General features: G+C 39.8%; 6 protein-coding genes and 4 non-coding genes across 15 annotated transcripts in view; 8 read left to right on the forward strand and 2 right to left on the reverse strand.

The window, feature by feature from the left end:
* Positions 1-19,440: 19,440 nt before the first annotated feature.
* snapc5 (small nuclear RNA activating complex, polypeptide 5) lies at positions 19,441-22,760 on the forward strand. The gene is made up of 4 exons (XM_068312045.1): positions 19,441-19,580; positions 20,014-20,145; positions 20,249-20,329; positions 22,227-22,760. The coding sequence occupies exons 2-4, from the start codon at positions 20,056-20,058 to the stop codon at positions 22,410-22,412; spliced, it is 357 nt and encodes a 118-aa protein (XP_068168146.1). The 5' UTR covers positions 19,441-19,580; positions 20,014-20,055; the 3' UTR covers positions 22,413-22,760.
* Positions 22,761-23,086: 326 nt separating this feature from the next.
* lctlb (lactase-like b) lies at positions 23,087-29,692 on the forward strand. Of its 4 annotated transcripts, XR_011035113.1 has the most exons (16): positions 23,087-23,235; positions 24,099-24,275; positions 24,366-24,526; positions 24,620-24,707; positions 24,784-24,893; positions 24,974-25,102; positions 25,213-25,308; positions 26,690-26,744; positions 26,825-26,986; positions 27,072-27,349; positions 27,477-27,603; positions 27,697-27,896; positions 27,987-28,050; positions 28,287-28,360; positions 28,799-28,843; positions 29,000-29,089. XR_011035113.1 is itself a non-coding variant. In XM_068312040.1 (15 exons), exons 2-15 carry the CDS (start codon positions 24,149-24,151, stop codon positions 29,113-29,115), a joined length of 1,758 nt encoding a protein of 585 aa, XP_068168141.1. In that variant the 5' UTR covers positions 23,087-23,235; positions 24,099-24,148; the 3' UTR covers positions 29,116-29,689. The 4 variants fall into 4 exon arrangements, 3 of the variants coding, with proteins under 3 accessions (XP_068168141.1, XP_068168143.1, XP_068168142.1); XM_068312040.1 differs by lacking the exon at positions 28,287-28,360 and having other exon boundaries at positions 29,000-29,689; XM_068312042.1 differs by lacking the exon at positions 28,799-28,843 and having other exon boundaries at positions 29,000-29,128.
* Positions 29,693-29,721: 29 nt separating this feature from the next.
* Positions 29,722-34,339, reverse strand: zwilch (zwilch kinetochore protein). Its single transcript, XM_068312038.1, has 18 exons — positions 34,204-34,339; positions 33,946-33,985; positions 33,748-33,840; positions 32,788-32,918; positions 32,487-32,677; positions 32,311-32,390; positions 32,077-32,232; positions 31,903-31,974; positions 31,733-31,826; positions 31,598-31,650; positions 31,390-31,492; positions 31,196-31,275; positions 30,953-31,109; positions 30,798-30,826; positions 30,578-30,714; positions 30,376-30,471; positions 29,950-30,065; positions 29,722-29,860 (listed from the first exon to the last, which is right to left on the reverse strand). The coding sequence occupies exons 1-18, from the start codon at positions 34,251-34,253 to the stop codon at positions 29,772-29,774; spliced, it is 1,767 nt and encodes a 588-aa protein (XP_068168139.1). The 5' UTR covers positions 34,254-34,339; the 3' UTR covers positions 29,722-29,771.
* A 390-nt stretch (positions 34,340-34,729) lies between these two features.
* rpl4 (ribosomal protein L4) lies at positions 34,730-38,256 on the forward strand. The gene is made up of 10 exons (XM_068312622.1): positions 34,730-34,848; positions 35,488-35,659; positions 35,773-35,879; positions 36,127-36,265; positions 36,538-36,662; positions 36,917-37,046; positions 37,313-37,469; positions 37,660-37,743; positions 37,919-38,039; positions 38,123-38,256. Exons 1-10 carry the CDS (start codon positions 34,846-34,848, stop codon positions 38,198-38,200), a joined length of 1,116 nt encoding a protein of 371 aa, XP_068168723.1. The 5' UTR covers positions 34,730-34,845; the 3' UTR covers positions 38,201-38,256.
* On the forward strand, positions 35,964-36,063 carry LOC137594644 (small nucleolar RNA SNORD16). Its single transcript, XR_011035301.1, has one exon. It is a non-coding gene; the product is annotated as a small nucleolar RNA SNORD16 (small nucleolar RNA).
* On the forward strand, positions 36,360-36,459 carry LOC137594643 (small nucleolar RNA SNORD16). Its single transcript, XR_011035300.1, has one exon. It is a non-coding gene; the product is annotated as a small nucleolar RNA SNORD16 (small nucleolar RNA).
* On the forward strand, positions 37,514-37,585 carry LOC137594641 (small nucleolar RNA SNORD18). The gene has a single exon (XR_011035298.1). It is a non-coding gene; the product is annotated as a small nucleolar RNA SNORD18 (small nucleolar RNA).
* LOC137594642 (small nucleolar RNA SNORD18) lies at positions 37,783-37,850 on the forward strand. Its single transcript, XR_011035299.1, has one exon. It is a non-coding gene; the product is annotated as a small nucleolar RNA SNORD18 (small nucleolar RNA).
* Positions 38,257-38,411: 155 nt separating the features above from the next.
* map2k1 (mitogen-activated protein kinase kinase 1) lies at positions 38,412-50,070 on the reverse strand. 3 transcript variants are annotated; one of them, XM_068312620.1, is made up of 11 exons: positions 49,828-50,070; positions 43,338-43,548; positions 42,894-43,040; positions 40,708-40,785; positions 40,533-40,584; positions 40,112-40,236; positions 39,300-39,507; positions 39,072-39,136; positions 38,941-38,999; positions 38,784-38,829; positions 38,412-38,714 (listed from the first exon to the last, which is right to left on the reverse strand). In XM_068312620.1, the coding sequence occupies exons 1-11, from the start codon at positions 49,908-49,910 to the stop codon at positions 38,601-38,603; spliced, it is 1,188 nt and encodes a 395-aa protein (XP_068168721.1). In that variant the 5' UTR covers positions 49,911-50,070; the 3' UTR covers positions 38,412-38,600. The 3 variants fall into 3 exon arrangements, with proteins under 3 accessions (XP_068168721.1, XP_068168720.1, XP_068168722.1); XM_068312619.1 differs by having other exon boundaries at positions 38,412-38,829; XM_068312621.1 differs by lacking the exon at positions 42,894-43,040 and having other exon boundaries at positions 38,412-38,829.
* A 7,501-nt stretch (positions 50,071-57,571) lies between these two features.
* Positions 57,572-70,232, forward strand: part of megf11 (multiple EGF-like-domains 11) — a 74,187-nt gene continuing 61,526 nt past the window's right edge. The window contains exon 1 of the mRNA XM_068312908.1: positions 57,572-57,702. The gene's annotated coding sequence lies outside the window, so the exon portion shown is untranslated. The remainder of the gene's footprint in view (positions 57,703-70,232) is intronic.

A 70,232-nucleotide genomic window follows, 5' to 3' on the forward strand; every position in this document is an offset into this window, starting at 1 on the left:
ACGGCCAATCAACCTGAAGCGCATGCTTTTGGAGGTGGGAGGAAGCCGGAGAACCCGGAGAGAACCCACGCAGACACGGGGAGAGCATGCGAACTCCGCACAGAGCGGGACTCGAACCCACGCACCTTTTATGTGAAACACATAACTCTTTAAAGGATAAAACACTCAACGTAGTTGGCGATAGTTTGATTGCTAATGATTTTAATTAGTTTTCTTACCCAATAATTTTTCCATTATTTTATTCCATTATTTATTAATTAATACAAAATAAAATATCTGGAATTTTTTGTATCACACACAAAAAACAAAAACAAACTAGAACCAAGAAAGTCAGAGACTGTAACATCCCGCGACACCCCTGAATTAAAATTTTTATCCTGACCTACTTTCATAGATCAAAGATCAAAGCTAGTCTCTGACCTACTTTCATAGATCAAAGCACTACCTTTAATCTACGATCTTACACAGGCCTCCTCCCCTGTCTTTCTATCTTATCCGGTTCCTGAGTGTACAAAAGTTGAAATTTGACCTTGATCTAGTTTTCTCAAGGTCAAGATCATCATCTCATTTCCATCCCCTTTGCCACCCAAGTAATGTGTTTTTGTTTCATCTTTCTATCTGCTACGGTTGCGAAGATATTTGGTGGACTAACAGATGAACGAACAGACGAACACATGAACACTGACAATCACAATACATCACCGTTTTGTAGCAGGATGTAAAAACAGCACAAAGGGACAATTTGTACAGGGACTACAGAAGCAACTGGAATAAAAAGGACTAAAAATGTATTTTTATCCGAAAAACAAACACTACACTTTGGCATCCAAATGGTTAGAGGAGCGCCTGGGGATTCTGGAAATGCCTTAATGCCTGCTTTACTAAGACCACATATGTATAATGCAAAATTACTTTCAACATGTGTTTGCCAGACGTGGGTGGCATTCCCTCTGAATGCAGGAGACAAAAGTCAGCCCTACAAATGCATGATACAGAACAAATAATAAATTATGACTTAGGGTCTATATAGAATAAAGAAGCGTATCTGTTATCTAGGGCTTTGTATCCGAGATTTCCTGGATGCATTTACACATGGCTATTGGTAGCACCTAATCTGGCACAGGGGTAAACTGGATTACAACTCACATCCACCACAAATCAGGAGACGAGGGCATGTCTTCTCCACCCATCCAATCTCAAATTTGCTCCACCCTACACAGCACCCTCCTCTGGTCCGACATATCCTTCCACCCTTGCTCCAGAGTTTGGTGCAGGCCTGAGGGGAAATGAATTAAATAGTTTTATGTTTTGGAACAAAATATACAGTAAAACAGAAATAAAGCTTTAAAAATGTGTCCAATTTTGGATTACTGAAACAATAAGAGGTTGGATTATGGGTGGAAAGACTGAGTGGAAGTAAACAGCCATTTAGAGAACAAGGAGGCAGTCCTAAGATGTTGTGTTTCCAGTCATTACTGCCTCGCTTTGTTTAAACCCCCTTAGCTGGCCAGGTACTCCCCCTCCATTCCCCCAACCTCACTCTCAACCACAATGCACCTGGAGCAAGGCCAGGGCTGCTGTTAATTTGGCCTCATTATTAAGTTAAATGCAGCACGGGTGGTGGTGCTAGAGCTAATGAGGAGCGCAGTGATGGCCGTGCTGCTCCCAGCCTCCGGTCCCAGCCATTAGAAAAATTAGAGAGTGGAAAATGAGTCAAGGGTTGTGACGACCTTGATTGAAGTATTAAATGAAACTGTCTCTGAGCTGAGTAAACCTTGAGTCAAACAAAATCTTCATGATAGAAGATCATGTATTTTAGATTGCAACGGATACAATGACAAAACAACATCTGCAATCTTCCACATACATATGAATGAATTTACATGTATGGTATGCATTTGTTTAAACTTCTCCGTTGTGTTCATGGTATCTGTCTATCAAGATGGTATCTGACCTATGTGGGTGGCAGAGTCTATGCTTAGGGGAAGCTGCGGCTTTTGTGGAGAAGCCAAGACCAGGGGCACTACAAAAATACACATGTGAAAGATAAACAGGCCAGTCATCGTTAAACCAAGGTTTTTGAAGAACAGAAAAAATACTAATTTGTACAGCAGAAATCCTTGAAAGTGTTCCCCTACTATAGTCAAGAAAAGCATCCATCTTCAGGAATCTTAGAGGCCAATCATCAAGTCAATCTGTCAAGACCGTGAGAGACTGGGATATTTAGGAGTCTCTATGTTTAGATGATTTTGAAGGCTTTTTCTTTGTAGCCTTGCTAAATTGTCCAAACACGACCACACTGGCATTCATTTGCACTTCAACCCAACACAGTTTATCCTGACCACACATTGACAAAGTTTTTTCTGGGGGATACTGGAAAGATAGCTGGCCAGATCTCTGAAACCGAATCAGCAGCTTATTTAGATCAGCAAGAGGCTCCATTTCAATATTAAAAGAGAGGGAAAGATCAGGTCTTTGTTTAGATTTGGCAAAATCCTAGGAGGAGATAACAGCCTGAAGCTGGGGGAACATGGGAGGCAATTCATGATGATGACGATGGTGTGTGTGTATTTGTGTGTGTATTTATGTATGTATATTTGTGTATGTGTAATTGTTCTCTGCCTTGATTTGGAGGTTGCAGTGACCGAGCTGGGGTCCAGCACCTCGGCCAGGTTCTTGTCTCTCTCCTGCTCCGTTTTGTGGCCCGGGACAGTACATCTAAAACTCCTGTCACAGTATTGTCCTACTGCAAGTCTGCTCCTGATGGAGAGCACTTAGCCATGTTTATAGCTGTACCGGTTCAAAGAGAGGACAGCAGCACAATGGGGTAGGGCAAGTTGGCTGCAGCAACACTGAGTGGGAAACACCATCACACACCGAGGAATCAAAACAAAGACACAGAAGGGGAAAATACTCTGCAAGGATCAAGGAAATTGCCATTTTTCTCATTCTATTTTGCCACCATGAAGTCGACACAAAACATTTCCTCAAAACAGCAACGACATTAGCCAAAAGGTGCTGTTACACAATAATGGACCTCTCAGGAAACTAACAAGAGACATGAAGTTTATTTGTACAGCAGTAAAAAATATGTATCAGTCAAGCAATAAAATGCCTAACTTGAACGAACGCTGGCCTATGATTGGAGAATGCCCCTTTCCCAGTCATCCATTGGCTGGTTAAATGGGTGTGACCTGACGGCCATCTGTAGGGTAGTGTTGTCAAAATTTTTACATCAGTGTGTATGATACCACTGCCTGGTGGTAACAGCTCTTACATTATGTTGACTTCCCTTCATACGAACAGAAATCTATGCATATTTGGCGTCATTGTAGGTGAAGGGCAGACACAAACACCACATTAAAGGGATAAAACTGGAGTTTTGGTTTTGAGTAAATGTTTGGCTAACTCAGCTTCATAACACATCAGACGTTTAACTAAACAGTGTGCTGATACTGGCCATCACATACAATAAAGGCAGTCAGTCTCCTGGTGGTTATACTTTCTCACCCCAACCAGCCCCTGTGACCTGTCCTTCAGTCCCTCCTCCAATGCTTTAATCCAGCTAACCTTGTCAAAACCACCAGACCTCATTCAGAACAAGCAGATGACTCTCTGGTCTCTATAAATAGCAATTTCATTGAGGAGCAGCAGGCTGAATGGGAGCTATTGTAAACAGCGGGCCAGTCTAAAGCCTTACACAGGGCTAACCTGGGAAAGTGATGGAAAGTGACATGCTACAGCCATGAGGCATGCAGTACAATAACAAACTGACCCCACTGTACCATTGTCCTTCATTTCCCATGCAAAGGTGCTACCTCACCCTGTTAAGTCTCAAACATACTTGCAAAACAACATATACTAATACTAATAGCCTTTCTGTTGAGCAATAACATTATAGAAACAAACAAGATTGTTTGTTAATTTGTAAGAAACTTTCCATATTTTCCTCTGGACCATCAGATGGAAAGATTGGGGAGATTTCATGAAGATTGCTAACTCATTTTAACAAACTCTCAGCAACACGTGATTCTTTGCTAAAAATGAGGCAGAAAAGTACTTTTATGGTATAAGTTAACTGTAGATCTGTCATTCACTGATCAGTTCAGTTTGTGAACACATTTTAAATACAAGGTTGCATCGCAAATCTATTGGTTACCAAGTATGGATAAAATGTTTGGCAAGGTCATTATGTCTTTCTTGGGAGGGAAAAATGCTGGATCAGTCAAAGCATTATTTTCTGTCCAAAACTGACATTCAGTGATTTCAACAACTGCCTGGCATCTCAATTACTCATCTCAGCCAGCGATTTAGTCTTGTAGGCGAGACAGTGAGGAGTCCCTCTGAGGACACAGATCAAGTCTTTTGTTATGAGCGCTTCTGTTGGTGCAGCGGAACAGCAGGGGTTCTGACTTTTAAAGTTATAGAGGCATTTCTAGATTAGGGGTGTTTCTCGCTACCCCTGGTTCTTTTTGTTCTCAAAATCTTTAACACATGGACCAACTCTGAAGGACCCACAATCCCAGCCAGGGGCGAGGGATTTTGAGGAAGGCAGATCAGAAGCCTGGCAAAACTTAAAATGTCAAATGCTTTATTCTGGCTTTATGGGGAGAAAAAAGACAGTTTAGCGGACCAGATAGAATGCATGCTGCCAGACATTCTTCTTCTTTACCTTAAAAAATCCCAGAGGCAACAGGTTTAAGCTGGCTTTCACTGAGCTGTACAAAAACAACAAGGTGTTTCGGCTCAGGTATCACTATTACTGATACCTGATCATCAAATTGCCACCAATTACAGCATTAGGAGAAGTCATTTATTTTGCCAATGCTACGGAAGGTGCTAAACTCAATGAACCATTCCGTCATACCCCTGCTGAAATTTCAGCCAGAGCCGACCTGGCCCCAGAGAGAGTGAGGGGCCAGTGAGACGAGGGCTCTGGAGACCAGACAGACCTTGCCAGCCCAGGTTCAGACCCAGAAACAACAGGCTTTTTTGCACAGCCTGTCCAAGACGAGAGCGTTGAACCTTTTGTTGCATTTCAATGCTCTGTGCAAATGGTACAAAGGTGTAATGTGGTCTCACTGTTGTTCCACTTCTGAGTTGGCAGTGGACATAGCCTACTAAACAAAAGTTTAAAAGTCAGCTGCTGAGGCTGTTCCACAGGACAATGGTGTGATGTTTTGACAAAGTGCTACATGCTAGTATGAGGAGAAAAAGCAGCTAGTAGCAGCTAGCCACTAACTCAAGGGAGATGAATATCAACCAAAAATGTCTCGCCCCACAAGCAATGGACAAAATCAATGGTCACGCAAGGTTATCTTGTTAGTAACTGGTTGATGCGTGCATAAAATATCACACGAGATGCCAACACTACTGTGTTACACGTTGTGCTTCTTTTGCCTGAGAACACTGGCATTCTATTCAAAATCACACAGCCTCATGCTGCCTTTGTTTTGGTCAATGTGGACAAGCAATGGTGGAGCAAACAATTAAGTTGTAGCACTAACACACTGTCTCTGCATGCAACTCCAAACTTATCCTTTCTGGTTAGCATAAGATCTGAAGTTAAGATTTTCGGACATGTTGAACCACATGCACTGAAACCACTGCCTGTCCAGAAGCAGGAGCGGGGAAGTTTCTGCACTGTAGTCAAAGAAAGGGGATTGCAGTAAGATTCTTACCCAACTTCCACTTCCATGACTATTCATATTTAATTCAGGGTATTTAATTCAGTCAATGCAATTATCAACTTGTGATAAAAATGCAAAGCAATTTTTTTTACAATACATCATATTTTAAAAACAAAAACATTGTTAAAGAAAAACAATGGAACTATGACTCTGACTCATACTAGGGAGGAAAAAGTCTGCATGGTATCTTCACTGAAAATGTGTTTTTGACTGATCAAGTGAGGAAACTGTTTGAGGCTCCTGAGGATTGTCAACTAACACCTTAGATTTCCTGGGTTTACCCAGCTCAGAATTCATACATCACTCATCACACTTAAAACCAAATGTATAACAAACCAGCAAGAAGGTGAATGTGTCTTGACTGTTGAATTATAGAGTGAAAAACAGTTCTGAAGAAGAGATCATGCATTTGTTCATACAAAGACAAAACAGTCTCAAAAAGAACATTTAAAAGAAATAAAAACTTTGGATCAATAGAATAACACAATTTTGCCATTTGAATCTATTGCAAATACTTTGTGAAGGGTTTACCCTCTCTGATGAAGAGCACCCTCTGCTGCTTACCCTCTGAACCATCCGTCCATCCCAAAGACCTTAAATGGTTCAGGATCAACCAGGGTGAGGTCGTTTCCAGAATGTATGAAATGAGAAACTTTAACAAGTCACCAAACTCATACTAAAATACAAGGAAAGAAAAATAAAAATTTTTTTTCAAATTAACCCCTTTATCTGAAGTAAGTTTGGGTAAAAATGTCAACCCTAACCCTAATGATAAGCCCAAAAGCACAAGGAAAAAGCATGAAATGTTGAATTCATGTGCATGTCACAACAAAAGACTATGACTGAAATGATAACGATCAAGGGACATGCAGCTATGATGCAATGGGTCAGGGCCCTCCTGCAGAAAATAAGTTACGTGTTTACTAGTACTGGGCGTTAATATAGTTTGAGTGTTATGAATACATCAAAAAACATTCAAATGCATTGTTCCAGTAAATGGGCGTTGTGTTCATAAAGTTTGAGCACTTCTGGAGTTATGCCCATGAAAGAAACCCTCATCTGTGACCAGTCACACTCACAGAACGAGACTAACTTCAACTTGTAACCATGGAAATGAAACAAATACAGATATCCCCGAATATCAAAAGGTACAACTTAAATTCTTGGTTTTTATGTGTAGAAAGTTTTATAAAAATATAATAAATATTTTTGAGCGCTACTCTCGCCACAGAATCTGCTCCCAGAATGAGTGAAAGTCGCTTAAACCATGGAAATAAAAAAAATTACAGTAGCATAAATCTCTTAATAGTATGGTTATGATTGATAATTGTAGAAATTTTCATAATAAAATGTTGAGTTATACTGTGGAAACGAAGCATGACAAATAGATAAAACTGGGCAGATGGAGTCCATTCCTACTGTAGAAATCACCCTCCTCACTTCATTAGTGGAGGAGGTAGTATAGGCTCTGCAGTGACATGTGGTCAGGGGAGGCAGGTGAAAGAAAAAATGAAAAATGGAAGAAATAAATTAAATGGTTGTATTAATCCTGTGATGTATATTAACATTTAATGTCACCAATTTTAGATTATTTTTACTCAAAATCGCTGAGTTTTCACATTTACTGCTGAAATACTGAGATGAGACCTGCGGTGAGGCACCGGCCTCACCATGGATTGCGCAATGAGTCAGATAGCTGTGCTGGCATGCTATACAGCACATACTGTATGTCAAAGTCAAGGCCCACGGGCGAGATCTGGCCCGTGACGCATTATTTATGGTCTACGGGATGATTTTAAATTACTATTAGAACTGGCCTGCAGGCCACATCGGCCCGCTGGTATTTTGCACACACCAAAACTAAATTCCCACAATGCCAAGGTAGCGGAAGTCATGCACACAGCAAACGGGCTTTGGTTTCATTGTTTATCGGCAGTCAAAGCAGAGGTTGGATTTAGCTACTCCCCTCCTCAAAAGTGGGTGAAAGGAAGGTGGATGCTGAAAGCAGGGGGTTTCAAGCCAGGTGGGAGTCAAAGTACATGTTCAGAGAGTTAAAAGGTAAACCTGCATGGCTTCTGCTAAGTTTGCACATTTCATCCATGACACAATGCCCCAGTTGCACATCCAGCTCGAAGGCTATCTTTAGCCACACATATGTGTGTGAAGAATATTTTTCTCTGATGAAGCTGAACAAAACATCACACAGAAGCCGTCTGACTGATAAACACCTTCACTCCATCCTGAGGATTTACTCAGCTCAGAGCCTGACCCCAAACATTGATGAACTTGTATGAAAGATGAGACACCATGAAATATCAAGTTCAGCCTCAGACAAGTGAGTGTCACAGCAGTAACGTATTTTCAGTTTTAAATTGAGTTAAATTTTTACATATGTTTCTACAAGATGTGATGTCTCCTTGAAGGTAGTATTGTTTTGTCTGTGTGCCATAAGTTGTTGGATTTTATTTTATTTATATTTATTTCAGTTGAATGGATTCAGGGAAAATTGCAGATAAGAGCCATGAGAAAGGATACAACTGATTTGATTTTTTTCTTTTCATTTTAATATTTGAAAGCAGTGATTGGTAGGATTGTAGAGCAGCACAATCATTTTTTAATGCATGCACAATAATGTATTTTCATATTATAATGCACGCAATTTCATTTATGGATTTATCTTGATATTAAGGAACATATTTTGTTTTTAAAGGACATTTACTTTTTTGCTGTTTGCCTGTTGAAAAGGTTTCCCCTTGAAGTTACTGATAGAGCCATAAGAAAATATTGCTTTACTTATTCAATCATTAAATAATATACACTGTGTTAGTTCTTGGTTCAGTAGGCTATGTCATTTTAATATGTTTTAATAAACATTGAACCAGTCCGGCACTCAGCTTGTAGCAAATTTGTTTTTTTGGCCCTCCGTGTATTTGACTTTGACACCCCTGTTATACAGCGAGACCGTAATCCTATCTGTCTATATGTCGTTATTAAAAATTTCAAACACGTTTGCTATATGAACTAAATTTGCATGATTTAGCTAATGTATATAATGTACAGTGTTTTTTGTCAACAACTGTATGTGTGCAACGTCTTGAGTTGAGCGGTCCTAAAACAGCCAGGAAAAGGCACCAAGTGAGGCATGTAGTTCTCCTGCCTCATGGTAGAGGGTGCTGGTGATCCCAGGGATTGAGTTGAGGATTCCTCTTCCTCTACAAACTACAATCTATGGTCAGCAAGTCAAATGCCATTCATCTGTTTTTTCCGCTCCATTGCCTTGCTATAAAAATGGAGGATTATACTGTACGTATATCTCAACTCAAATTTTTTTTGATGCTTTTGTTCAGAACAAGCGGCCCATGGACTTCATTTGTAAGTAAACATAACATATAAACAAACATGCAGATAACAACATGGCAACATTTTTTTTAATAATCAAATGTGCTTATTTGTGTGTTACAGTTTGTATGTGTAAATAATTCTGCTCTGAGACTTTAAACATAACCCACTCACTGTTGCTTATTAAATGGTGAATAAGCTACACTGTAGGTTTGTATGTTTGTAAATCAGATTATGATGAAATCGGTGCTTCACCAGCCATTAAACTCACCACACGTCACTGAGGCTCTGGTATAATAACCTACCTCTGAGAGGATTCCCTTTATTCTATATTCAACAATACATAAAATCCTGCTAAGATCCTGCTCAGTTTTTGTCTGCTGCAGTGAATGTTTTTGGTCTGGGGTAAGGACATATTTAAGTCCTATTCAGTACTCAGTTGGTCATATACACTGAAATACTGTATTGTTATGAATATTTTACAAGTAACAACCAATCCAAGACCAGCAACCTGTGGAGTTATTGCCATAGCAATATTTATGATAGCCAACTTTTCAGTCCTTATAAGCCAGAAAAGAGACATTTTGTACATATGATGTCCGAATAAAAATATAGAATATAATTGTACATTTATTTAGTGATGGTACAGATGATTTCCTTACATACATTTGTAATTTTGTCCAAAAAATAAGTCTTTATTATGTTTGATAAAATATGAATTGGGAAAAGTCTATACAACTGAGAGTAGCAGCCTTGTATCATGAGGCAATCTCAAACTGAGGAAGAGGATATTTGATCCAGCAGCTCTGCACCAGGCTCCAACAATAACACCTTCCCACTGAAAGGAAATTCCTCCGCCTCCTCTACTCTCGGCTGGGACACACAGCTCTTAATCCAACTTTAGTAATGAGGTCATTTCAAATATAATTTCCTTTTTTTCATTTTCACTAATTAAAATCTGGCATTTTCCACTCAAAAGAACAAAACTTTGTGACTGACTTCTTTCCTTAACAGGAATCTTTCTTTGCAAAGCTATAAATGATTCAGTATAATCTGACAAAAGGGTATATTTTCATATGAGAATCTTTGATCCTTTCAGTAGTGTTTCTGTGGCTGGGATCAGAGGCCTTCAGTGAGGTGGGATTGGGGTGGCGGTGGTGGTGGTTGTGGTGGGTGGTGGTAAGGCAGTAATGGAACAGACAGAGACGTTGTTAAGAGCTATGCCCTGCCAAAACCAACTCTGATCCCTTCTCTGAAACCCTGTGATCGCAGGAGCACTCTGGCTTTAAGTGGAGGTGACAGTGTGTCTACGAGACACATTACAAGTCAGAGGAAATTGGAGATAAACAGATAAAAGAATGCAATCTCTGCTGGAAGTAACGAGGCACATGGGGCAGGAAATAAACCTGTATTTAAGCTGATTACCCAAGCAGAGTCCCAGGTCCTTTCAGCAACTCTGTACAGGCCGGCCTCACCACAGCCAACGTTGTTAATTAGAGATTTGCTTAGGAGAAAAAAGGCAGCCTTGTCAGACTTGCAGGAGTGTTAGTGATGGCTGGTTGGAGGGGGACATGCAGGGCTCTTAATTGGGTCTGTATGCTGTATCGGTGGCTGGTTGGAGTGCTGGTGATGATTGCTGTGAGCAGGTGGCCGTGGTGGCAGCTCCATGCAGGCAGTCCCAGGCCAGGCTGTCTGTTCTTGTCAGGACCTGGAACACTGAGCAGACAGCTCCTGAGCCCCATACTCATTACGCCAAGCTGCACACCCTGTTGCCTAGCGACGTCCTTACAGTCACTCTACAACACTTCCTCCCTGGTCCCAGAATGTGGCCCACAGTCCACACAGTTCACTTATGGGAAAATATGAATGTGTTGCTACCGGTCAGTGTTTTCTTTAAATACATCATTTAGAGATAAAACTACAGTGTACATAATTTTTCTTTGCTGCAAACTGCCAATGCATTAAAAACACATTGCCACTGTCAACAAAAACTAAGCTAACCACATTTCTATGAAATCACCTTTACCTTTATTTACTCGGTGTGTAAATAGTTAATTTGACATAGCTGAAAGGCACCCGAAACACTCGTGATTAAAGTTGTGGTTGGCAATTATTATTATTGTTGTACAATTGTACATAAAGGAGTCATTGCTAAATGTAATTTGGTAAACTAGGTGTCACCATACTTTGGATCATTATTTGTTGGCAAGTTCAAAGAGGAGACTACTAAAGCATGATAACTAATATTAATCTGAATGTGCTGCCCGTCAGCTAAAGTGCTAGAAAACACATTGAAATAACAACCTTTAGATTTACACTGTAATGTCATGTCTTCTCCTTCTGTTACTTTAAAAAAAAAGAGCTTTGATTGTTGATCTTCGTAAGAACTTGTTTGTTGTTAGATATAAGATGTGAATGAATCCTTGAAAGCTGAATCTGACACGGTTGGACTTCTGTAAACTACTTGTAGACTACTTGTTTTCAAAGACTGTAACGACCCATAAAAGTGTTTTCGAACCAACTGTAAACTTGTAACCTCAAGACTCATTGTGTTCATGACCTCAGACGACTTAATAGCTGCACTAACCAGCTTCAGATTCGACCCCAAGGTTGGCCGTGGATGAATGAATGAGAATCTACATCGACAGGTGTTACTGAAGATTATTAAGGACAATATTTATCTGTGTGGATCAAATAACGTTCAACTTTTGTTTCTAATGTGTTTGTTCTTTTAGGCTCATTGACTTTCTACTGTGAGAACTCCCCTGTTATGACCCAGAGTCAGTTTGTATTTGTGTTTGTGGTTTCTTTCCATGAGGTGACTAAAACCTACTCAGAGTTTTGCTTTTTTTTCTGAGGCAGAAGCTGTGGGGGACGTGAGGAGCTCCTTCATTAATATCACATGTCAGTGTAGCTGCTCTTCTCCCTGGTCTGTATGTACCTGAGCTGCTTGGACTGACTGCTTGGACTGGAATGGTTGTTTTAGTAAAGTCTACTTTTATTTATTGGGAATATTTTTCTGACCCAGCAGTACAGCTAACTCTGATAGGAATTCATTTGTATTAGTTTTACTTCTTCTCCTGTATTTGTGTTGAGGCATTTGAGAAGCTCCAACGTCTTTTTTATACTTTTGTAAACTAAGTATGCTAGGTTGTCATTTTGCGGCTTTTATTTTGCTTGTTGCTTTGGCGTATTCCCACCCCGAAGCCAATATAATTAATAAATTCTGAAATAAACTTCAATAATTATGACGTTGGCTGGTGATCATTTGGAGTGCAGATGGGAGTCGCCATTTTTGTGTCACGCTCAGGTTTCCACTTGGCATAGCATCCCTTTCAACATTGAAACATAAGGGAAAATCCATAATTACCTTTGCTGCTGCAAGTGAAACATGACATTGAGGACTTCATCAGAAATTCAGTATCCACATTTTTTTATGTCTTGATTTTAATCAGGCAATGTACCAGACATGCTGCAGCTGGTCATACATGACATTTGCGATTACGATCTGCTTGCAGCAGCAGCACTTCAAATACTTTCACACAAATCAAGACATGCTAACTCATGCACACATACACACAGGGGTAGTTAAAATCTTGGAAATCTTTTTGCTAAATATGCCACCAACTTGTTGTGGCAGTAATCTCGCATTGCATCAGCGTGTATCAGACATGGGAGCAGGAAGGGGGCAGATTCATGCATTGAAGCTTGTGACTTCAACCGGCAAGACTGGTGCCAGTCAGAATTGTACTTGCTAAATGAAAATCTTATACAAGTTTAAGGAATATATCCTGGAGCAAACTTTACAGGATAAACCTTTTCATAGGACCAGTAGTTTTTTGAGGCAGTATTTTTGCTCTTTCTGTGCAATGAAATGTCATCACTTCATTGGGGAAATCTAAGTCCCCTGAGAACTGAGCGTTTCTTTTGGCGCGGTTATATTACTTTGGACCGTCGTCAGCCAACATTTTAGATTCAATGGAATTTTGATGAATGCTACAAATGAAGTGTAAAGGAATCAATCATGTCAGGGTTTGACTTAACTGATTTTGGAGAGGGGTTTGTGGACCATTGCCTGAGCTGGAAAATGACAGGAAACAGTAGAATGACATCAGTTATGGCACAGAGCAAGGCCTGTTTAATAAAATGGAGAAATCAGTGGGCTTCTATTGCGCCTTTTAAAACACGTAGCACACCTCGAGTCCCTGGCTGTAAATTAAAAAAAGAAATTTCACATGCAACCACAGATGAAATTGGAGCAGAGTTGGAATCCAATCAAAACCAACATCACTCCCTAACATGCACTGACTAATCTGGCAGTAATAGATGTTGCATTCACATCACTCTACTCAAAGGGTACGACTTGAAACTCAATGAAAACAACTTCTTTTGTGCAGCGCCTCAGATCTGTATCATCAAAGTTGATTTAATCCAGCCATCATTCAACTAAATGACACAGAGTCCCCACAGTCCAGTTGGTATTCCGAGTGCAGGCTCCCCGGCGATGAATAAGGTCAGTATTAAATCATAGCTCCACCCTGAAGGCTCTCTCTAACATAACAGTTCACACCAGGACTTATCCACAGTCTGTGGTGCCACTTCACTAGCTGAGCCTTCAGAGAGGGGAAAGAATTCCCAGCCTTAGACCCACTTCACAGCAGCAAGACGGCAACAGCATATGGAAGCTGAAAACCCATAGGGCGATCATTTGTCATGGGCAGTTCGCACGTCTGGAATGTCTCAGTTTGTGCTCTCAGAATATCAGACAAGATGGGTGGTGCTCCTAGAGATCAGGGTCACTCTGTTGTCGGGCGATCAAAGTGAAAAGGACTGGTACTTCAATGTTCACAAGCAGCTGCGTCTTCCCTGGGGTTGCACTTGGGTTGCCAGTGCCAGACCTCACATTGGAAGTGCCTGTAAATAAATGGTTTTGTCACGGTGTTCAAAAATTCCTCCAACCAATGGCCTGATCCTCCACACAGCTCCATTAGCATAGAGTCACACAGCTGGTCACAAGATAATGCCTGCATGCAGATATGAACAACACGGGTGCGTGCAGTCACAAACATTTGGCAAACATTAAAAATCATTATTAAAGGGGCATTTTGACAATTTGAGATATACATGTGAAGTTAAAGCAAAGTGTTAATCCAAGTCGTTCCTGCCCGTGGAACTTTTAGGTGAGCTTTTCACCACATCTCTAAGCTTAAACTAAACTTACTGTACCGAAGCTATACGTAATAATTAAACGGGAAAGTTATTCAATCAATTTTCATCCAAGACTCTCAGTACAGAGAATAAGAATATCTCTTAAAACAACATAAAGTACTCTCAGACATCACTGCTTATTCCATGAGAATGTAAGAAATGCTCAAACCTCTGAAGTCAACGTAGCCTTCAGAAAAGCAGCTTAGCCTGTCACCTACACTGAAACGCAAACGACTGAGCCCAGAGGAACAAACACCGTATTTATCTGCAGATAATCAGTCATATGCTTGACTTACATTACGTTGCTTACTTTAGAAGAATTTGTTATAAGCATAGTTAAAACAGCAGAGGTTGTACTACGCAATTAAACCCTTACTTTGACAGAAATCTGAAGAACTATGTAAAAATGTGTAACAACTCAAACTGTATAGAAAATCTGAGGTGCATTGTGCAAATATCACAAACCCTAGAAATGACACTGTGCATTGTTTTGATTTTCTATTAAGCTGAAGCAGTCAGAGAGGGAGAGGGAGCCGTTATGCAGGAGTCTGATCTGTGGTCAGGGAATAGAAACTGGATTTCACCTGCAAAAGCAGAAGTGTGAGGAGGCTGTGTCAGGGGTATTATAGTCCCTGATGATGGTCCATGACCTCTGGATGACCCCGATGTTGTGGATGTTCCAAAAAGATGGAAAACTTGCTCTACATACATGGGTTGTGTGTTTTTAACATGCTGAGGATTGCCTTGAGTGTGTTATCATTCCAGACTTTGATGGAACTTGTTAAGACAATCTCGACTAGACAACGAAGAATTTGGTTTTGTAAAATACAATCACTGCTGGGATTTCTTGATGACTGGATGTGCGGAGTAAGACTAGAGGAGATCCACACTGATGCTGGTGTCAAAGAATTTCAAGGGTTTTCCTGTCTTTACCTTTCTCACTCATGCTGTATATAGAGTGAAAATGTCCAGTATAAGAGTTAAATGAGCCTGCAGACGTGCTAATAAAGAGGGGAAGAAAATGCAGAAAGGCAAAACAGTGGAGTTCTTTTTGACTAATCTCATATTGGGGGGATGTTTCATTTAGGCTGCCAAGTGAGGTGAATTATAATAACCAACACAGGGGGCTCAGGAGAGTGAGAGATTGGGCATCAGTGAAAGAGAGAGAGGAAAATGTAATTAATCCTACTGCAGGCTGCAGGCCTGATGTGGTGGAGGCATTCAGGAGATCTGGGTTTGTTTGTCAGTCATGAGAGAAAGGCCGGTTGGAGAGGAATGCTGTGTATGGGTGGTCAATTATTTTACAAATTTCAGCTGTGACTGGCATTCTCCTCTGCTCTGGCCCCACAACTCTTCCTGCCATCCCTGACCAAACCACATCATATCAGAGCCCAAACCTCATGCTGCGATCTGAGGCATTCCCCAGGCTGCAACATAAGGACACTCACTCTATTTAGCCTGACCCAAATCAAAAGCCTTTTACAGTTATTAAATTGGATTGCCTTACAGCCAGCATCTGCCAGGGCCTTTAAACCCTTGTCAGTTTTCCAAAGGTTTAACGTGAGAATCTGAGAATCCAACCTCCACCACTGTCACTCTGCTTTTTTACTTCCCTGGGATCACACCATGTTGCACTTCAGCTCCAATTTGACTGAATGGGCTTATATACCTCTTGGAACAGATCAGTTTGGCCATGAAAGTCAAATGAAAACCACATAAGCAGACTGAAATTAAATCAATGCATGGGATAAATATACTTTCCTGAGTTTGTCATGAACAGGAAACAGAAGCAAGAGTGTCTCCTGGTGCATAAAGGGCTTCAGATAGTAAAACTGATGGCAACAACGGTCAGGTTTTCCAGTTTGACAACAGAGTAATGGTTGGCTTTGACCACATTCACTCCCTGAATGAGGAAAGCATCATAACTGCAGCGGGCACCTACACACTTACACAAAAAAACAAGCAAGTGTTGATAGATAGAAACCACATGGTGGATCAAACCACACTGCTGCGGTTGATCTGCTGATTAAAACTGTTATCAATCATCCTCCATGTTACAGTGACAGCGTGCCCACAGGGATGGAGGAGCTGATTGATTTAGTGTGAAAGGTTTCAATGTGTTAACAACCAAAGCAAACTGGACCTTTATCCTTCATCCCACTTAGATGTAGTTCATTTTCACTCACTGAATGCTTATATAACATGAAATATGACTACCTCCTGCATCCTGCATGCAAGGGCATGATTGCCTATTGGTGTATTTTTAACCACATAACGTAATATATCAATACACTTACACATGTACTTATTGTGAATCCATACTTTTCCGTTGCTGTGTACGTGCAAGATAGTGCAGATTAAAGAGAATGAACTCCATTTATCCTGCTGTGTGTGCGTGCCAATTAGAATGAATATGTGTGTGTGTGTGTGATTTCAAGACAGGAAATGTGTAGGTTGAGGTAGTTCCTTAGAAACAAAGGCTCCTCCACATCGCTGCATCTCTGCATGAGAGTTTTCCTTTCATAGGCGCCTGAGGCTCCTCTCTTCATCACTGCAAAGCTCAAGAGGGAACATCCTGGGGCTGCCACCCCCACCCTTCCCTTCACCTTCTATGGATGGCCTGACCCATAGCGTATGTACTGTATGTATGTACTGTATATACAGTATGTATGTATGCAAGTAGGACTATATAATATAGTATCTCATAATGTTGATTTAAGTTATGCTTGCAGTCAACGGCTCTGTTGAAGTGGATCTTCTCCCTGGACCAGAGACAAATGACATGCTGTGCCATAGTCTGCGTCTCTTCACCTGTAAGACAAGCTACGATTCCCCAGTGACCCACTGACAACATCGACTTCATAACTCAATCACTGCTGCTTCACAATCTTATCTGTCCAGGCCTCGCCTTACCAACTGTATCATCATCTTTTCTCCTTCTCCATCTTTCAGCCCTCCTCTATTTCCATGCTCCTACTCTCAGTTTTACTGCCGCGACTGAAAATTGAGTCATAACTTCCTGACGGCGCTGCTCAAAGGTCATCCCCCTCCCACCTCTCTCTTTCTCTCTGTGTTCCTTGCCCCCTTTCCTCCCTTTAGGGAGGCCCCCTCATCTAACACGGCCGGCGCCGCATTCCACAGGCATTGGGAGCACCTTCAACACCACACAAGCATAGCAGACCACCACTCTCAAAAGCACACGGTGGAACGGGGCCCCGGCCTCAGCTGCCAACAGGCCTCAGCACTAGGCTGCGGCCCTTCTAAGGTGGGGGCTTTGATTGGGAAGAAACTGCTATGCAGCAGCTATACAGTCTGCATGATGATAATGAGGACAAAACAACTGTGACTGTGAAGGAGGGGAGTGATAACTGTACAGTATTAGCCACCTTCAAGCTGCTGAAACCAGCTCCAAGTGAAACCTTCATGCCATTACGGGGCCCTCTCATGTTTGTGCTGGGAGGCTGGCAGCTGCAGTAGTGTGCAGGCCTGAGAGAACCCTTTCATCCGACCCCCAAATCCTTCAGGTCTCTACACTGAGACACAGGTCCAGTTTCACTCTCTCACAACTCGCTGTTTGGCTTTCAACAAAATAATACGGCATGTATACAACGCTGAAACGAACAGGCAAATAATCCATTTGATGAGTAATATAGATTTAACGGTGTCCAACATTTGCCCAGTCCTTCATATAGAGTACCTCCAGACAGCAGGAGCTGTCACTGCTCAGCATAGTCCTCTGAAAATATCATGACAAGAATTTGTTAAGTTTTACATTTAATAGTCCCACATTATACTCTTTTCAATCAATTTCACAAAGCTTTCACTGTATTCAAAATGTTTTGCCCCAAACTGATTCATGGTCCTGAAACAAGCTGTTTCTAGCCTGCACCATTGAATGTTAATAAGCTCCATCTGTCGATGCCTGCCTTTCCTGTTAAACTCCTCTCTCACAGAGGATGTGGCCAACAGTCTCTTCTGGTCTTCTTTGGCTGGGCCAGAATAGAAGCAGTTATGTGGATTTGTACAACAAATAACTGAACAACTTGTGGTTCTAGCTCTGAGAGACAACATTGTGACACATCAGCATCTTACTGCTGGACACATTGAACTTTATGTTGGGTATTCTTGCCCAGACGTGGACGGGCTATGTCTATCTCTCCTGTTATTACGTCATGATGGGGGCTGGTCAATGTCAGATTCATTCATTTCCCTTATTCTAAAGACTGTACACTAATAGACTGACCTTTATCTTTGATGAGAAGTGCAGTTGTTACAAATTTTAATTCACAAGACACAATTGCGTCTTTTTTACTGTATGAGAAGAATATAGTTGTAATAATTATCTGGCTTTTTTCTCTCAAGGTAGAAGTCGCTAATGGCATTCTTTGACCACTGGATGGCGCCAAACACAAAGTTCTCTCGCAGTTTATGCTGCCTTCATGGCATGTCGTAATGCTGTAGTTCATTCATTCATCTTTAGAACCGCTTCATTCGCCGTAGCGAGTCACGGGGAGCTGGAGCGTATCCTAGCAGCTGTCTTACGGCGTGAGGTGGGGGCAAACTCCGGTCGCGACGCCATTTTGTAGTTTTTGTGTTAAAAACATGAAGTGGTGCCTTAGAGGTATAAATTAACGAATTAAAAACAGGAAGAAAAGTTTAATATTTTTTACAGTCCTTGAAAGAGGATCCAAAAAGTTTTGTGTTTTCTGTTACAATGAATAACTTTCATTCGCTGATGCTGATGGATGGATGTATAGATGTATGGATGGATGGATCTGTTGATCAATCAATAGATAAAGCATTTCTCCCCGACTTTACTTTATTCCTATTAAAGCCATAATAATCATTTTAAATATTGTAGTGTTTGTTGTGGTCTTAACCTGTTCTTTACAGATCGTCCCTTGTGAACATACGAGTTTTACATGTTTTATAAAACTATTTCATCGCTTGTCGTTGTATTTGCCAGCATATGTGTGCACTACGTGGTGAACACAATTTTTAATCAAATTGGATTAAAATGTTTTTTAAAATGTTGTTAAATACTAATATGAGTGAATTCTGCTCTGAATCAAGCAAAATAATTTTATCTATATCCACACCGTATCTTTGTGCTGTCCCGTTTGTGATGTCCTACACTTGTTTCCGAGGCTAGAGTGAAATTTTCCTATGGAACTTAAAGTTACTCTCTCCCGGAAATGACGTCATCACAACACGACGCAAACTTTAGCATCAATCGGCGCTTCACAACAGAGACATAATAACACAGAGCTGACTTAAACACGTTATCTGGGCTAGATCTGTTTCCGACGTCCACATGGAGGCGTAGGCAGACTGTAACCCGAGGTAACCGCCTCCGTTCAGTTCTACTTTCTCATGTGCGGTAATGAACATTATTATGGGATACCGTTAAATTTCTAGTCGTTAGCCAAATGGTGTGAAGGCTAGACGTCTGACACACAATCAATTATGTGTTGGTAAAATGCCGATCTGTTTGTCACTGGGTCTGATAAATGCTGCAGTGCCCAGTGCCCTGCACTGATAGATGATTGTTCGTTAGGTGCAGTGTCTGAGCTGATGTGTAGAGATGATGGATTGTTTCACTGTTAAATTAAATCTAGAAAAATAAAACAAGTGACTACTGCACCTCTAAGACTTTTTAGTAATGTCTGGGTATGTTTGATTCAGACAAGTAATAAGGCAGGAAAAAATTGAAACGTGTTAAAAATCAGCCTGACAAGTTTGACAAGATGATTACCAGCTGCTGATCTGTTCCCAGTCAGTGCTGTGGAATGGTGGGACTGCAGCAGCACCAGTAAAGATGCACAGCCGTCTGCAGGAGTTGAAAAAGGAAGAGGAGACTCTTCTCAAAATCAAAGTCATGTTACAAGACCAGCTGAACAGGTTGAAGGTGAATTGGTTCTTTAATTCACGCGTCCAATGAGTCCATTGGCCTTTGTGTCCATGTTGTGGTACCTGTGTTTTATGAGTAATTTGATCTGTCTCTGTTTCAGTTTGAAGAAGGGGCCTTGAAATCAATCATTAATGCCCAAACAGAAGAAGGAGCATCTCAAAACTTGTCCCCTGAAACAGAGGTAAATTGAATGAGAGGACAACCCTGCTAAACACTCTGGTCACAATCCAAAAATTAATGTAATCTCAGTATGTATGCTTGGGTTTGTTGATTAATTCGCACTTATTTTGGTTTGTCACAATTCAGAATCATGTGTTTCATTGCTTAAATGCTAAAAGGTACCTGAAAGGAGGCAGACATTAGTTTTTCACCCGTAAGTTTTCATCCTTGATTCCAGTAAAACTGGGGCATTGTGTAAAATAACAAAGCAATCTGAATGCAATGATTTCTGAATATTTTCTCACCTCAATGTAATTAAATACAGTCCAAAAACATGTTCAGTATTCAAACCGTTAATATTTGAAATATACCAAAGCCACAGCGTTATAAACCAGTAAATAGTGTCTTCAGTGTCTTGCTGGAATAAACAGGGGAGTCAATGAAGGTGTGCCTGGATGGCAGCTCCTGGACCTCTATGTACATATCAGTTTGAAGGTGCCTTCAATGATGAGGTTCATTCTGCAATGGCCTCACACTCACTCGCCTTTTATGCTGCCTTGAATCATGTTGGTTTTTGATCCAGGGACAGAAGGATGAGGGCCAGAAGTATGTATGCAGATTTGTTGAAGGTTTTTATATTATGAATCATGGATTTTGAAATCTGTGAATTAATCTGCATTTCACCATCAGAAACCTTATTTTTAAACTGTTAGACTGTTTACTCATTCAGATTTTGAATAACCGAACCTTTCAAGGGTGCCCCTCGTGTCCCACATTTTACAGTCTATTCAGTATATTTAGGTCTGTCTGATAGAATGGTCCAACACTAATTTGAAGGTTGTTGGTTCGAACCCTCCCCTGAAGGCAGTATATTGATGTATCCCTGAGAAAGATACAGAAATTCAGTTTGCTGCCTGGGTTCTGTCTGAAATCATCAGGTGTAGAAATCTAAAGTAGCACCAACAATTAATAGTAAGAATCCTAATATAACATTAATAAATAACATATATACATACAGTGTAATGGATATAATATTAATAAAACAGACGTCGGATATTTTAATTCTACCATACTGTCTTGCAGGAGACATTGGAGTTTGCAGGCTTGCACAACATCAATTCATTTCAACATTCATTTCTGTCCACACAAAATCCAGGTTACTCGGTAAAATTGTTGAGACAATAAATCATTCTACCTGTACATATTTATGTCATGACGTTCCTCCAGTGAATAAGTTATCGCATTGAGTTTACTGAGTTATTTTTATCCCTTAATTTGTGGGGGATAATCGGATTATTACAGTCGAGGAGATACCAAAGAAAAGGGTTGGTTTCAGTTTTCACTGGTAGACTGTTTTGGCTCAGAAACATACTTGTAACCTTTGATGAAGCTTGTTTGTGTCTTTCAGCAGTTCAGAGACTGAAAACATCAGGTCATGCATTAGGTTATTACCAGCAGCTTTACTCTTTTAAAGATTTTAATTTTAGTTCCCTTGTCAAGACAACCACAGGATTATTTCAGACTCTTCAATAGAATCAGATCTCTTTTGAGATGTGATCATTAAGAAGCCCTGAGATTGAATACAGACTTGTTTTAATGTGCACAGTCAGAATTTACAACTAAAACTGTGCTCCTTGGAGCTAGTTTTGGTTTTCAGAAAAGCTTCCTCACAGCGACAAAATACAGCATGGACAAACAAAACATAACTTTAGATGGCTTAAAATAGATTTTGCAGTTTGTGTTTATTACTTAATAAACACAAACTGTGAAATCTATTCAAGATTGTCAGATAAAAAACAATTACGTCTGATGAAACTGTAAGATGTCATTGCGTGTCTGCAGCTCAGAGTTCAACGTTCTGCAGTTGAATCAAAAAAGGGGTAAACAGCTGTGTGTAAAATGAGTTTTCATGGTTTCAGGTTCACATTAACCTCGATGACGAGAGCGAGATCAACCGAACCAAACTCCTGTTGAATGCTGCTGTAGATTGTGACATGGAGCAAGAAGAGGAAGATGACGAGGAAGAAGATGAAGAGGATGATGAAGAAGAAGATAACGCGTTGGAGTTTGTTCCTGAGGAGGAGGAGGATGACAACGATTACTGATGACAGCAGGCATGAATGGACTGTTTATTTGTTTTTAGTGATCACTTAGGACGTCTAAATTATTTGAGTGAAGTGAATGCAGGTTAGGGTGTCATGGTGGGTGGAAATGACACCGCCCCCTCTTTTGCCTGGTTAAAACATGTTGTCATGATTGCTAGAATTCATGTAACACATTCTGAGACAGATGTCTCACTGAAATGTAGTAACAGTGTTATTAGGTACTCACAGCTTACTAGACATGTTTACAAGCATTGGTATTGGATTGTATGGCTGGGCCATATAAGGAGATAGTGTGAATGCATTATGGAATATTACACTTAAGCACAAAATAAAATGTTTTGCATATGGGTCACGTGACTGATTATTACCAACAATGTGCATGAATGCCAGCATGCTTCCCAACATATTTCTTCATGTGTAATGACTCTGTTCTTGTGGCCAGTTAGACGATTAATCCTTTTGATAGTTTCAGACATTAAAATAGCATCAACCCCACCTGGACCGTATACCTAACGTTGCCCATCATGACCCAGACAAACGGGGAATGCAGTGCAAACACTTTCCACTGACAATCCATTCAGCAATTTTCTAAACAGCTCAAACAATACAGCAGGTGTCACAATAAGGCCAGCTCTGGCTCTGCCATAGGGACAGCTCTGGAGAAGGGTGGTGCTACAGCAGGGCAACATACAATAGAGACTGCACCAGTCGGTATCTACAGCTTTCCACTGGGTCTGCAGGTTCCAGGAGGTTTCCCATACGCCTGGGGATTTCAGTTCACAACGCTCACCTGCTGCCAATGAACGCTTCATAACGTGCGCAGGTAGGATGATCTGATTCAGTATATTTGCTTTTGAGAAATCTTTACTAGGTGTTTATGAACTCGCAATTGTGATTTGATTAATTATTTGTGGGAATAATAATTTAAAAAAAAAAATCAAATTATTGAATGGGAAAAAAAGTGGGATGGGGTCAGCTAAACAAGGAGTGTGTTGTAATTATCCATAATTACAGAAACATGACAAAAATCTATCTGTTATTTAAAAGTATCACAGTGCAATATTTTCATTTTCATAGTATTTGCATAGAAAAGAGACCAGCTATTTCACACATTCACGTGTACTGCATGCTTATTGAAGTATGTAGGACTGGGTTTTGATACATGTTTACAAATAGTTTTTTATTTTCTGAAAGCCCTAAAATACTACATCAATAACACAGTTTTTAGGATGTCTCATGTAAATGCTGAATGGAGAGATTGTGAAAGTTTCCCATATTTACATTTGGTCTATGTGGGAGTCTCCACTGTCATACCTCTCATTCTAAATATATCGACCTCTGTGACATTAACTTTGCTTACACAGGTGAATTCATAGTTTGTATGGGATCTGTCTGCCTCAGCAAGATGAACTCACACTCCATTGAGTTTCAAAAGGGGGTATTAGGGTCTGCATTACAGATGCAGAACCCCTGCAAGCCATCACGTTGGATATGTTCAGACTGATGACAGTTTATTGTGACTTAATTTATATTTTTATGTCCATAAAGTAGACATCTTTAGGTAGGATGTAAGCATGTGTCACAACATGCCTTAGAAAAAATAAGGTTTTCTCCAGACCAGACATGTTGATAGTGTTGTTGTTGTTGTAATGTTGTTGGTTCTGAATGGTTCTCTTCTGTGTGCAGATCTGTGAAACAGAACCCAACAGTGACTTTGCCACAGGGTCAGGAGGACCATGCTTCCCCGCTGTACCTTCAGTGTGTGCCATGTGCTTGTGTTGGTGCTGTGTCTGTCTTCGGCTGAGGACTTCGACTGGACAAAGAACGACCACAGCTCCTTCTATTATGGCACTTTTCCAGCTGGTAAACAAGTGTCGTTGATTTTTTTTCCTGAGCAAGAAAGATGAAGCTAAGCATTACCATTATGGTTGTGACCGGTGTTGTGTTCATTAGGATTTTCGTGGGGTGCGGGCAGTTCAGCCTATCAGACAGAAGGAGCCTGGGACAAAGACGGAAAAGGACTGAGCATCTGGGATGTGTTCAGCCACAAGAAAGGCAAAATCCAACAAAATGAAACGGGTGATTCCTCTTGTGAGGGCTACCACAAAGTCAAGGTGGGCCAATCTGGTGTGATGGGTCTGAGCTGTATGAGGTGAACTCTGGGAAACAGGAAATTTAAATATTCCACCCTTGTGTTTGTTGTACAGGATGATGTGTCCTTGATAAAGGAGCTGAAGCTTAACCACTATCGTTTCTCCATATCGTGGCCCCGACTCATACCCACTGGCATAAAGTGTGAGTAATCCAAGCCTTGTGTAGGTGGACCAGCACATATGGTTTAAATAGTTAATGGCTTTAATATCACTTGTAGCTGACCACATAAATGAAAAAGGGATACAGTACTATGATGAGCTGATTAACCACCTTCTGGAGAACAACATCACTCCTGTTGTTACTCTTTATCACTGGGATCTTCCACAGGTTGGTACACAAAACTCCAATAATCCCTAATTCCATTTTTTCTGCATCTCATTACTGTCACTCTACTGTGTGCTGTCCAGGTCTTACAAGAGAAATATGCTGGATGGCAGAATATAAGTATGGTAAATCATTTCAATGAATTTGCCAACCTGTGTTTTGAAAGATTTGGCAATAGGGTCAAGTACTGGATCACTTTCAACAATCCATGGGTATGTTTGAAATCCACACATACATGATTTTTAAATCATACTACATTAATAAATCCACCTGGTACTGAAAGTACAATTATTTCTCTAATACTCCGTAATCTGTGCATCAGTCCGTTGCAGTAGAGGGCTATGAGACCGGTGAGCATGCTCCTGGACTGAGGCTGAGAGGAACAGGGGCGTACAGAGCTGCCCATCATATCATCAAGGTAGGTATAAAAAAAAATAAAGTCCCTCTCACCCTTGTGGGGTGGTATCTGTGTGTCATCCATAAGCTCGGGTCCTCTACTAGAGGCCTGGGAGTCTGAGGGTTCTGCGCAGTATCTTAGCTGTTCCTAGGACTGCGCTCCTCTGGACTGGTGCTTCAGATGTTGTTCCAGGAATCTGCTGGAGCCACTCTTCCAGTTTGGGGATCATTGCCCCAAGTGCTCCTACTACCAGGGGGACCACATTAACCTTGATCTTCCACATATGTTCCAACTTTTCTTTCAACCCTTGATACTTCTCAATCTTTTCGTGTTCCTTCTTCCAGATGTTATATATATATATATATATATATATATATATATATATATATATATATATATATATATATATATATATATATATATATATATATATATATATATATATATATATATATATATATACACATATATACACATACAGCTCAAAAAAATTAGAGGAACACTTTGAAAACACATCAGATATAAACAGGGGAAAAATAATCTTGAATATCTTTTCTGATAATAAGTAGGTGATGTACTAGTAACAAAGAGATGCCACATAATTTGATAGAAATGAAAATGATAACCCGATAGAGGGAGGAAATCAAAGACACCCCAAAAATGAAAGTGAAAAAAACGATGAAGCAGACTGGTCCATTTTACCACAATGTCATTACAGCTAATGTCAAAATGATTCTCAGTAGTTTGTGTGATCCCCACATGCTTGTAAGCATGCCTGACAATGTCGGGGCTCCTAATGAGACGACCGATGGTGTCCTAGGGATCTCCCCCCAGACCAGGGCATCACTGCCCTCCTGGACAGTCTGAGGAGTAACCTGGCAGCGCTGGATAGCAAATGGCCCCCACATATCAATTCCTTCATCCTCCAGGAACTGCCTGCATACCAGGAGGAACCCATGTCCCACTGCACCAGCGTAGGTTCTGACAATGCGCCAACGTTTTCATCCCGATACCTAATAGCAGTCAGGGTGCCATTCTCTAACCTGTAGAGGTCTGTGCGTCCCTCCAGGGATATCCCTCTCTAGACCATCAATGACCCCCCACCAAACCGGTCAATGGCCCACCACCAAACCCTCTGATGCACCTGTTGTTAATTTCATTAACAACTTAACTGACCAGATCAATATACCACAAGTTTGACTGATTGGTTGCTATACGCTGATTAAAAAGTGTTCCTCTAATTTTTTGGAGCTGTGTGTATGGTGTGTGTGTGTGTGTGTGTGTGTGTGTGTGTGTGTGTGTGTGTGTGTGTGTGTGTGTGTGTGTGTGTGTGTGTGTGTGTGTGTGTGTGTGTGTGTGCATGATCAATTAATGTGGTTTCTAATCAAAATGTTTTTCGTAGGCGCATGCCAAGGTTTGGCACAGCTATGATACACAATGGAGGGGAAAACAAAAAGGTAGACATTGATTTCACTCAGATATGCCGCTCACCAGTACCATTGGTCTGAATGTTGCGAGCTGACATTCACATCTGCAGGTTTGGTCGGCATCTCTCTGTCCGGAGACTGGGGAGAGCCTGTGGACATCAGCAACCAGAAAGACATCGAAGCAGCTGAGAGATACGTCCAGTTCTACCTGGGCTGGTTTGCCACACCCATCTTTCATGGAGATTACCCTCAAGTAATGAAAGACTTCATTGGTGAGATAAATTTTAAGCCGTAAAGCCGGACACATTACGTTTCATTTGGTTTTAATGAATCGTTCACTTGTAACTGTGTGATCAGGAAGGAAGAGCGTCCAACAGAGCCTTGGAACCTCTCGTCTGCCCACATTTTCCCCCCAAGAGAAGAGCTACATCAAGGGGACCTGTGACTTCCTGGGCATTGGCCATTTTACCACGCGTTACATCACCCAAAAGAGCAACCCGTCCGGGCGTGGTAGCAGCAGCTACTTCAACGACCGTGACCTGGCTGAGCTGGTGGACCCACGGTGGCCTGACCCAGGGTCTGAGTGGCTCTACTCTGTGCCCTGGGGTTTTAGACGTCTGCTCAATTTTGTCAAGGTGACTTATACTGAGTGATATGGACCAGGCTTGTTGATCATTGTGCTGTACCTCACTTTTTTCCCAGCACACTGCAGTCTGGGTGAGATTACATTAAGACAATTTATTGCATTTATTCCCCATCTAGACTCAGTACGGAAACCCAATAGTTTATGTGACTGAGAACGGAGTCTCAGAGAAGATGCTGTGCACAGAGCTGTGTGATGACTGGAGGATACAGTATTATAAAGGCTACATCAATGAGATGCTAAAAGGTGAATGAGCTCATATATTTATGCCTGTATTTAAAAAAAAACAAAACTATTTGAAGTCTAATCCAACTGTTTATTCTACATGATGTTACTCAGCTATTAAAGATGGAGTCAATGTGAAAGGCTATACTGCATGGTCCCTCCTGGACAAGTTTGAGTGGGACGAAGGCTTCTCTGAGAGGTTCGGCTTGTACTATGTGGACTTCAGGAGCAAAGACAAGCCTCGCTATCCCAAGGCTTCTGTCCAGTTTTATAAACGCATCATCAGTGCCAATGGATTCCCAAATCAGAGAGAGGTGAGAGACACACAGAGGTCAGAGAAAGCCTTTTCTATCATCCTGTACTGTAAGAAATGAAACCATTCATTCCTTTGCAAACCACTACAGGTTGAGAACTGGAGGAGGAAGGCTGTTGAGATGTGTTCTTCCAGCAACCAGCTCTTAGCTGCAGGTCAGTTTATTTAGAACATTCCTAGTTATAGTTAAAGATCAAATGAGCACCTAGGGGGGTAAACAAAGATTCTGACCTAAAAATCAAAAATGTGCCACAATCTTATAATTCGACTTGAATGTGTTGCTTTAAGCACCTCAGACAGCACATGAACAAATTAATAAGTTAATAAGATTGATGGAAATATTAAACAATTAAGAAAGTCTGACAGAATATCTTCCTTGTTTGCCCTCCAGCTAGAAGAAAATCCAAGGAAAGGGAAGAAATGCCAAAGGTTTGGCTAATACATGATGAAGTTTAGAACTTCAGGGTATTTGTCTTTAATGTCACTGGTTTGTTTTGCAATTTGTGGGTTTTAAATGTTTAACAGAATGAATCCTCTGCAGTTTAACATCAACTTGTGTTTTTCTTCATGATGTTCTAGTGCGCTTAAATCTAATTTGCAATTAAGCCTTTTTGATTCCCAAGCAGCGTTTGGCAAAAACTCAGAGAAAATAAAGCTTATCTGTGTGCCCAAGGGTTATTTCACAAAGCAGGATAACAAATCTACCCAGATGACACAGAACCAGCTGAGCTACAATTTATCTGACTTAAATTTAGAAAGTATAAGTTCACCAGGAAGTTAAGGAACATGATCCTGCTCCTGTACAAACACTGCTTTCTGAAATATTCCCCAGTAACTGCATGCAGTTCTCAAAGGGTTAAAGTGCTGTAAATCAACTCTGAGTACTTTCTGTTTTTTCATTAGAGGAACAGCGGAGTACTGCTGCCAATATTCTAAGACTTATACATGGTAAGGAATCACTCCTGTTCACTATAGATAACATGTGATTCAGGGGGAAAGTATTAACCCTTTGAGTGCTGTGCTTGAGCATCATTACTCGCTTCATAAACAGCATCTGATCTCAGCAATAACACGAGTGAGTTTTAATGTGCTTTTGCTTTGCAGACCCTTTGACCAGCCACATGGAGATGGTAACAGAGATTGTCGTTCCCACTGTGTGCACGCTCTCTATATTGCTCAGTGCCATCTTCCTTATGTTCCTGCTGCGGAGGCGGAACTAGACAGGATCTCTTTGAGTGTGCATGTGTACAAACACAAGCATGGACAGACATACATGGCACAAAAAAACCCACAAAACCATAATGTACTTGCATCTCTTCTGCAGGAGATCATGTGTGGACATTAGTTCTTTATTTGGACTGAATTTTATGAGAATAAGTGACTTCATTATTTTGATGTGTAAACAACTCTTGCTGTAAAACATTGGTTTACCTACATTAAAGACGTTGGTACCAGACACTCAAACAGTGTGGATAGCTTTACAACATATGTTGGATTTTACACTACTGCTGTGAAAATTACCATTACAAACAGCACTTGTGGCCTTTTGAGCTTTGTGTTTTCATTTGATTGGTAGTTGTTTGGCAAATATGCTACAAAATAGCTCACATCTGCAACACAGTAGACACAGATACAACAACTGGGATCCAAGGATGCAATCAAAGAACCTAGAACATCTATAAAAGAATGAAAGTCATTCATTTAACATTTGACAAAGATAGTATGGTAACAACAGTAAACCCCACAGTTGTCCCTACGCCTTGTGATGCAATCAATGCAAGGTCATTTGGCACCCCTACATCAAAAGATGTTAATAGCTTTTAAAGAAAACAAAAATGACGAACACTTTCATTGTTCAATTGTGTTTTGCACGAGTTCATGCAAAAGCGATGAAGCTGCAGCACACCACGGTGGAGTAGAAAGCAGTTTCAACACTGTCCCCATTCACTGTTTCATGTAGACAATCTAAAAGAAGCACAGTAAAAGAAATAGTGTTATTTGTTCTTTGTCGCTGTATGGCTTCTAATATATTTGAAGTTGTGCATTGAGATCACCTGTTTGAAAGATGACATGATCAACTAACGGTCTGTCACTGAGCTGTAAGGAAGTCCTGACCTTGCGTGGGCCGTGGCCACTGGACACCTCAACCCCCCACTCCAATGGGTGCTCACTGTGGAGCATGCAAACATGACAGATGAGAGGAAATCTCCCTCTAAAACTTTGCAGTTGGTACATAGCTGGGGTGTGCATCCAGAAGAGATGCATTGCTCAAATAAAACCTTTCATAACATTTTACACAACAAAAGAGGTGAAATTCAGTCACAACACTCATGCCTTCATTCATTCACCTTTCTAACATATTAGTGGGTGAAGCAAATTATTGGTTTGCCTTGCTACATAAAATAAAAAAGTAATTCTAAACTTTCATTCAGTCCTCTGTGGATGTAATGAAATTATCTGAAAAACATTTCAACCCTTACTTCTGGTAGAAATGGCTGATCAACGCAGGATTAATTTGCAGCTTGAATTCATGCTCCTTATCGTATGGATGTGTGTTGTAGTGCCGCAAACATGATCTATAAAAACACATAATTGTGTACTTCAGTATCATCTTCCAGAAAGTACATCGTGCATCAATCACATCATTGTCATAGTCACAGGAAATGAGAAGAACTGCTTTACTGTGTGAGGAGGAAGAGACGGTCATAAGGCAAAGCCAGGAAAGTACTGCAGGTCAAAATCACTTCCAGTAGATGGTGCAGTTTTCTGAGACGGATTACTTGCTCTTGCAGATCAACCTCGGTGCTCAGGTAATAACACTAAAGAGGGACATGTTCAGACTCAGAACATTTTGTCAACAGTCGCTCCAATGTAGAGTCGCCAAAATATTCATGAAGCTTACCAAATGGTTTAGAGTTGTCAGTTCTTCACCTGAGAGATAACCAGTTACAAATAGTTCAATATAAAAGCACTATTTAATTACAATGTGCATTGGGATTAATTATTACACAAAATCAGATGCAAGTTCTTACAGATTTAGAATAAGTCAGAGGTTACCAATGAGGTAGTTAATGTAGTCCTTCCTCATTTTGTCCAGACCCATTTCTAGTAGCATGTGGACAGGTGTGACACCGGTGAGAGACACATGATCGATCTGCTGGTGGTAGGACTGCAGGATGAGTTTGCTGAGGGAGCTGCTGCTGTCTCTGTGAATCTAAAGGAAGTTAAAATAAAACCCAGAATAACCTTTGTTCACTTCTTTTTCCTTATTTTATTTTTTTCATAAAAGTAACTATATACCCAGGGTGTGATGTCGCCGTATCTTAGCGCATCAATAACCATTTTCAGGCAGTCTCGTATGTCTTGATGTGAAGTCACACCTATAACGTTAAACAAGATGGAGGAAAAGATGGAGGATTGTCATTTTTTGGTTATAACATTTAAACCAATAAATCCAGGTACCTTAACAGAGAAGATGACTCTGTGTTTCTTACTCTTTGTCATCAGAACCCACAGCTGCTCCACAAAATCCAAATCGCCTCGCTCCAAGACTGACTTGAAAATGGGAGTGTCTGTCTCAGACTTCAGCTTTTTTGTCTTTCATGAGAATTGAAGAAGATAGTTATTATATTTATTCAGAAAATAATTGAAATTTGGAAGTCCATTATTGTAAGGGGATGATACATTGTAAAATAATTGTACCTCAGCTGGTTTTTCAGCCTGATCCTGGAGTGTCTTTGTATTGTTTTGAAGCTCTAGAAGAATAATAGAAGAAAATAATTCTCTAAACATGCATTAAATCAAAGTGATTTCATATTAATTTAAAAAATCATATACCTTCTAGGAAGGCCTTGGTCAGATTCACAGCTGATTTTCTTTCCAAGTGTTCCATCCATTCTGTTTCACCAGTTCTCAAACCATCAGCAAGAGTCTAAAAATTCTTCAAAATTTAGTTTTTTACTTATAAATGGATGCTCATTTGTTTTAAATTCATATGGGATACAAACCTGAAGAAACTCTAGCTCTCTATAAACCTCAAACACTGGGCTACTCGTGTCCCCACTGGCAACTTTGATATTCTGCATTTGAGCAAAGATAAACAAAGCTAATTCATAAAATATACCTTTTTTTTTTGCATTTAAAAAAGGGGTATGTTTTGAATGAAAATTACTGATGATTACCAGTGTTGCTGTCGAGGACAGAGGTGGGGTCTCAAGGATACTCTCCACGTGGTTCCATTTGAAATCCACATTAACACTACTCTGTGACTCAATCACTGTGTTTTCAACAACAGTGGACCCAAACAAGTTGTACCTGGCATTCCCATTAATCACCATCTGGAGGAATTGGCAGACACAACTCAATGATTATTCATTCACACTGATTTACAAAAGAATTTGCCCACACTAACTCACTGCAGATGGGTGATGCTTTTTCTCGTGCTCTTGTTTAAGCTCATCCAAGGTCATAAGAGCTCTTCTGTCTACAGCTGGGCCTGACAAAAATGATTTTGAATAATAACAGTACTGTACTAGAATCATCAGAATAAGACAGGAGTTCATCAAACTGATACGTAACATAAAAACAATACCTTTACAGGTGACAGAGCATAATTTGATCCCAGATACATTATTGTCTATGGAGACTGTTTCAGCTCCAAGCCAAGTTGTTCCAGCTGGATCGGACATGTCACATCGCACCCACAATGGGTGTAGAGCACAAATGCTGTCCACAACTGTCATATTAGGATTTTGAGATAAAGTGTACCAAGACAACAGCTGCCTGTAAAAAGGGGGACATTTTGATTGTCATGTACGAGAAGTTTGGTACACAGTTTGTACCAGCCAATGAGTAAAAGCTGTAATTCAATTAAGTCTTAAAGTTTTCGTCACCTTGCTTTGTTGATACTGAGTGGCTGTGGACCCAATTCTATTCGGAATGCATTATCAGCATTATCATCAGCTCCATCCTCACCACAATTTGATGTTTCAGTCTCTTCATCAGGTTCATATACATTTGGAACCTTGAGAAATAAACAAGTGAAAAAATAATAAATGGTGAGCATTATGAGAATTTATTAGACATTATGGAAAAACTATCCAAAGTTATATTAGTGTTTCTTGCTTTGCAGGTGAGTGGGGCATACAGATTTCTATTTAAGGTATTTAACGCTGATGCATCCCAGACCTGCATTAGCATGCCAAAAAAAAGCAGTGGCAGCTATCACAAGGTGCTTTTATAAAGGACACACTGATTTCTAAAATGCAAGTCAATACTCATGTTTTTTATGGTACAGGTAGTCCTCAATATATGAACATCTGACTTATGAACATTCATAGATATGAATAACCAGTCGCGGCCTACTGTAGTTTCCCCACCGAACTGTATGGATATCTCACTCGTCTCGTCTCCCCCTCCATTGTTTTTGTACATGTCTCTGTGAGCACCTCTGCGCATTTATCATAGCAAAAGCTAGTGGTATTGTCAAAAAACACAAGGCACAAGGTAAAGAAAAGCACCATTAGACTCCAACCCCAGGGCTGGGGGTCTAATGGTAAGTTGTATTTCGGTACTACAGTATTTTATTTCTGTATGTGTTGCTTTTATGTCCTGTAATTGTTTCTGGTAAGTCTTAGGGAGCAGTAATGGTATTTAAATGACCTCAAATGACAATTATGGATTTAGATTTTAGATTGAATAAATAAGGACTTACAAACAACTCAATTTGTGAACAACCTCTCCTAACCAATTGTGTTCGTAGATCGAGGACTACCTGTACGTTCATATACACATTACAAATTATAACTTACATAGAGCTCTGAGAATCATTGAAGAGTCACAACATTACTCACAGCTTTTTCACACACGAAGACAGGCTGTCTGTCGCAGTACACATTCAGCACAGGTATTCTGTTATCACTGACTTTTGACATTTGAATGTCCTCCTGCAAGAAACAGATACCGTTTCCACTTTATTTCTATCACGTCAATAGGTTATCAATGGGTAGTATTGATTTTGAAACGTGCTACAATCGTAGCCTCTTAATTACCTCATACATAATGCATGGTTCTCTTCCTTCTTGAAGAGACCTTGGAACGAGCGACACAACACAAATAAGTCAGCAATAATAATAATAATAATAATAATAAGAATCACCCTTATTTTAGTTGGATAACAACGTAATAGTTCCTGGGTTAAACAAATAATGAACATAAAGCTAAACATTTACAACTCATTCCGTCTCTTAGAGCGTTCTTTCACGCTGACCAAATTACATGAAAAAACAGCAATTCAAACTTAAACTCACCGTAGAGTATTATATAGCTCCCTGGCATTAGATAGTACTTCTGAACGCATTTTAAGAGGCCAGACTGTGGAGAAAATACAAGGAAATCAAGATTTTAAATACGTCCCGAAGCTTACGCCGTTACTGTTAGGCGTTTGACAGTCGCGCGCTCAAACAGGCAGTGACATCATGAGGTTATAGGTCATCACCTTGTTTTAACTTTACAAATGACATGTTAAATTATATATAATTGTGCAAATTATAATATAATAAAGAACTATAAAATTGAAACAAACAAAACTAAATAAGAATTTGGTGAAAAATATTTACAAGAAAAAATATTTATAGTACACTTTCATCATGAGCCAACATGGCGTAAAGAAATAGTCCCAGCGTCAGGCTCGACCTCAAGGTAATTTTTTTTTTACAGAAAATTGAGAATATGAAGTGAAATATTGTAATTTGTTAACTCTTTATCAATATAAAATAATAATTTGCGTGGTTGTGAGAGGTAAGTCAACGTCGAAAAATTCTGGCGACGGAAGTGAAATCCGTAAAGCGGAGGCGTAAACCGGTCGGGACGATTCACCAACTTCCTTTTTACTGTGGCCGCCATAGCGTGTGGAGCGTTGTTCCCGGCGAGCCGTAAAGTAATCTACGAAAATGGTGAGAAATTGCCCACAATTTTGTTTGTAGTAAGCTTTAGAATGTAGTATGTTTTATTTTATAGTATACAACCCCCGAGGAATACTGTATTTACCGTATTGGGAAAGATTACGTGAAAAGCATGTGGCAGAGCTGGAATGGCCCGGCTAGGGAAGCTAACACGAGGAGCCATTTTGGACGAACAGCTCCGGCTAACGTACACGTGTGACTGAGCTTTCGGTGATATGTTGAAGTGGGCTAATCGATGTTGCTTCTCAGTGACATGTATAAAATTCGACTTTGAAGCCAATATGTACATGAAGCTCTCCCCGGAATATGGTTACTGCAGTCTGTAATGAGACCAAAAAAGTTACGGCATCTTGTTAAGTACCTAAGCAGAATCAAGCTATGCTAAACCATCAGTAGCCTTCTATTAAAACTTTACATTCATGTATGCCTATAGATATAGGTCTGTCCGTGGATCTTAATTTTGATTATGTGCGTGAACCCGAGTTGCACTTAGTTGACGAACCACGAGGTTATATCAGTGACTACGTTAATCTTTTCTCACGTATTTAAGAAGAAACTTTTCTCGCCACTGATATGTAACAATATGCATTATGGTTTTGCCTGCTGTTGAGTCTTCATTCTCCATCCTAGGCCTGTGCCCGACCCTTAATCTCGGTGTATTCCGAGAAAGGAGAATCTGCAGGCAAGAATGTGGTCATGCCTGCTGTGTTCAAGGCTCCAATTCGCCCTGATGTTGTGAATTTTGTTCACACCAACATGCGCAAGAACAACCGTCAGCCTTATGCAGTCAGTGAATTGGCAGGTGAGTGTGTGTCTTCAACTCAGAAGTTTGAGATTTCCATGAGATGGATTTGAGCCCGTGTTGAGAAATTGTGAGTGCTCTGTAATTTTAGTGTAGAACTGTTCTGATCTCAGGTCACCAGACCAGTGCAGAGTCCTGGGGAACCGGAAGAGCTGTGGCCCGTATCCCTCGTGTGAGAGGTGGTGGTACTCACCGCTCTGGGCAGGGTGCTTTTGGAAATGTATCCTTTTCTTGGCATTTAAGAATTAAATATTTGTTTCGTCTTTTTCTTGATTTTTATGTAAACACAATCTGTGTCATGACTTGCACTGATGGTGTAATTTGCGTCAGACTCTGTGACCAATGGCAGTATGCCTGCTGTCATATACTGGTGCAGATGGTTGATGAACAGTAGAGTCTGAGCAAGTGTTAGGCATTACGGTACTGATTGCTTCTTGAGTTGTTAAACTACCTTGACTTTGGTGTAGATGTGTCGTGGAGGTAGAATGTTTGCCCCCACCAAAACCTGGCGCCGCTGGCACCGCAGGATCAATACAACCCAAAAGCGCTACGCAATCTGCTCTGCCGTGGCTGCCTCTGCCATTCCTGCACTTGTGATGTCCAAAGGTAAGCATCAAAAACTCAACATTTGGGACAAAGCTTTTGAAGTAACTTTTTTTTAAATAAACTGTACAGATTAAGTGTTGCGTGATATTTGATTTGCAATGATGGTGTAATTTGCGTCTGATCCTGTGAGCAGTGACAGTTGCCTGCTGTCTTAAAGCTGTCACAGATAATTGATGTGTTCTCAAGTCTGAGCAAACTGGTAACAGTCTTTGACAATCACAGGTAGTATATCTCTGGGTATCTTTTGTTGATTTGATGGTTTTATATTTCAGGACACCGTATTGAGGAAATACCTGAGGTTCCACTGGTGGTTGAAGACAAAGTTGAGGGCTACAAGAAGACCAAGGAGGCCGTGCTCCTGCTGAAAAAAATAAAAGCTTGGAATGACATCAAGAAAGTAAGTTTTCTTGTTTTATGTTTACTTTTATGTTACCACTGCCCAAGGAAGTTCCAACAGAATTTGAGTATATTTTGAAACACTTAACATGAGTCTGACTTTTAATATGGGGTGTGACTTTAAAACGGAAGTTTGGTGTTCCCGGGAGAATTGGATAAGAAGTTCATTAGCTTGTAAAAATTGCATATAAAAGGTACAATATGTATTTCTAATTTCCTTTGTTATTTAATGGCATTAAAAAATGTTGTTCCCAGGTCTACGCTTCTCAGCGCATGCGTGCTGGAAAGGGTAAGATGAGGAATCGCAGGCGCATCCAACGCAGAGGACCGTGCATTATCTACAACCAAGATGCTGGTGTCACCAAAGCCTTCAGAAATATCCCAGGTGTGGCACATGATCAAATGTTTTTAAATGTTTATCAGACATTTAGTAATTTCCATTATTTAAAATGTGCAGTTCACATGCAGTCAGTATTGAAACTGCATTAAGATGCAAGTGAGTCAAAAAGGTCGTAAGTAACGTGCTGTCAAAACCGAGAGCTGTGCATTCATGCAGGGATACAATGATTAGATTCTGCAGTTTCGTGGTACTAGGATAAGTGAAACAGCACTACTCAAACATGTATCTCACACTTTTTCTATATTGTGAAGGCATCACTCTGCAGAATGTCAACAAACTGAACCTCCTGAGGCTTGCACCTGGAGGACATGTTGGACGCTTCTGCATCTGGACAGAAAGTGCTTTCCGCAAACTGGATGAGCTGTACGGAACCTGGCGTAAACCAGCCTCTCTGAAGGTTGGCTACAAGTGAGTGATGGAGCAGCTGCACTGCACAACTAGTTACGATCGCTTTTCAGTGATGAGCTTCCACTTCATGGTCCGTGTTTTTGAAATCCTCTGATATTTAACGAAGTTCTGAGTCTGCACATCACTTGTCTGTTTACAGTTTTCGTTGTTTCCAGAATGTTAAATTGCTGGTGGCTTTTATTTATTTCAGCCTGCCCATGCACAAGATGACCAACACAGACCTGAGCAGGATCTTGAAGAGCGAGGAGATCCAGAAAGCACTTCGTGCACCTGAGTAAGTGTTGTTCAGTTCTTAAGATTTGTTAAAGCTCGCTAGCTATGATGATGATCCACTTCAGGTCCGTGTTTCTGAATCCTGATTATTATGGAAGTCCTGAGTAATGCAAAGCTGATAAGGAACTTTCAGCTCTTTAAGTCCATGTTTTAAGACTGCTATTTTTTTATTTTAGTAAGAAGATCAACCGCAAAGTACTGAAGAAGAACCCTCTGAAGAACCTGAGGATAATGCTCAAGCTGAACCCTTATGCCAAGACAGCAAGACGTCATGCCATCCTCAAGCATGACCCCAAGGTAAGGACATAAAAATGTGAGCTGGAGGCTGTTTTATACTTTAATTGTTGGTGAGCTTGAAGTCTGTTATGATCTCTTCATAGATCAAGGCAAAGATGCTGAAACCCAAGAAGAAGAAGCTACCCAAGAAGGCAGCAGCACCTGCCAAACCCACAGCATAAATCTGGATCTTTTACAGACAGGAGTTCAGTGATAAATAAATCAGCTGATTAAATGAGCCAGACCTCTCATTCAAAAGTTTAATTCACAGGACTTCGTTTCACAAAAGCTTACATCAGTAATTAGTTTGCTCTGTATGGTCACAAGGTCAAGAAAAATGTCAAGCACACAGGCTGAGCAGCAATTATCACAAATAATTTGATCATTAGAAAAGATGATGGCTTATCAGGCAGGCCTGCAGTGTAGCCCCAACAATTGCACAATACATTTTTAATTTAACTTGGTACAGCAGTTTGTTTGCTAATTACAACTATTGATTGCACAACTTTAAAAATTTTAGCGTCATTATAAACATTAAAAATTCAGCCATTAGAGGATCTTGGGTTGACCAGAGAAAGGGCTTTACATTGCTGACCCATGGGTGGGTGTCCCAGGCTGATTTAGTCCTATAGTACTGCACAACCAGCCTGCAAAGTCAACCTGTTCTGCTTCGGACTGTTTGATAAAGGAATGCACCTGAAGAAGAGAGAAGTTGTTCATTAATAATGAGATGAATAGTGAAGGATCCTTGACATGCACACTTACCATCAATTGTTTCAAGTCTGCTCTTTCTGCTGGGTTTTTGATCAAACTGCAGAGGAGACAAAGCAGAGTAGAATGTAGTTCACTTTAACTCCAGCAGGTGACGTGACAAAAACAATGGTAACCAATGGTCTGAAGATTAAAAAACATGTTCACATACCATTTATTGACAAAGTCCTGAAATTCTGAGCCAAATATACCAGGGAGCTTTGGTGGCGGCTGAAAATAGATTTTGTTAGTACTGATCTAATTAAATTGCTGTCAAGTGTACAGGATGTTACCGTTGCTTACCTCATTAACTATGTAATCGAGTAGCTCAAATATGGCCATCGGTGGTCTGCTATCAGATCCATATGCTAGTGTGGTGCAAAAAACAGTGACAATTCATTTCTGTACGAATCATCACATTATAGCTTGCCAATTGATGTTGATGGTCTCATTTTAACAGTATGATATTCAATCAGTTTTAAAGGTGGTATTCAGCTTTTGAAAGCTGAACTGGTGTCGTCTCAGACTTACAGCTGCCTGGGCGCCTAGGGGGCCGTGGCTTTGGGGAAGAACCGGTAGAAGCTGCCTCCCCTTCCACTGGAAAGCCAAAAATCTGTTCCAGTTCCCTCGCATCAGGCGGTGGGATTGGAAAGCGCCCGATGGCCATTTCCACCAGGGACAGACCCATGCTCCAGATGTCTGACTGAACCGAGTAATGGGTGCCCTGTAAACGCTCTGGCTGCAGAACACACATGTCATTAGTCTGGGCAGAACTGACTGTCAAAACAGCAGCATGAAAAAACAGGACAAAGGAAAAGTATGTGAATATGAGTAGTGCAAGTAAAATATTTAAAGCAAAAATTTTGGTGATATGATCCAGTAGAGACCATAAAATTGTCAGTTGTCAGGTTGCCCCCCATTCATTGTTAAATGGTAAGCAGAGAAAATACAGATTGAGGAAATGTTCAAATACAAAATGACCATTTCAGTAGTCCAATGAAATGGAAATAAACTCACATCTCTGCTACCATGAATTAAATTTGCTAACATGAAAATTGAAATTTAATTAGTTTTTGAGAAAATAAAAAGCAAATAAGCTCAGCATAAAATTTGCTCATCAGTGGTATGAATAATGGAAACAGCACAGTTTGTCTCTCCATGTGGTCTGTCTGTTATCACTGATGCTTAAAAGATTTCAGTTGACTCGACAGGATGTCTATAAAATCAGTCACTCTTTGCCGGCGAGACTCAAGTCAGCTGAACTCCAGCTGCTGTAGCCCCATAAACCTCAGCCTTGCCTTTAACAGACTCCCCAAAGAGTGTGTGGGATTGTTGTAACTCACCGACATGTAAGAGCGAGTGCCCACGAAGGAGTTTGCCATGGAGTCTATAAGCTGTCCGCTCACGCCAAAGTCACACAGCTTGATCTCACATCGGGAGTTAACTAAGATGTTGGATGGCTTGACATCTTAAAGAAGGGAATGCAGTACTTAAGAGAGTTGTGTACAAGCGTTCAACAGAAAATGATGAGCTGACTATCCCATGATTATGTGCTTTAACACTTCTTTCATGATTCCTGTGTACGTGCAACACTGAGCGGAACAAAGATCTAGTCTATGCATTTTAAACAGTAATTACTCTGAGATGGTTCAACGCTCTGCCTCACATTATTTCATGGCAAAATAAAGCACATCAAGACTTAAAAAATACTTTGACTTGGGAAATTTTATTTTTAATTGATAATATTTAGTAAATAACAGTCACCTCTGTGCATAATCTTATGCTTCTCCCTCAGGTAGGACAGTCCTTTTATGACCTAGGAAAACAAATATTACATATCAGTCCATTACAAAGTGATCTACGACTATATGCCTCAGTCATAACACAAATTCAACTGTACTCTTGTGACCCTGGTAAGAGAGTTGTTGGAGTTACTCACAGCGATGCTGACTTTTCCAAGGATCTGCTCTGGAATTTTTCCTGCCTTCTTCAAGGACTGGTCCAAGGACCCACCGTCCTACAGTCAGCAAATAAGGCAAACCATATATTATGCATGTATACATCCCATTCCTAATGCAAAGGATTTAACATGATGTTGTCCCACCTGTTGTAACAGCTTCAACAAGGCAGTCAGAGACTGCAACATCCCGCAACCCCCTTGAATTCAAAATTTTACCCTGACCTACATTCACCTAGTTTTCCAAAGGTGAAGGTCATCCTCACATTTTTGTACCTCTGGCTTCCTGAAAATGTTGCTTTTTGTTTTGTGATTAGAGTGGTACCTCTACTTACAAAATTTTCTACATACGAAATTTCTCAGCAGAAAAATATTGCCTCTAGTTACGTAGAAATTTCAACTTCGAAAGGTAAAAATACAGTATGGGCTGATACTCGCAGCTCCCACAGGTTCCTGAACACAACATTCTCAAAGCTGCTCTGCCATTGGCTATTACCTAGTATCTTCCTGACATCCCATTGGCTAAGAGGGACCTCTGTGTGGAGCTAGATCGGTGTTTATATGCAGAGTCCTCGTCATTTGGCTCCCGACCTGTGAGGTGTTCTGATAGTTTTGCGCAAATATACTGTATTAAAGTTTAGACGGAGAAAAGAGGAAAAGAAAAGATGAAGAAAACAGTGTTTTGTCCGTACAAACAAAGCAAGAGATAATAGAAAAGCATGAAAAAAGGATGCGTTAGGCTGATCTCACCAAAGAATATGGCCGTAATGCATCTACAATCGCTATGTTATTAAAACAAAAGGAAGTTTACAGAGTTTAAGGCATTGCGTGGGTGGTTGGAGAAGTTCAAATGGAGGACTGGAATTCACTCTGTTCGGCATCGTGAGATAGGAGCATATGAACCAAAGAGGGCAAAAAATGATGAGGACAGCAGTTAAAAGGTAAATGACTATCATTTTTATTCTTTAGTCTATTCTTTGTTTTTTTATGTTATGCACAACTCTCATTTATTATGTAATAATATAATCGTAACATGTATTTGTTACATGTTTTGACACATTTTTATGCTTTATAAAACCTTTATGTTGGAATTTTTGGGGGCTTGGAACGGATTTGGGCATTTGCACGGAAAACGCGTCTCTACTTAGGAAATTTTCTACTTACGTAATTTCTTCCGGAACCAATTAATTTTGTAAGTAGAGGTACCACTGTATATCTCATCAGGTTTCAGAGATGTGTACCTAAAAATGTGTAAAAGTGGAAATTTGACCTTGACCCAGTTTTTCAAGGTAAAGGTTGTGATCTAATTTTTATCCCCTGGCCTCCTTGAATAAAAATGCCTTTTTTCGTCTCTCTATCTTATCCGGTTCCTGAGATATGTGCAAAAAAATGTACAAAAGTTGAAATTTGACCTTGACCTAGTCTTCTCTAGGTCAAGGTCATCATGTCATTTTCATCCCCTTTGCCGCCTGAGTAATGTTCTTTTTCTTTCATCTTTCTATCTGCAATGGTTGTGAAGATATTTGGATGACGGACAGACGAACAAACAAACACTTGACAGTTACAATACATCACCGCTTCATGGGATGTAAGAACTTCGAGGAAGGCTTTCCACAATCTTTAGAAGTGTGTTTATGGGAACTTCTTAATCATTCTTCAAGAAGGGCATTTGTGAGGACAGATACTAATGTTGAGCGAGAAGGCCCGTGATGGAATTCATTCCAAAGGTGTTCTGTCAGGTTGAGGTCAGGATTCTATGAAGGCCAGTGAAGTTCTTCAACACTAAACTCATTGTTATAGCTTCAAAAGGTGGATCGACATCATGTTAAATCCTTTGTATTAGAAATGGGATCCAACTGAAGTTCATATGAATGTGAAGGCACGTGAGGGAGTACTTTTGGCAATGTAGTGTATATGAACACACACACACACACACACACACACACACAAGCACACACACACACACACACACACACACACACACACACACACACACACACACACACACTCTCTCTCTCTCTCTCTCTCTCTCTCTCTCTCTTTTAGGTAAAACTTCCGTTGAGGGTTTGTATGTAGAAGAGAAAACACTTTCATTACTCCATTAATAAGCATTCAAAGTTGATGTCATGCAAATACATTGGTGACCATTAAATATTAAAGATAAGTACCATATGCTCCATGCAGATGCTGATTTCTCCATCACTGTAGAAAGCTCCGTAAAAGCCCACAATGTAGGGAGAGTTACATTCATGCAGCACCTGCAGTTCCCTAATGATCTGGTTCCTAATGGCTGGTTTGATCTCTAGGTGGATCAGCTAGAACACAAAAGACATCCGGTTTTATTTATGCTCTTGTATCACAGTACATGAACAACAGAAGTCATCCATCTATCAATCACAATCATCTCATCTGCAGCCAGTTATTTGCTGGAGCCTATCTCAGCTGGCTACCGGTCAGAGGCGGGGTATACCCCAAACAAGATGCCAGCTCATCATGAGGCAATAGAAGTTTCAGAGTCTCCCTTTTCTCCACACACACACACACACACACACACACACGCACACACATCTTTATAGCCATCTATTTAGGCAGTGATCAGGGCCACAGCTTACCTTCCTCGCCATAATCAGACCCGAGGGTCTGTGGGAGACCTTGAAGACGACCCCTCCATTGCCTGCGCCTAACTCACAGATCTTCTCAAAGTCATCGTCTTTCAGTTCCCCCACCTTCTGCTTCTGTGTCAGGAAGGCCTCCAGGCGATTCCTTTGCTGTTCATCCAATTCAAGCTCCTCTAGTTTCTTCTGCAGTGCCTCCAAGTTTGTTCTTAGAAGGAATGCAAAGAAATACTGAGTAAAAGATGAGTAATTCATGTATTATTAATGCATGCTGTGGAAAGACGCTTTGCTTATGGTCTTTCCCCAAAGTGATGTGCCGGTCCACGGTGAGTCCAGATCTGTTGCATCAATTATATTATTGACACCTTGGACAAAGTCCAAGTATCATGTCTGATGACGGCTACCACTGCCTGGTCCTCTGGGGGGATGGCAACACAAGCCAGAAAGGAAGGATCTCTGGGTCAGTTTCAATGATTCTTCCCCGATCTCACTATCAGGATGCTCGGAGTTCCCCTGAGCGCTGTTGCTGCTCCCCCGATGCTGTTGTCATGGAGACGCATTGCCTTGAGAAATCAATGGTGGAGTGAACTGCTTTGATATGCCGCTTTATGACCTCTCCTCTTGTCTGTCACGCACTCCAACACAAAGCTGTTGTGTGTTTGTGTGTGTGTGTGTGTGTGTGTGTGTGTTGTGTGTGTGTGTGTAGTGAAAGCCACTGTAAAGTGTTCAAGCAAAGAAATAATACGTAGGTCTGTTTTCCTGCAGTTAAGTCTACAGCTAAGAAATAATCTCTATGTAGGTTTATTAATGTAAAGTGAAGTCATACAGTAACTATGCTTTTTAAATAAATTTAATACGTAGTCACAACTGAGTGGAGAGCAACCAGAAGACAGCAGTGCACCTCATTTGCCACTATACAGCAAAGACAGGGTTAAATGGTTTTATGTTTTTCACAATAGATCTACATATCCATGGAGACGCGGTGCTGAGTTTGAGTTGGTTGTGGGTAGCGTGGGCGTTTTGTCGACAAGAGCTGGGGGTGGAAGAGGCTGGAGATACCAAGAAGAGCAGCCTGAAATGCACTCCACATAATATCTATGTGGGAGGGACTACAGTAGCTGCTGCTCACCACAACCCCCAACCCTCTGGATGCATGCAGAAGACAGCACGATTCTGGCTTTTATATCTCTATCCTCACAGTGTCCAAGGACATTCAGCAGAACATGAATGCAAAAGAGTTCTGGAGATAAATATGGCCATATATTGACAGCGAAAAAACCCGACCATCTGTTAAGAAATATGTGACTGTGAGCTAGAAATAAGTAAAAAGTGATAACTGGATGCGTTATTATTAGAATCTTGTCTTGTGACTTGGGTTTTTACCAACTTTAACTATCAAGTGGCCATGAAACTCCACAAAACATATTTTTGGTAGAATTTGTGAGGATTTCATAGCCCTAGGTGATCCATTTCTGTAAGATAGAATTCTACAAAATCGAAAGTTCTTGATTGTCGTAAATAAACATAAGAGTTCATGGTTTTGATGTCAACATGTATTCCCTTAAAGATGACAGTAAATCTTCTGTTTTCATACAAAGCTTGGGTCACAGTCGACTGCAAAGAGTCCAGCAAATTCAGAATGAGAAACAGGATCAGTACCTCGTCTGTTGGTGACCAGAATCATCAGCTTGAGACAATAAGTGGAACAACAACAAAACTATGAATCAGTGGTGTGTCTGGAGAAGGGAGGATGGTGCTGATGCTGAAAAGAACACCCTACTATCAGTGAATTATGATGGTGGTAATGCTGAGGCTTTTATTTTTTGGGTAAAATGTAATCCATCAAGTATCAGGAAAACACAGTCTCCGAAGAAGATGAAGCTCTGACATCACTGGATGTTCCAAAAAGACTGTGATCCTAAGTAGGCCTCAAAGTTCTCTGAGGTTTGATTTCAGAAGAAGTCCTGGATCACTCTGGAGGAAGTCACAGTGTTTCTTTGGTAGCATTCAAAGAAGGTTGAAACATATAACACAAGAGGAGGATACTGGAGGATTTTGTACTTGGAGAATGGGCTAAGATTTCTCAGGAAGGCTGCCAGAAGTCTTAGGGATGATTTTCATTAGGTGTTCAATCATTTTGATACCGCAGTAAGGAAATACATTTTAATATTTGATTTGTGAAAACACTGGAAATATTGTGTAATATACAGTGATTTAAACTGTACTTATGTGATTTGGTTACTGCAAACAGCTGATGGGTGTTACACATATATGTTACACATACAGTACAGTATATTGTACAAAGAAGGCTACATTTAATTTATCTCTTTTTACAGGATTCTCGGCCAGAAACTATAGCAGCATTTAAAGTGAAGAGAAAGTTATACTTTATAAAGTGTGCAAATCTCTGGAATGCAAACAGGAACAAATATGTCAGGATACGGTTGTCATTTCTAATCCATGAAGATTAAGTACCACAATTTGAAGTCACCAAGTTGGTTAATGCTTTACATCCTTTTCACATACTGTACTGTACTTGTTTGTAGACTTTATTTATTCCTGCAAACATGAAAAGTAACACCTTTCTGAATAATAAAACTATGTGCACATTAAACAGCTACACAGTGAACGTTTGAATTTATAGGATCTTAGGCTTTAAAGAAACTGCATATAGAATGGACAGTTTAATCTAAAAACAGGTTGTTTCTTGTTTGCTCTGAGATCTCCACTGATAACATTACACACTAGGCTGGCGTTGCTTGGGCCACTCAATACACTTTTCCCATGACTGCCAGTCATTTCATGCTGAGCCAGCATTTAGATGCGAGTAATGACAAATCTTTTTCACCAGGGTAGAATTAGACAAAACAGGCAATGCTAATGTCACCAACATGGCCCTCTTGTATACGGGTTCAAATTTCCCAAAGTAATTTGTGATTATTTCTATAAATCCATTTTGAAACAGTATTTTCTCTCCTGTCGTCATCTCATGTCCATACAGTAGAACACTTACACTCCACTGATCTGATTCCGGGTCAAACCACTGTCCAAGCTAGCTGACTGCCATGTCTTCACACTGGATGTGTCAACAGACCACAGCCATTGCTAATCATGTTAGAAACTGCCGTGACACGTCAAGAGGTCTGACGTGCAGGAGGTCTAATAGGTGGAGTTTTGTTGGTAATTACTTGCGGTCAATACAGATAAGAAGGGTAAATGTGTATAAGGTGACGGGCTGTCATCAGCCAAAATAAAATAAGCACTCATGGGAATGGAGCAGTGAAATATAAATAATCATACACTGCAATGTATTTTTAGTAGTTTTAGTAGATTTAATGCATAAGGAATGATAAGTTCCCAGACCGAATCCTGACGACTCACCGAACAGCTGCTGCCCAAGGACTCTTAATTTGTTGGTTCTGTTACCACAGAGGGCTGACCTGATACCTTGAACTGAAGAACATAGTGCCAGAAAAAAAGACACCCCTTTTCACCATGTGAGAACCTACAGATGCCTTTCCATCTTAACTGTGACAGTCCCAAGTATGTATGACACCTCTTTCAGTTCAGCCCGGCTTTTCAATGGCATGCAAATATTTGTCAAATCTTTTGTTTTTATTTTGGTACCTTAAGTCACATTCACAACTATAAAAAAGGAAATACAGTATTTTTTGCACCATAAGGCGCACTGGATTAAAGGCGCACCTTTAATGAATTGTTTATTTTATAATTTATTTAACATGTAAGGCGCATCGGACTATAACGTGCACTGTAAGTTTATGAGAAAATTATAGGCTTTTAGGTGCACTTTATAGTGAGGAGAATACTGTACATAAATATCAAACACTTTAATATTTCTAAACCACTGATAGGTTCAAATCCTTTATCGCTGTCAACAAATTATATTACAGACATTAAAAAAAAACTTTAAAGCATCACTTGTCTTGTAAGTATTCTTTAGTACTCCTTTAATAAGGAGTTTTATTCTATGCAGTGCTAAGGAAAAAATGTGTGCAGACTGTGTGGACATCTTTGTACCTGCAGGCTGGGTTACCTGCCTGAAGCAGCACTGGTTTTTGCTCCAGGCTTCAGGGAGCTGTGGAGATGAAAATATAATTTTACATAAACCACACTTAAGAATAGAAAGTTTGTAATGAGTTGGTCTTCCCAAAAACTTCCTGGTACACACTTAGTTTTTCTGTTTCTTTTTTTCTCACTGTGAAGTATATGTCACACAGCTGCCGACTGAGAGGTCACGTAAGGCTGTGCATTCATGGCTCCCCAGAATCCTAATGAAATCCTTCAGTGTGTGATGAAACAATATTTACTTTATTCATAGCCCATTGAGATTCTTGTTATGGGCATGACGCAACTTGATTTCATCAGCAGCAAGGGCTCTAAAAGTACTGCGGTGTGAGCGCCAAAAATTTTCAGACAGATTATTTATCTGTGTTATCTTTAATGTATTAACCTGTCTCTCCAGAGTGAAACACTCATAAGTCTTTGAAATGGCAGAACATTAGATGGAGAACCATTTTTGAGGGAATTTGCTACTTTAAATGATAATAAATACTATCTGTTTGTATTCAAGATGGCAGGTAAAAAAAGGAGGATGTTGTCAATCAGTACCGGGTAAAATGAGAAAATCCTTGACATAATAATTTAAGACAAATGTTGGTTGCAAATATAATAATACAACATATTATTAAGATATTATTTTGGCTATTGCTTTGTTTGTAATTCACTGAAAAAGACCCAGATGGCCTTCAAATGGATGATCTAATCATGAAACAATAATATTCCACCTCTGCAACATATTAGAGAACTGCCAACACGAGGATGAAATGTTATGTAATCCTCTTCTCCACTGGTCCATCTAGCTGCTGGACTGACTGCTATTTTCTCAGTGAACCGAGAACTAGAAGAAAATGGAGTCACAAAAGTTCAATATCTCCATCACAACACAGTTTTGTCAAATGATGGTTGGAACAAGCTAATGTAAAAATTTAGAGCACTTTAAAGCACTGCTTCTCTGCAGTGGTTGGTCACATTCATACCACAGAGAGATCATATCTGCTGTCTCTGAAAAGATTTGTGAATACTTGTAAAACTATAAATGGAATTAGCAGCTGTAATATTTAAAGTAAACTAATTAACAACTAAAAATTAATTTACAAACTAACACACTTTCACTACTGCCAAGAAAACCAGAACTATTAAAAAAAAACCTATCCCTACTATGTCAAAACAATGATCTGCAGCAACAATCTAAGGGTACAGCACACATTGAGGTGATGTCACCACAATGTTGTGTCTTTACTGGGATCTGGATCACATCAGATTAAATAACAGGTGACTAGCTAACTCCGTGTCCCTGGAAACGTCTGGTATTTGGACTCTGATGAGATGTTTATCACCATGAGTAGAGAACAAAATTATGACTTTTTATAATGGTTTAACCAAAGTATTTTGCCTGAGGCAGTTCCATGTTTTGTCCTTTCTCAGATGCGACATTGTGACCCAAGAAATATTACCCGCCTACAAAGATCTGCACCAGACTGAACGTTTTGGTGGGACATCATATGCTATTCATACCAAAAAAATTTCATTTTTATCATTTCTATCCATAATATATTAACTACATGTTAAAAAAAATCTGTATTTTGCAACATTGTAGTGAAGAAGTGACCCAGAACGTGAATCTATGACTGGATCCAGTTCAAAATGAAATAAATGCTTTCTCAGGTCCATTTACTGATGTTTCTGAAATATCTTGTCAATTAGTAAACAGACTAACAGAAAAAACAATCTCCTCCAGTTCTCACTAGAGTTTGTCTCACTCATAAACCACAAAAATGCTTCATTGGTGTCTTCTTCTGATCTTCTGTTTTAACAGCTGTTCCTCAGATGTGAAGACTCACTTCTATTATTTGTTTTTTTATTATTATTATTATTATTATTATTATTCAAACCTGACCATCAAATCAGTAATATCAAGTATTCTCTGTTACGACATTTACTCTCACAGAAAATTCTGTTTGATGGTTATAACTTGCGCTTGGGGGCAGTTTGCTTTTACAAATTTCTTACATTTGATGGTATAAATGATTCATGAATAAAAGCCAACTGGGTAATGAAGAATTCGTGTTTCACTTCTACTGCTCTTTCGAATTATGAGCTTTTTGTACATTACACCCTGGGCTCTTGGATTTTAGATAATCAATGATTCCATTATTCAAAAACCATTTCCATACATATGAATCGATAAAAATGAAGGCGACCATTAGTTGGAGCCCAAACCACACATATAAACCTGGGGCAGAGATTGAATTTCAGACCTGAGAGAGAAGTTCATCCATCTAAGTATATTTTATTGCAGTAGTCTTTATTATATATATTGAACACGTATGTTCCACCGGGGATCAATCAGTCATACATAACCCTCCTTCAGGTAGGACGCGTGTAGGAAATGGATCAGGACACTCACTCTGTGGCTCCGGTGCCGTTGATAGTGTTCCCATCGGGGATCGGGTTGAGCTGGATCGGCTCTGGCTTCCTTCTCTTCTGCATGTTTCACGGTGGAGAGCAGCTGGCGTGAAAAAACACTCGAGCTGCGTGGACGCAAAGCGGCAGAGAGCGCGGAGGGATGGCGCGCACACACGGGCTACACGGACCGACACGGGGAGGCTGTCCGCCTGGAAGTCATCAGCTGGAGCCGCTGATGTTCTTCTTAATGGGTGGATGTGAATGATCCGGAGAAGAACGTCACCGAAATGTTTACCTTCAGCTTCCGGACAGTATTTCTGCCGTGGGACAGCGCCCCCCTCTGCTGGTGATGGGTGGTGGTGTACGGGAGTTAAATTGGACTCCATCCGGCACACTGTCACAAATCACAGCCCGGGAAATGTGTGCAAGTGGATCAGCCAAAAATAATCAGTTGATCAATACAAAGCAACTCATGAGTGCCCTCTGATCAATACAATACAAGAAGTGAGACAATTGAAATGTTTTCTGAATAGGAAAATTCACCCACGCTTTCCAGGAATTGTCAAACATTAAAAGATTCTGAACAGAAAATGTAGGTTTGTGCTTGATGTTTTTGTTGACACTCGCAGGTCTTTTATTCGTGACCAGAAGAGTAATTTGTATTTCACCTAGACTCACTTGGAGAGCCATCAAGCCAGGATTGTGCCTTGATTGTGCATCTGATGCTTCTGGTGCAGCTGGTAAAGATGGTGAGGACGGTGCAGCTGGCCAGAGTCTGCAGTGAGACAATCAGGAACAGTCTGGCCAGCTCATAGGGATGAAACACTATCTTTCTAAAAAAGTATCCATAAATGCCATGAAAGTATATAATATTATATTATAGCTTACATTAAGGTCATATTCCGCCATGGAGACTTGTTGATTATATGCTTTCTACTGAGTATGCTTTGGTTCTTATTTCAGAATTAGTTACAAAAAATCTACAAAACATTAAGAATTTCAAGCCATTTGAATAAAGAAGAGGATGATAGGAGTCACTAAGTGCTTTATGGACTTGTGTCGACCAACAAAAAAGCAAATGCAAATAAACTCAAACCAGAAATGAAATATTGTAAATACCACTTTGTCTGCTTGCCACTGCAATGTGGAAATCTCTGTGATTCTTTAATATTTTTACCATTTTCACGCTCAGAACGTTTGCCTCCTTGAGGAAAGCTGGACTCCTTTTGTTACACATTTTGTTCAGAATTTTTATGGACAGAATTCCTTTCTCCAGCAACGGCACAGAAGATGTCCAATCTTGTAGACTTAGGTTTCTTTCTCTGCTTCAATTTTTTTTTTCAGCTGTGATGTTATGATGCCACAACCTCTGTCATGGTGTCATCTGAACAGTTTGCTGCTGAGTGTGAAGCAACAGGGATGAGAATCAGCACCTCCATTCCAAGGTCATGAATCTCAGTTGGAGAAGGATGGCATGCTCTCTCCAGGTCAGGGGTGATTTGCTTCCACCTGGAACTCAGCTGCAAGGCAAAGCTCTTGATTTTCATCAGTTAATCAACGTTTCTACCTTCACCAATGGTCACAGACTCAAGCAGCTGAAGTGGGCTTCCTCCACTGGGAGACTGGACAGAGAAAGGGTGAAAGAGCTCAGCCATTTGGGAGGAGCTCGGAGTGGTGCTGATGCCCTCGGATGCCTACCTGAGGAGGTGTTCCAGGAATGTCTTGTTGGGAGGAAAAGGTGGGGTAGACCCAGGATAGACTGGAGGAATTCTTCATCTGGATTAGCCCCAGAACTTAACCTGTTTAACCTCTGCTAAAACAACTAATCAGATCTAGGAGAGAATGCTTTCATCAGTTGACCAGAGAGTATAACCTTTCTTTAAGGATGACTCACCAGCTGTCAGCCTGACCGTTCCATATGGATTAGATATCGAGCACTATCTGAAAATTGTTATTGTTTTTACACATTGTCCCGGCAAACATAAGGCCACTGAGATGTGCAACGATTACCTAAAGTTTCTTGGTCTCAAAATCCTATTATTCTTAAGTGACAAAGTTTGACAGAGATGATAAATGGTTTTTAAATTTTAATAAATAAATAAATAATAAGCTCACTTCCCCCCTTACCTCAATCATTCATCCAGCTCTTACTGTAACTGACCCAGACATAGGTAAAGGTAGCATAAATCTTAAAAATATAGCACAGTGCCAAAATGAAAGTAAATATATTAAAGTTTAAATTTGATACAGTTTTATTAAAAGATACAATATATCAAACTTATATACAGTATATATCAAATGTTGTCATACTTGATCAAATGAAAACATTTCATATTTTTTCACTGACTTGTACTGGGATTCATGTAGTTCTCTGTTGAGTTTGACATGACTGTCCAAGAGATTTTTTCACATTTAAATAAAAGGAAATATATGGAGACACACACTATGGTGCAAAATACTAGAGAATATAAGAGTGTCAAAATGTCCATAATGCAGGGCTGTATTTTTTCAAAGACATTCCTTGGTGTTGCAGAGATACTAAAGTTGGACTAGCTGGCGAACAGCTAGTCACCCCCCTACCCCCCACCCCCTGTTTTAACTCTCAATCTGAGTAGACTTGAGTCAGACCTGGTGCCATTAGCTGATGAGTAGTACCCACAGCAGAGAGTACAATTCACAACTCAAAGCTGTTAGTGGCCATTTTGACAGGTGGGTAATTATTATTGTTAATACTTATGATTCCACCTTTGAAGCTATACTTGAATGTTCCAGCCCTTCTGTGAAGATTGATGGCAGCACAGTTTGGCATTAGGAGTTCTCACATCTGTCTAATAAAGAAACTAGGTTCCTCTACTCTCACCTTTACTCTAAATTTAAAATGTTCATGTACAAGCAGAACAAGGCAGTCACAGACTGCAATATCCCGCGACACCTTTGAATCCAAAATTTTACCCTGACCTACTTTCATAATGGTCGCAGCAATGAATGCTTGATGTGTACCTGAATAGATATAAAAGGGAAAGTTTGCCCTTGACCTAGTTTTCTCAAGGTCAATGTTGTGATCAAATTTTCATCCCCTTGCCTCCCTGAATAAAACACCTTTTGTTTTGTCTTTCTGTCTTATCTTCTTGAGGTACAGGCAAAAAATGTACAAAATTAAAATTTGACCTTGACCTAGTTTTCTCAAGGTCAAGATCATCATCTCATTTTCATCCCCTTTGCTGCCCAAGTAATGTGGTTTTTGTTTCATCTTTCTATCTGCAATGGTTGTGAAGATATTTGGATGACGAACAGACGAACAAACAAACTCTGACAATTACAATACATCACCACTTCGCGGGATGTAATCATCTCATTACATCCCGCTTCAAAGCGGCAATGTATTGTAATATTTAATGCTTTGATCTATGAAAGTAGGTCAGGGTAAAATTTTGAATGCAGGGATGTCACGGGATGTTGCAGTCTCTGACTGCCTTGGTTCTACTTCATTCTTTGGAAGTCAGTCATAGTTTCCACATTATAAACTCTGTCTGTGAAGCGGGAAACATGTTGGGCCAGACAGTTAAACCTTTGAAGTGAATCATACATATGAATTTTCCTGTGTGAGGGAAAGAGCGGATTTAATTTTAATTAACTTTCTTTGTAGAAAAATTCTATTAAATCCAAAGTATTATTTAAAGCATATATATTTTTATATGTTTTAACGTCTCTGGAGAGGATGTTTCCACATCAGTGTCTCTGCTGCAGTGGATAATCCAGTATCTTTGCTGTCAATAAATTTTATGGGCATGATTTCAGTGTTAGAGAGCAGTTAAAGTAAAAACCATTGACTTGGAGTTCTGTGGATTATCCAGAGTAGTGGAGACTGTTTATGTTGCTCCAAATATGTTGTGTTTCTTGAATTACACATTTTAAAACTGTGAACACCACAAATTAAACAAGACAGCACTCAGAGTACACTTAACTCTAGCAGCTCTAGTCTCATTAAATATTAAGACTTTTCAGAACAAGAAGCAAGAAAAACTCATAGTAAATGTCATCAGACAGATATTGATTTTCCAACCAAAAATTTAAACATGAATTAATATTTACTTTAAAAAAAAAAAATTGCTGTGGAGCACCTAAACCTACTTTTTTGTTACAATGAGAGTGACTTCTTATGTTTTTAGCATCAGCTATTTTTTTTATTTATTAAGAAATGCAGTAAATTATTAAACTAAACACTATCGGTGAGAGAAACCATTTCCAATCCAGTCTGGATACAAATTTGCATAAAATTTAGGCCTATCTCTCCACAAAATGTCACCGAAATCCATTTAAACCCTTCAGATGTTCTGTACACAGGCAGACGCGAAGATCACGTAACCTCCATTACAGTCCTCTCCATTTTAATGCAACAGAGCTTTTAGAAGCAGGTCTCAAATGAAAAATCTCCCCAAATATATGTTCATGATCGTACTCTTAACGTCTACTAATCAGCTTGTCAAACTCTTTAAGTCAATCATTTCATTTCTTTAAAACCTGAAATGTTGTATAACTTCAAGTTTGTTGTTTCTTGTTTGTTGTTTCTTGTTTCTTGTTCAACCCAGGTGTAGCGGCTATGGACCAACTCTCCATCTAGCCTTGCAATTTCGTTGTACCATCTGTGTATAATGACAAATAAAGATCTTTGTTCTTCTTTCCTCTTCTTTAAAATAAGTCATTTAGTATACTGACCCTTGAATCAGAAAGAGAGAAAACAGTAATATGTCAGGAATAACTACACAGCACATTTAGGATGATGGAAACTGAATTTCATCAGATGTCATAACGGCCACCAGCAGCACTATGCCTTAAATCCAGTGATATTTATGCGACAGACATTGAGGTGCTGCGCTACGCCACAAGGAGACAGCAGATGAGACATAAAAGGAACAAGCACAGAAACACTGATTGAGGACGAGCTGCAGTGCTGGAAACCCAGAATACGCTTTGTCTTGTTTGATACTGTGGATTTGTTGCCTCATCCACTACTACTTTGTTTGGAGACTTTGGGATTTATGGTCAGGGATTACAGCAGACCACAAAAGAGCCGTCTGAGGCGACAGATAAAAGCAGGCTGTTGCTCCAAAAGAGAAGAGAGGACAACATTCAAATCAGTCCAATGACTAAGACAGATATTTTGCAACAGGATGGAACAGTCAGGGTAGGACATGTGGGGAGTCATTCACTTATTTTACTTACTGAAATAACTTTTATAATAGGTATTATTTCTTTTATAGTGTTTGATAGAATCTCATGTGAAGTTAGTGTTTCCTTTCTCACTTTGGATTTAACAGAGTCACCTGTTACACAACCTGTTGTTTCCTTCGGGTTTACTTCACCTTGTGAGTTCTTCCAGTTTGCAGGAGCACAGTATAAGCATTGGTGGGAAAAAAATGTACTACTACTACTTTTTAAATGCCTGAAATTTGTTTTGGTGACTACGCCTCTTTTTTTTTAGTTTCTCGCACTGATGCAAACATTCATTGAAAAAGATTACAGGTACTTTAAAAGATATATAAATTGAACAGGTTACATTTGGACAAATAATCAAGCATGAAAACAATAAAAAAAGATGAAAGAAAGAATTTTGCTTCAAGAGTATTTAAAAATTCAGAATAAAGGAATAAATAAAGTAGAAATTATTTTCCAATTCTTGAGAGATACATTAGATTTTCATGTTTTGTCTCTTACCCAGCCACCGTGGGAATGTGGTTCTGCGGCCCTCTGTTTGAGTAAGATAATTCAACAAGCTAACACAGATGCTCAGCAACATTGTCTATTTTTTCTTTTGGGCAGATGTAGTTTATCTGGTGTAGGGCCAAAGGCGGCACACAGAGGACTGAATGCACTCAGTGTGACTGCAAACATATTTCTGATAAAGTAGGAAAAGCTGGGCTGAAGCTGAACACGTACGAGTAAATGACTGAAATATGAACTCACATACAAGTTGGAGGATTGCATGTTTGGTTTCAGTTCAAGGCAAACATATGGAGAGAGCACCCGTCTAGTGCCATACACACAGTGGTGAAACTAAATTCATACTTAACTTTCATTTATTTCATTTCTGCTATTACATACCATTTGTCACTTCCACTCTGCTACATTTGAGTGCGTATCTATAGTCATTTTACACATGGAGAGATCGCAAAATAATATAATTATTTCATTTAATTCAATCACTTCCAACCATATCTAAGGAAAAAAATTAAAAAAGAAAACTTGACTGATTACCTTGGCCAAAGAGGTAATGTTTTTGACAGGGCAATTACAAGATTTTTACTTCTGATTTTGTAGCTAATACCTACAATTGTTGGACAGAAAAGCACAAAGTGACCCGACTAGACCTACCACACATCATACATGGTTTGTATCCAAGGAAATCCAGCAAATAATAATAGAGGTTGTCTGGCAATGATACAGTGCTGTTTCAGTTTGGTTGATTTGACCAATCCTCAAGGGTTATTGAGCTGCATCATCAGTTACATTTTCTTGAATAACTAACAAATGAATAGTGATCTTGTATTGATTCCAAATTAGAGGGGTAGCCAGTCATCCTTAGTTGTTATGTAAGTCAAAGTATCATAGGACCGTTATATTCATGTTCATTGATGATAGACGCTGAGCTGCCTCAGTGTGTGGTCCGGCTCTCTGAGTGATGTCTACTTTTATGCAACATGGGGAGTTTATCCCTCTCTGCTGAAGCTTTGGGCTTCTGCTTGTGATTTTCCTAGCAGAGAATGAGGGTGGACAGTAGGCAAAGATCCACAATATTCATATCGCTGCAATATATCACTTCATATATACAAACCGCTGTGTCCACTTGTTACTTTTTTGTTCTGGATTGTTTTACAATAAAGAAAATGTAGTATGTGCGTGTGTGCATGTGTGTTTGTGTTTGTGTATGTATATACAGTATATATGTATATATATACTGTATATAAGTATACATATACAGTGTGTGTGTGTGTATATATATATATATATATATATATATATATATATATATATATATATATATATATAGAGAGAGAGAGAGAGAGAGAGAGAGAGAGTATACTTAAATTTTCTATACTATTTATAGTATAGAAAATTTAAGTAAGTAATTCAGTGCCAGGACTCTAAATTTACCATGCGGAAAATCAATAGACGAATCTTGTCATCCCTGGGAAACATTAGAATTGGGAAGTGTGAGCTTACTGATGCCTGAAACATCAGTCTGTCAAGACTCTCTAAAGCTTTAAGATGGAGTGTCTGTCTGTCACCAAGAGGTGAGGATCTTTTCAGACAGGTGGAGCTGTTACAATTACTTGAATACAAAGAAAAGTCATTCAGCCTAATCTAACTTGATGTTTTATATTATTTATTTTCTTTCTTTCTTTCTTTCTCATTCACACATTCACAAGATAACAGAAGTTTGTTGTGTGTGTGTGTGTGTGTGTGTGTGTGTGTGTGTGTGTGTGTGTGTGTGTGTGTGTGTGTGTGTGTGTGTGTGTGTTTGTGTGTGTATAAAGGTGTAGGGCTTGGGGGTAGGGGGGTGGGGGGCGTGTAGGATCAGCATCAGCGCCCATGACGTCACCACAGTTTAAAGTGGGCCGCGCTTCACCCCGTGAGGAAGAGGAGAGAGACAGAGGAGGGAGGACGCAGCGGCGGCAGCTCACACCACACACCACCGCTGAGTCCAGCACTTTGCTGTGTGATGAAACAAACCAGTCTGAACTCCACAAACAACCGAAGCTGCTCCAGGCTGCGAGTTTCCTGCGCAAATTAAAGATGGAAGACCTCGTAACGCAGCGGACCCGCTGAATTGAGCTTTGTTTAGGGCGAGAACTTTAAATCTCAAGTCTCCTGGAAGGTGAGTTCAAATTCATTTGGAAGGAAACGGAGAAACAAACGTTCACTTAATCGACGGAGGCTTCTGATAATGCAGACGCCAGTAACCATCGACTGTGTGTGTGTGTGTGTGTGATTGTGTGTGTGTGTGTGGTGGCTTTGCAGCTGTTTTACTGAGATAAATAGATTTTGTCATCTGTTTGTGTTTATGAAGAGGCCCGCAGCAACTTGGAAATCATTGCAGCCTGCTTTATATGACAAATTGTGCTTTCTAATTAATTAGGCTATTGGAGAGTCTATCCCATGGAAATGAGAATGCTTTGCCAAAGAACAGGACTGGATAGTTTTATAATCCACTGCAGCCATGCACTGTCTTTTGCATGCCTCATAGTCTGAATGTTCTGCCAGGAAGAGATTTAAAAGCTTGTTGCAATGTAGTGGGTGCTTATAATAATAATTATAATAATAATAATATAGACGTTTGTTGTGTTTAAGTACCTCAAGTTGTAATTGATAATTCTCAAAATCATCATTCATTTCTTGGTTTCTATTAAGTTTCCCATCAGACACTTATGAAATGCAATGGTTTCCAAGTCCAGTATAACTGTCTCGATGAAAAGTTCAGGTAATCTGGTGTCCTTCAATGTCAAGGGTGAGGAGAGAATCCAGAGGCAATCCACCAGTGCTGAACATTCTGATTCACACGGGATAATCATATGCAGTATACTTGAGGGCCACTAGATGGCAACAGAGTGCAAGCTAAAGCAGCTGGTTAAACTTGCATTTGTCTGCCAGTCAATGAATAGATTGGCACCATGGATTAATAATGAAATTATAACTGCCGCTGATTTTCTCTCAGGAAAAATAAACAGATTATGAAAGCTTTTATTACACCAATGATTTTTTTTGTTTGTATCAGATTTGTGGCAGATCTGGTGAAAATCTTTCCATTAGTTGTTGTGTTGTTGTGCAGGGGCACCCTGTGGCCCATACACAACATCAACATCTGCATTGAAGTAATTTGTCATGTTTTAAAATTACTTCTCTAATAGAATTAAGGGGACATACATTTGTTCTGACTCTGAGATCAATACTTAGTTATGAAACACGTTTTTAAATAATTAGATGTGCTTGTTCTATGTTTCGTTTGATGACTTCAGGTTGTTGTTGTTTTAATTTTTGTGGCTACACATTTAGTCTTCAATCAATTCTGAATTTGAGCTTTGTTCTTTTCCCCTCACATAACTAACAATGACAGTGAATCTGTATGCACAACTAATTCACATTCTCCAAAGCCAGTTCTAATTTAGAATTACTTTGCACCTTTACATAAAAATTATTTTCTATTTTTTATGACTTCCATATCAATATATATGATTAATATGACAAGATGTGGAAATTCACTTTTTAAAATTTTTTTTTTTTTGGATAAAAACAGTCTATGTCTGAAACCTTGTTTGACGTGATCAGTAAAAATATTATTTCTGCTTTGCAATTCATTTTCAAGTTAACCTAGTTGGTTTTAATTTTGTTTATTTTAACTTGAAAATAGGATAATGTTTTTAGTCATGCAGTTAATCTGATAAATTATATAACCCCCTTATTTAAAAATAATTCAGTCGTCTATTGACAACATTATTCGGTCAAAGGATTTTTTATCACAATTACTGTGTGCAGCAATGTGAAAAATAATGCACATCAATAACTGTAATGTAATTCTAAAAATATTCCTTTGCGTGTGCGGATCATTTATTTATATTGATAGTGCATGTTTTTTCTGTGACTCACAACAACAGTGTCAGTCTGCCGAGGATGGCGAGCCCCTGGAACTACTCTAACATGATAAATGAACTTGAAGTTGTTTCCCCCTTCTAATTAAACGACCATTCATTAAATGTGGTGATATGTATATTGTTGTTGTTGTCTACCATCTGGTGGCCCTCCAGTGTTAGAGTTGTTCAAGCTGTGATTTTATACAACTTTTTCCAGCAACGAGAGGTCATGCTGCCAGTAAACAAATTGATACTCAGTTCAGCTTCAGTGGCCCAGCCCTCAGAAGAGCCAAGGACTGCATTTGCCACAGAGCCACCGTGAATTCTAAAGTAATTTAATGAAAAGCGAGTAGACACATCTTTGTCTCATTTTCTGAGCTTCTCTAAAGGAGCATATCCCTCAAGGACACAAAGGTGTCTTGTGTACTTGACAGTTTGGTTCTTAATATGTGCACTTTACAGTCTAGTGAACCCATTCAACTTGAAACTCTGATGTTTGTTTCAATCAATATGTTTAATTAGTGCTGATTAATGAATGAGTATGGCTGTGGAAGGCTAACAACCTCAACTCCCTTCGCATTGATTTGTTCAATCGGCAAATAGGCAGAAACTGATTTTCGTGAACAGAAATTTTATTTTAGCAATTCACAATGTAGATTAGACATAGAGAGAGAATACCTCAGATGAGTGTGTAAACACAACTTACATTTCCTTTTGAGTCAGAGGAAAGAAATTCATTATTTGATTATTCAATAAATTCAATTAACACTTGATGAGTTGGTGGTTTGGACTCGCAAGCTCAATAATCTCTTAATTACATGTGAATTAAAAGATTTGAAAAGCCTCATTAGCATCTGTGCTAAGCAATAGTTTCCCTCACAGGCCAGATATGTTGCTGCTTGTGTGAATAGTCTCCAGCTGCATCTTGGGACGTGTAGCACACACAGTGAGAAGAGGCATAATGAATGTGTTGAGTCCACTTCACAAAGGCAAATCATAATAGTCAGCTCAGCTTTATAAATGTGACACGGAATGGGAGAACTACATGTAAACACCTCGCTATGCTATAATATTTTGAGGCAGTGTTTCTTGAGTTTGTTGTTTTGAACACAGCTCTCTGTCAAGGCCCTTCAGATGTAAGAGCTCCAATGACCTTTATTCTGCAAATTAAGCTGTTTTTGCGTTGCGCTGACTGATAGATCTTATTATTTCTGCAAAAGTGCATTGAACATTGAGAAATACCCTGGGGCCACAAGCAACTGCATTAACAAAAGTTAATGAAACATACGGAGGCTGGAGTTGGACTTAGCTTGACTTTTAAAAAGTGTGGCATTTACATTTTGTGTATCTGTGTAGAGGCATTGACGACACAACACGGCATGTGCTCCCATCTTATCTCTTTTCTTAGTCTGTCCACATATTTATGCTGCAACCTGTGCTGCATTATTTGATTGGAAAACCAAGGCACAGGCGTGTTTAAAGTCTTTTTCATTTGCTGAGAGTCTGGACTGTGAAGAAGAGTCAGTGTTGTACAAGCTTTGTATCACCACAGAGTTGCAAAAGTGCAAGGTGGTGCAAAAATTCTATGACCACAACATTTTACTCATAGCTAGAATTTAAAAGAAAGGAGAAATCTGCAATTTAAATTCAGCCTCAATTCCATTGTAGCTGTCCCAAAGGTCTCCCCATGTCTGCATCTGATTATGCTTGCATATATTTAATTAATAATTTGAGATGCACGGCATTGATGTCAGTACAGCGCAATAGATTTGATGCTGATGTCCAGCCTCAGCCTCTATGAGAGGCGCAGAAATGATGAGCTCAGGTAGATTTCAGATACGGGAGCTCCACCGTAGAGCTGTGATAATCCCCCCTCCCTCAGGTGCAACCACTCCTGGGGAGGAATGCCATGGACTGCAGTTCACAATTAATGCTTGGCTATGGTCTGATTAATGCACTCATCAGTTCTTTTCTTGTTTGTTTTAATGACAAGCATGTCCCTTGTGGCTATATTGTGACTTTTTGCAAATACTGCTGATGCATTCACTGCCTTTCACCTTCCTGTTTTGTTTTTGTGTGTTGTACAGAGACCGCTGCAATAAAGCATGAGTCTTAGAACATGACTAGGCTGTCAGTTACAGTACAGAGAACTGCATGACATATTTTCCAGCGGAGGTACAGGAAATACACAAACTGAAGAGATGAGCAGTGATTAGATCCCAGTGCGGCAGGATGTGTTGTCCTTTGTTGATAAGACCATTATTCATCTTTATGCCTTAGACAGCAAAAAATTCACCTTTTCTCTCAAGCCTATGCATGTCATGCTTGGTTTACTCACCATTTTACTTTTACAGTTGAGTTGAATGACTTGTAATTACTGCAGAGCTGAAAAATAATTTTATCTCTTATTTAGCCTGTAAGGAAAAAAAAAAGATATTCAAGCGGTCCTCTTACATTTTCGCTAATTTCTTCTCTTGACAACTGAGATTATTGGGAGTAAGTAGAGAATTGAAATATGGTCCCTCAGAAATATGCTGAAATTTAATATTTAATATAAATTTGACAACCTCAAAAAGGTGCTGAGAAGCACTAAGTGTTTTTTTAAAATGTTGAGAAAATCAGTTAAAATAGATGTGATTTCACTCAAGCATTTCCCAGCATCCCACAGTGTGAACTTCAAATGAGTCAAGCTCAGTGTGAGAGGTTTGAAATTTACACTTTGCATAAAACAGTAAAGTGGACACGAGCCAATGTGGACATGTGATTGTTAGATGGGTGTATTTAATGACCACAGTCACCCCTGTATGTACAGTATGTCTCTGCTCCGGAGCTGACATGGGAATGACTATTTGTATTTCATATCGCACAGTACTTCTGTAACTTCGATGATGGACGATCATTATTCTGACAAATGTAGACGTCACATTTGGCCATCTATATGATTGATTTTTAAATTGGACAAGTGATTCATTGTGCTCAACTGTCCGTTTAGAGTGTGATGACTATTGGAGTGTGGTACCTTGCCTGTGGCACCTTTCAGAGAGATAGCTGATCAGTGTATTTACATGTGCATTCTGTTTCACTCTCACGGTGTGTTTGTGTGTGTGTGTGTGTGTGTGTGTGTGTGTGTGTGTGTGTGAGAGAGAGAGAGAGAGAGAGAGAGAGAGAGAGAGAGAGAGAGAGAGAGACAGAGATCATGATATTATTGATTCCAAACGGAGATGCTTGCTTGCATACACTCCGTTTCACTGGTGCTGTGTGGATACCTGACCTTCAACACTTTGCTGACACGTCTCAGCTGCGCACCACGTTGGTCCTGTTTAGTGATTGTTGTTGGTACATCTCCTCTCATCCTGTCTGATCAGTTCCAGTGAGCAGAATCTGGCCCGTTTTCAAAGTCCAGTGATGGATCCTTGTGCTATCAGTGAGGCGCTTTGAGCCTTATAACATAAAGCCCCTGCGCTTATTCAGCAGCCCTTGCTTGTGATCAATGGCCAGCAGTCAGGACAGTGAATGGAGCATAGATTGAACCACATCTGGGATTTGGATGCTGAATAACTGCCTACTCAACAGGGGTGACTCATGAATAATACACGTGGCCATCTGAGTGTCTCATCTCATTTGCCCCCTCATAGGCAATGCTTTTTCACTCAGACTTGTCCAGAGAGCAGAAGGTAAGGGCACAAATACTTGGCAGCCCCAGTAGCTGCATCAGGCAGTCTGCCTGACAGAATAATGGAACACAGGCAGAAATGGAAGCAAGTTATGATATGAGAATCATTCGATCTTGCAGGTGATTCACAGCCTGTCTGGTTTTCTATTTCTTGATGATATTCACTCAGTTGTGATACAATATATGACACAATTAAATAAAATTGTTACTAGAATTCTACATATTTAAGTCACATACATGATTTTGTCTAATACATTTCAGTGTCCATTCACTAAATAGCTCTTTTGTGTAACTGAACATTCACATTTTGTAACCTAGCGCCTCTGATTGGATTCCATGCAGTTATTGCTATTGGTAGTTTCATTGAAGCCTATCATATTAGTGATGAAAACAAGCATTTTCTTTGTGTATTCATTTGGCAGGCTTAACTGCTACACAAGCACTCTTCTCTTTTTTGTTCAGTTTTTAATGTATTCAGTCTAAGTAGGCGTATTTTGCTCAAGTGGATTCAAGGACATTTGACAGGTCATAGTGGCAAAAATTGGGCATATGTCTTTAATGCGAACCCGGCTGACTGAGCTCTTATTTTACCAAACTGAGATCACCTGGTTGTACAACGGCCAGCCTTTGCAAGCAGCGGAAGCGTGTTTAAGATTTAATAATAATGATGGTGAGTCATTTCTCTTTTAGTCATTGACAAGTGATTCAGAAGGTTAATGTGCTGCACTAGCAGTGGGAGTAAACCATTGATCTAGAGGGGAATGTAGGAGATGTACCTTTTAGTTGAAAATGAAAAGTTCATATTTCATTCTAATAGGTTATATTTAGAAAAGAAATCCCACTTAAATATAAATAGGCTCTTCTCCAGAGCAATCTTGACTTTGCACTGGCATTTTGCCTGCTCTTGATTGATTGTTATTGCATACTGAGACTAAAACATGTTGTTGTTCAAAAGTAATTAGGTAAATTTACTCAAGAACTATAAGTGCAATTTTTTGGTATATGCTTTTTTTTTTGTGCTTTTCTCTACTTACATTTCCATACATTTTAGAGGGTGGGATATCTTTTTGTGTCAGGTCAAGTCAATTTTATTTGCACAGCACCAAATCACAATGAAAGTTATCTTAACGAACTTTCCAAAAACAGCATGTCTGGATTGACACTTAAGTCTCCAGAGACCCAACACTTCCCCGGAGAAAGAACAGTAGTGATGAAAAACTACTCTTTTTCAGTCAGATCTCGACTCGAGATGTGCAGCTGTATGCTTTGATTGTGCAGAGTGAGGAGGGATAGATTGATCTGTCGATGTGTCGGACTTGTTGCTTGACAAGTTACTTGTTGCTTCTTGAGTCCTCAAGACAAACTGTGTGAAGGTTTGGGGACCCTTTATTGTTGTCTGTTTATGAATCCTCACCATATTTAAGACATCTATTGTCTATTAAAATTTGAAAAAACTTTTTCTTTCTTCTTCAGCAAGCTCTTTTTGAGCCTTCAGCTTTATTTTGTGAACACTAAACTACTGCTTAACGGACTGCAAATAGTTCTAGATATGGGAAGTTTTTCAAACAAACAGCAAATAATTATTGTTTTATGAGGATTACTAGATCTATCTTATCTTATGTTGTTCGACACATTGAGAGGTACTGATGGAGTTTTATAACTTTTAATAACAGGTTGTATTTAATATAGTACACTTAGTAAATGTTGCTGTACTGGTATTTTCCCACATAATTCCTCCTCTCTATGTGAAAATATTGCTACATGCATGGATTAAAGGATCTAAGTGCTTCTTCCATGCTGCAGTACATACTATGATCATTATATAAATTGTATGTTGGCCATTCAGTGAAGACTTCAGTGAACTAGAGTATTTCCAAAATCAACCTCCCTCCGAAATCTCAGAGAACACTCTGTACAGAAAGTGACGTGTAGCCAGGCGCAGCAGCCCCCTCCCTTCCATGTCCTCTTCACACACCGCTTACCCTGTGACATTACGGACGAGTTTCTCACTGCTTGGCTTCTCACATCTTGGACACTGACACAAAATAAATGAAGACACAAAGAAGACACAAGGTTCAGAGTTGGAAGGGGTTGCAGACTGAGGTGTGAAGCTGTTGGAGTGTAAAATTACCCTGGCAGCTGTGTTGTTGTTTCAGCATTTCATGGCAAGCTGCTCAGCTAGTGTCCCTGCTTGCTTGCTCAGTGTCTTATTCACCCTCACCTTTTTCATTTGTTTTTCCATCCACACCATGCCTCTGCTTGAGTTTGACCCCTTCCTCTGTAGAGACTTCAACTTTCTGAAACGCGCCAATGACAATCTTGCCTATTTAGTATGCATGGTAGTGCAGCCGTGCTTCCTTGACCAGAGCAGCAGACTAATAAGAGTAGTTTCAGTTTTGTACTCTTGATGGGAAAGTGCAGAAGGTTGCACCGGCTAATATTCACACATTAATTTCTCCAAAGATGTCCAACAGTCGAACCTGCTGCTTTCATCACTTGTAATAATTCAGGGGCCGACTAATTGTCTATGTGGGGAAGGGGATCCTGACTGGTGCAAGAAGGAAGCTGACTGGTGAGTCTGGCAGCAGGAGGCTGGAGTCAGACAGCAGGGGGTGGGGGTGGGGGAGCAGACAAGTCGCAGAGGGCATCGGAACACATTTAGCTGTCATTATAACTCCTATGGTTTGTTATTAGAACCATGGAGCGAAACATTGTGACTAATCAGCAGGAGGAGCTGTGTGACATGAGGCACATTATCATTTTGGTGATTGTTTCACTAATTAGTTTTCTTATGGAAATTGTAAGCCTAAAGCTGTTAATTGGTGACATATTTATGATTGTAGATTCTGTGGATAAGAACTTAAATCCAATTAATTAAAAAAAAAAGTTATTATGTTTGAGTGTAGAACCAACGTTTGAGAAATGAGGAATAGCTTGCCCTATGACCTATTCTATTATCTGTATTTGATGATCATGTTTATTCACATTAGCTTCAGATTATTTTTTTGTTCCTTCTTCAAACCATGTGTGAACAGATGGCTCTGCTGCTCCTTCTCCCCTGTGTGTCTAATTCTACATTCATAAAGCAAACACTACACTAGATTAGTTTCTCTGATGTCCATGAAGCAATCTCTCATTATTGCCTGGGGTTGAGAGTGGGCAGACTCCTTCCTAGGAGCACACAGGACAGTATTTGTCTGCAGAAAGTCTTTGTGCCTGGAATGAAAGAAATAAAAGTCTGAAGAGTTGAGGCTCCCTCCAATGGGCCATGTCTTGTGTTGGCCTGCCCTGTGGTAAAGCAAGGTTATTCAGATGAAAGATGGTGTTGAGATTAGTGAGCCCTGTCTGAGCGCTTGGACATCCAGCATGCAGCACTGTGTGATTTATGAGAGTCGTGATATCAGCGGTCGCCACATGAATAAACCATGTGGCCAGAATTAAGCTTCTGTTAAACGACGCACAGCATTTCCCCAGGTGCCTCAACCTTCAAGTTGAAATCATAGTCGTGAAAGTAGTGTTGATGCTGTTGTGCGATAACAATATCAAAGGCAGAGCCCTTATGGATAGCACAGGACCGCAGCACAGGAAGTACCAGTTTGAAATCTTCTCTGGAGATCTTTATAATCATTGACATTTCCCACGACTTTACCAGCACTGAAGGCTGGATGGTTATACATTAATTAAGGGTTGCAGACTGACTTGAAACACCGTGTTTACAATAGAACTCCAGAATGCAATTAAGCTAAATGGAGAGGATTTGAAAGCTGAACAGAGGAGAATAGAATTCCAGAAAATAACACATTTCTATTCCATAATTTAAATGTTTGTTTAGCATTTTTATAGTATTTCTGTTTTTACAGTAGTACTGCAACTTATTATTTTCTCAATTAATCAATGAATTAAATATCTAAAAAAAAGTGAAATAGTAATTAGTCACCAGTTAGCCTTGTTTTAGACAAAATAACATTCAAAACATCCTTTCAGTTTACAATCACATGAACACTACAAAGCAGAAATTATTCCACCTAAATGCTAAAACCAAGGGATTCTTAAAGCTGATTATTATGTTGTTATTGTTAGAGTCACTAACATTATATTAGTCAAGTTTAATAACATAATAATAAAAATAATGTACATCTGTTTTCCGTTCTTGCCGTCCATTTTCAATCTCTGCTTGGAAAATCCTTTGCAGAAGCTCAGAACCTTGGGGGGGGGGGGGGTTTCTTTCTAGAAACAGAACAAGATGGCAATCTGTGGGTTCAGGATTGACACACAGGGTTGTAAAGTCAGAAGTACCGTATTTTCCGCACTATAAGGCGCACCTAAAAGCCTAAGATTTTCTCATAAACCCATAGTGCGCCTTATAATCCAGTGCGTCTTATATATGGATTAATATTCATATTAATAATTGGTTAAAAACATGATCGCTGAAAAAAAGCCGGCAGTCTGGCCGCCAGTCATGCTGCACTCCGCCACCAGAGGAGCATCCTCACAAGGCACTCGGGCCTACACCCCCTAACAACGGTAGTCAAGGGGCGTCACCGAAGTCCCGGCTCTGACTGAGCTGCTCTCAGGCCCCGTCCACACGATGATGGAATTTTTTAAAAACACAACTTTTTAAAAACGCATTGAAAATGATTCCCATCCACATGACAGCGTTTTAAAAAAAATCTCCGTCCACTATGCTATAAGCATGCCAAACCATGTCGTGGCAGTATTGAGTCAAATTTTATCCAATAGGAATCCTCCGTGTTTTGTTGTTACAACACACGGGCCCATAAATATGACGTCACCGCGGTTTTCGTCGCAGGCAAGATGTCAGCGTTTTTAAAAAGTCCCGGGGATACGCCGTCCCCACGACAACGCAGACCCAGCATTTTTTTAAAAATCCACCTTGGCCAGCGTTTTTAAAAAGTTGCGTTTTTGTTCCGGATATCTGCGTTGTTGTGTGGATGGAAGGCGTAAACGCAACAAAAAAGTTGCGTTTTTAAAAAATCCGTTATCGTGTGGATGGGACCTCAGACAGTAGAGCAGACTGTAGGAGCACCGGTGATTACGTAGCAAAACATAAGGAACTTTCAACAATTCTGTTAATAAAGTTTGACTGACTGACTGATTTCAGTATTTCCTAACTATTTGGCATCGGAAATAACCCACTTTACACTTAATTGGTCTTAAAAGTGCCATTGTGCTGGAATCTAGTGACAGTCCATTCTATTAGTTTGTTTAAACACACGGAGAAACTGGCATAAAGGTGAATGAAAGACCCTCAAAGCTGAACTTCCAGCCTTTTCTGAAATTTCAAGAGCAGAGTCACTGCTAGACAAAGGTGCCAACGGGTGTGCTGCAATTGATTTACAAATGTAGTTGATAGCTCTGGGTGGGCGGCGGAGGGGTGCACTCAGGCTCGTGTATTCTGTCTGCAGCGACGTGCGGTGAGATTCACGGCGGTGAGACACCGACGTTAAAGTCAGTTCTAGGAGTAAAACAGTGTCACATTTACCAGTAAATTAGCAGCCTGACATTAAAAACTAGTTAAAAAATTGTTTAGGATACACAGCAGCAAATAGCTGCACCTCACCTCCGACTCGACTACCGATCGATCGAAACAATATATAATTAATAAACGAAGACGAACGTCGGAGCTTAAATATCTGCTTCGAACTTCAGATCAGGAAATAATCCGCTCTGTTCGCACTGACTGCACTCGTAATGAATTTAACCAGGTTTTAATGTCAGGTTTTTTAATATGCGTGTTGACTTCTTTCTAAGATGGCAAAGTGATCAAGTGATCAGGTTTCCTTGATGAGGCTCAGAATGACTTATTGACATAACAATAGGGGCCATTCAAAGGTAGTCAGGAAGTCATGAATGCAATCATTACTGCCTGAGCAGCACGGCTCTATCTAGTGGACGGATTGCGCAACTACAGCAGCTGCAGTTTATCAAATGAATTTTATTTATTTTTATTGTGTGTGCCTTATAATCCGGTGCGCCTTATCTATGAAATAAATTATAAAACAAACAAATTATTGAGGGTGCGCCTTATAGTCCAGTGCACCTTATAGTGCGGAAAATACTGTAAATTGCCTGAATTCAACAATGGTAAAGTTTCCTTGGAAAATAGTTTGGATGCTGATGACAAGCTGGATCAGCAACAGAAGCAACTCTACGTCCTTTAACAATTTAATCCAACCTGTGCATACTTGGTGAGTAATCCTACAAACTAACTAACTGAGAGGTAGACGAACTGACACCAGTGAATGCATCCTTGGAGGTGTTCTCAGTGCTACTACTCATACTAATGAGTAGTAGCACTGATAATCCACAGCCAGCATTATGCTATAGAGTGTCCCAAGTTAGAAGTTAATCCGTAGGTGGATCATGTCAAGCTGGCCTGCTGAATCATTGAAGTGTAATAAAAAGTAAAGTACCCAGGAGTGCATTTTTATTGACATCAGGTATAAGACATTGCTGCCTTGGCTGCGCTTCATGCTGTCAGCATTACTGAAATTCCCATAAATGCAGCGACAAACACTCTCTCGGGCTTTATGATTTCAATACACTTGATGCCAGTTCACACTTTTGGTCTCTTAAATGTGACATGTATGTAGAGAGGAATAAGACAATAAATCAAGAGGAACTGAGGAAAAGCGCTAACTAGATTCCTTGTTGGCGTAAAGGTCAGAGCGGACCAACTTAATATTTAATGTTTTTTTCTAGCACAATCTGAAGTGGTTGGGGGTTTATATCCTTTATTTATGTAAAAGTAAAAATACAGCAGTGTAAAATTACTTTGCTACAGGTAAAAGTATGACATTCAAAAGTTTATTCAACTAAAAGTTAAAATCACAGGCTATATAAAAAAAACATTAAAAATTACAAAGCCCCTGATGCAGAAAAGCCTGATCATAATGATCTATTATTGTACATTATGTGTTATCATTGTATATTATTAGAATCAATATGCAAAGCAGAAATTTATCATATTAATATTGCTGTCAGGATGGAGCTACTACAAATAAACTGTCGGGTAGTTAAATGTGCTGAAGTAAAAATGATTATTAATTTTGATTTTCCTTGTAATGCCTGAAATTGTACCACATT

Source organism: Antennarius striatus, chromosome 4 (genome assembly GCF_040054535.1).
Source record: "Antennarius striatus isolate MH-2024 chromosome 4, ASM4005453v1, whole genome shotgun sequence".
Taxonomy (NCBI): domain Eukaryota; kingdom Metazoa; phylum Chordata; class Actinopteri; order Lophiiformes; family Antennariidae; genus Antennarius; species Antennarius striatus.

Bases quoted from the DNA above. Each gene is read 5' to 3' on its own strand.
- lctlb (XM_068312040.1), top strand. From the start codon at position 24,149: ATGCTTCCCCGCTGTACCTTCAGTGTGTGCCATGTGCTTGTGTTGGTG. The intron at 27,350-27,476 runs GTGACTTATACT...TTCCCCATCTAG, and splicing joins GTCTGCTCAATTTTGTCAAG to ACTCAGTACGGAAACCCAAT. The intron at 27,604-27,696 runs GTGAATGAGCTC...GATGTTACTCAG, and splicing joins CATCAATGAGATGCTAAAAG to CTATTAAAGATGGAGTCAAT.
- rpl4 (XM_068312622.1), top strand. The intron at 35,660-35,772 runs GTGAGTGTGTGT...TTCTGATCTCAG, and splicing joins TGCAGTCAGTGAATTGGCAG to GTCACCAGACCAGTGCAGAG. The intron at 37,470-37,659 runs GTGAGTGATGGA...TATTTATTTCAG, and splicing joins TCTCTGAAGGTTGGCTACAA to CCTGCCCATGCACAAGATGA.
- snapc5 (XM_068312045.1), top strand. From the start codon at position 20,056: ATGCACAGCCGTCTGCAGGAGTTGAAAAAGGAAGAGGAGACTCTTCTC. The intron at 20,146-20,248 runs GTGAATTGGTTC...TCTCTGTTTCAG, and splicing joins ACCAGCTGAACAGGTTGAAG to TTTGAAGAAGGGGCCTTGAA. The intron at 20,330-22,226 runs GTAAATTGAATG...TCATGGTTTCAG, and splicing joins ACTTGTCCCCTGAAACAGAG to GTTCACATTAACCTCGATGA.
- zwilch (XM_068312038.1), bottom strand. From the start codon at position 34,253: ATGCGTTCAGAAGTACTATCTAATGCCAGGGAGCTATATAATACTCTA. The intron at 33,841-33,945 runs GTAATTAAGAGG...TGTTTCTTGCAG, and splicing joins AACCATGCATTATGTATGAG to GAGGACATTCAAATGTCAAA. The intron at 30,472-30,577 runs GTAAAGCAGTTC...GTGTTTTTATAG, and splicing joins CGTCTCTTCCTCCTCACACA to ATCATGTTTGCGGCACTACA.
- map2k1 (XM_068312619.1), bottom strand. From the start codon at position 49,910: ATGCAGAAGAGAAGGAAGCCAGAGCCGATCCAGCTCAACCCGATCCCC. The intron at 40,237-40,532 runs GTGACTGTTATT...CCCTTCTTTAAG, and splicing joins GCATAAGATTATGCACAGAG to ATGTCAAGCCATCCAACATC. The intron at 38,830-38,940 runs GTATGTGAACAT...TCTCCTCTGCAG, and splicing joins CAGGACTTTGTCAATAAATG to TTTGATCAAAAACCCAGCAG.